At 41.8% G+C, this 57101-nt stretch overlaps 3 protein-coding genes across 12 annotated transcripts; all 3 read left to right on the top strand.

The window, feature by feature from the left end:
* Positions 1-6064: 6064 nt before the first annotated feature.
* On the top strand, positions 6065-18415 carry LOC111845549 (protein kinase C beta type-like). Its single transcript, XM_072712527.1, has 6 exons — positions 6065-6390; positions 6923-6954; positions 10481-10563; positions 14734-14845; positions 15941-16062; positions 17687-18415. The coding sequence occupies exons 1-5, from the start codon at positions 6218-6220 to the stop codon at positions 16033-16035; spliced, it is 495 nt and encodes a 164-aa protein (XP_072568628.1). The 5' UTR covers positions 6065-6217; the 3' UTR covers positions 16036-16062; positions 17687-18415.
* Positions 18416-25676: 7261 nt separating this feature from the next.
* On the top strand, positions 25677-31539 carry socs1b (suppressor of cytokine signaling 1b). Of its 10 annotated transcripts, none has more exons than XM_072712526.1 (3): positions 25713-25730; positions 28910-28980; positions 30615-31539. In XM_072712526.1, the coding sequence occupies exon 3, from the start codon at positions 30688-30690 to the stop codon at positions 31279-31281; it is 594 nt and encodes a 197-aa protein (XP_072568627.1). In that variant the 5' UTR covers positions 25713-25730; positions 28910-28980; positions 30615-30687; the 3' UTR covers positions 31282-31539. The 10 variants fall into 10 exon arrangements, with proteins under 10 accessions (XP_023670746.1, XP_072568627.1, XP_023670742.1 ...); XM_023814973.1 differs by lacking the exon at positions 25713-25730 and adding an exon at positions 26367-26385; XM_023814971.2 differs by lacking the exon at positions 25713-25730 and adding an exon at positions 26627-26890.
* Positions 31540-53875: 22336 nt separating this feature from the next.
* LOC111845556 (Golgi apparatus membrane protein TVP23 homolog A-like) lies at positions 53876-56833 on the top strand. The gene is made up of 8 exons (XM_023815060.1): positions 53876-54019; positions 54107-54189; positions 54386-54530; positions 54683-54772; positions 55601-55720; positions 55876-56001; positions 56515-56547; positions 56655-56833. Exons 1-7 carry the CDS (start codon positions 54011-54013, stop codon positions 56539-56541), a joined length of 600 nt encoding a protein of 199 aa, XP_023670828.1. The 5' UTR covers positions 53876-54010; the 3' UTR covers positions 56542-56547; positions 56655-56833.
* The last annotated feature ends 268 nt before the right edge of the window (positions 56834-57101 follow it).

The raw sequence follows: 57101 nt of genomic DNA, 5'->3' as shown, positions 1-57101 counted from the left end.
CGATCTGCTTGTCCGATCCTCCTGTGTGCCACGCCCCCTTGTTACCTCATGTGGAATCCCAGTGTTTCTCAGCTGTTTCTAGTTGTCGTTAATTGATTCTGTGTATTTAGTGCTTTGGTGTCTGTCTTATCCCTGTCCGGTCATTGACTTTAGTTGACGTTTGTTTCGCGGTCTGTGCTGTGTTTGCTGGTTTCCCCGAATAAACCCTATTTTCCCTGAGTTCACGGTGTTTGTGCTGCTTCCCTGTACAGATCCGTAACACTCAACTAGAAAAGCCCTCATAACATTAAAGGAACAAAGAGTACCTGTGATACATCAGCTGTTTCCTCATAACTAAAACCATGTCACTGTTGGATCCACGACATGACCAGTCTCTCAGTGTCTGTAAGCGTGGCGCCCCAGCCCGTTTGTTCTTTGTCCATAAGCGTGGCGCCCCAGCCCGTTCTCACAGTGTGCGTAAGCGACAAAACCATGATTCATGGTAACATTTCCTGTAAAGGTGATGAAACCTTTGCAACAGGTTTTGCATATTTCTGATTGCAACACAGATACTGTAGAACCATTTGTATGGGTTTTCATGTACATATCACTTTACACAAGACTACATTTCAGCTGCCTTATTATAAAAGCACAACAAAGTCAATGAGCCTATGTACTGTACCTGATGATCTCATTAATTACATTTCCTGTAAGTCAAAAGGCGTATCGTCATGTCTCTGGAGGAAACCACACAACATGGGGAGGACATGTGAACTGCAAACACGCAGAGCGAAGGCAGAATCCAAGCCCTTATCCCTGGAAATGTGTGGGAACAGTGCTGGCCAATGCTGGAGTGGTTAAGCGGGAAACACAATTTTATTTTAATGTCAGGCAGGACAATAAACACTTAGAACCACTGTGCTGACTGCAAAAAAATATTTAGTTTTTTTAAACTAATTTAATGATATCTTGTGATGGGCCTATAAAATAATTACAGTACAGACTCAGCTCCCAAGTCCAAGTTCCTGCCCCTACACTGTGCTTGCACCATGCTTATCACAATTGCCATTGGAATCCTGATACTCAAAGTTTAGCTGATCTGGCCATAACGATACATACTGCACCACTGAGTTAATAGGGATGAGACGTATGAGGAAGCTGCAGTAATGTTTTTAACTTTCATTACCTAGTGAAACACCTAAACTAGAAAAGCCCTCATAACATTAAAGGAACTAAGAGTGCTTGTGATACATCAGCTGTCTCCTCATAACTAAAACCACGTCACTGCTGGATCCATGACATGACCTGTCTCTCAGTGTCCGTAAGCGTGGCGCCCCAGCCCGTTCTCTCAGTGTCCGTAAGCGTGGCGCCCCAGCCCGTTCTCTCAGTGTCCGTAAGCGCGGCGCCCCGGCCCGTTCGTTCTGTGTCCGTAAGCGCGGCGCCCCGGCCCGTTCTCTCAGTGTCCGTAAGCGCGGCGCCCCGGCCCGTTCGTTCTGTGTCCGTAAGCGCGGCGCCCCGGCCCGTTCGTTCTGTGTCCGTAAGCGCGGCGCCCCGGCCCGTTCTCTCAGTGTCCGTAAGCGCGGCGCCCCAGCCCGTTCTCTCAGTGTCCGTAAGCGTGGCGCCCCAGCCCGTTCTCTCAGTGTCCGTAAGCGTGGCGCCCCAGCCCGTTCTCTCAGTCTACGTAAGCGTGGCGCCCCAGCCCGTTCATTCTGTGTGCGTAAGCGTGACGCCCCAGCCCGTTCTCTCGGTGTCCGTAAGCGCGGCGCCCCAGCCCGTTCGCTCTGTGTGCGTAAGCGTGGTGCCCCAGCCCGTTCTCTCGGTGTCCGTAAGCGCGGCGCCCCAGCCCGTTCTCTCGGTGTCCATAAGCGCGGCGCCCCAGCCCGTTCGCTCTGTGTGCGTAAGCGCGGCGCCTCAGCCCGTTCTCTCAGTGTCCGTAAGCCCGTTCTTTCAGTGTCCGTAAGCGTGGCGCCCCAGCCCGTTCTCTCAGTGTCCGTAAGCGTGGCGCCCCAGCCCGTTCGCTCTGTGTGTGTAAGCGTGGCGCCCCAGCCCGTTTGCTCTGTGTCCGTAAGCGTGGCACCCTAACCTGCTTTTTCAATGTTCTGCAGATTTTGGGATTCATTTTAATTAATGCCTAGTTGACACCTGAAATCCTAGCTGAAGTTTAGTAAGTATAATGATCTATACTTATTATTTTTATTTTTCCTTGTAGTGAATGAGAGGACATGAGGAGCAGTGAAGCTCAAAGCTCTAGATCACCCAGGAGACACACCCTGCATTTGTATGGAGTAGACAAAACCATGATTCATGGTAACACTTCCTGTAAAGGTGATGAAACCTTTGCAACAGGTTTTGCCTATTTCTGATTGTGACACAGATACTGTAGAAGCATTTGTATGGGTTTTCATGTAAATATCACTTTACACAGGACTACATTTCAGCTGCCTTATTATGAAAGCACAACAAAGTCAATGAGCTTATGTACTGTACCTGATGATCTCATTAATTACATTTCCTGTAAGTCAAAAGGCATATCGTCATGTCTCTGGAGGAAACCACACAACATGGGGAGGACATGTGAACTGCAAACACGCAGAGCGAAGGCAGAATCCAAGCCCTTATCCCTGGAAATGTGTGGGAACAGTGCTGGCCAATGCTGGAGTGGTTAAACGGGAAACACAATTTTATTTTAATGTCAGGCAGGACAATAAACACTTAGAACCACTGTGCTGACTGCAAAAAAATATTTAGTTTTTTTAAACTAATTTAATGATATCTTGTGATGGGCCTATAAAATAATTACAGTACAGACTCAGCTCCCAAGTCCAAGTTCCTGCCCCTACACTGTGCTTGCACCATGCTTATCACAATTGCCATTGGAATCCTGATACTCAAAGTTTAGCTGATCTGGCCATAACGATACATACTGCACCACTGAGTTAATAGGGATGAGACGTATGAGGAAGCTGCAGTAATGTTTTTAACTTTCATTACCTAGTGAAACACCTAAACTAGAAAAGCCCTCATAACATTAAAGGAACTAAGAGTGCTTGTGATACATCAGCTGTCTCCTCATAACTAAAACCACGTCACTGCTGGATCCATGACATGACCTGTCTCTCAGTGTCCGTAAGCGTGGCGCCCCAGCCCGTTCTCTCAGTGTCCGTAAGCGTGGCGCCCCAGCCCGTTCTCTCAGTGTCCGTAAGCGTGGCGCCCCAGCCCGTTCTCTCAGTGTCTGTAAGCGTGGCGCCCCAGCCCGTTCTCTCAGTGTCCGTAAGCTTGGTGCCCCAGCCCGTTCTCTCAGTGTCCGTAAGCTTGGCGCCCCAGCCCGTTCTCTCAGTGTCTGTAAGCGTGGCGCCCCAGCCGGTTCTCTCAGTGTCCATAAGCCTGGCGCCCCAGCCCGTTCGTTCTGTGTCCGTAAGCGTGGCGCCCCAGCCCGTTCGTTCTGTGTCCGTAAGCGCAGCGCCCCAGCCCGTTCTCTCAGTGTCCGTAAGCGCGGCGCCCCAGCCCGTTCTCTCAGTGTCCGTAAGCCTGGCGCCCCAGCCCGTTCGTTCTGTGTCCGTAAGCGTGGCGCCCCAGCCCGTTCGTTCTGTGTCCGTAAGCGCAGCGCCCCAGCCCGTTCTCTCAGTGTCCGTAAGCGCGGCGCCCCAGCCCGTTCTCTCAGTGTCCGTAAGCCTGGCGCCCCAGCCCGTTCGTTCTGTGTCCGTAAGCGCGGCGCCCCGGCCCGTTCGTTCTGTGTCCGTAAGCGCGGCGCCCCAGCCCGTTCTCTCAGTGTCCGTAAGCCTGGCGCCCCAGCCCGTTCGTTCTGTGTCCGTAAGCGCGGCGCCCCGGCCCGTTCGTTCTGTGTCCGTAAGCGCGGCGCCCCGGCCCGTTCTCTCAGTGTCCGTAAAGCGTGGCGCCCCAGCCCGTTCTCTCAGTGTCCGTAAGCGTGGCGCCCCAGCCCGTTCTCTCAGTCTACGTAAGCGTGGTGCCCCAGCCCGTTCATTCTGTGTGCGTAAGCGTGACGCCCCAGCCCGTTCTCTCGGTGTCCGTAAGCGCGGCGCCCCAGCCCGTTCGCTCTGTGTGCGTAAGCGTGGTGCCCCAGCCCGTTCTCTGTGTCCGTAAGCACGGCGCCCCAGCCCGTTCTCTCGGTGTCCATAAGCGCGGCGCCCCAGCCCGTTCGCTCTGTGTGCGTAAGCGCGGCGCCTCAGCCCGTTCTCTCAGTGTCCGTAAGCCCGTTCTTTCAGTGTCCGTAAGCGCGGCGCCCCAGCCCGTTCTCTCAGTGTCCACATTGTGTGGAAGTGTTTGTAGTAAAAGCTGTTTTGCACAGAAATTCATTGCAGCCGGCTTTGTTTTTGATGTTTATTTGTGAGTAGGTATTGTATGAATAACATAAGTCAACGTAGCTTTACACATACACACACTTTGTACTAAAGGTAAATCCAAAATAGTGATGTCACTGTCTAAGCAAAGGGATGTTGTGCAACCCTATGGAATATAGTCCACACATGACAAATGAGGTAATAATCAATATTTCAGAATAATTCAAACTCAGATATTGGTGTGTGATATCTGAGTTTTAATTATTTGACTACAAATCTCACCTCATCATTCCTCCCAGTGATTATTTCCAGGATAAACTGAGATGCCCCCAAGCTGGCTTCTTAAAACTGACTAAATATTTAAAAAGAGCCAAAAGAGCCGGCTCTTTTGAACGGCTCTTTGAAAGGAACGGATCGCCAAGATCCGGATCCCCTCAAAGAACCATAAATCCCATCACTACTGGCCATAACGATACATACTGCACCACTGAATTAATCCGGTTGAGACGTATGTCTCAAGTAGCAGCCTACCCATGAACGCTCCTTTCATTTATAAACCCAGCACCTCCGGCAGACAATAGTTATAGGGATTGCTTCTGAGCACCGTTAATTCTTTACAAAAAAGTTATGCTATATCCATAAGGCTGAAATTATGTAGGGACGAACGGGGAGTGAGGCGGGTTTGCAGAACACATGAATGGGGGGATGGACCGGAACCGCCCGGAGCGTCGGCGGTAGGGAAGGGCTGAGGCCACGGTGCACCTTCACTGGGGCCCAATCCCAAACTATACCCTCGACACTCCGCCTTCATTTCGAGTCACACTCCCGCCGAGTCACCCTCACAACACGCCCTATGCACTTAAACTGAAGGAACTTGTCACAAGAAAGATTTGAGACAGACTTGCCCTCGCAGCGCCTTTTTACAGTCTTCTTTACCGGAAAGAGGAAATGCATTACGTAGTGATTTGACGAAATGGATCCATCAAGAAGCTGTATTGTATTTTCTTTAATGACATATCAGTTATTTTAAAAAAGCACAAAGTTCATCTAATGCGAGAAGACGACGGCTACGTCGTCTTATTGCACTGAGCAATTTTAAGTATGTACACGTGTCATATTGACGATTGTAAAATTTCTACCATAGCTAACTTAGTTTACACGCATAAAACATTACGCATTACTTCTGTACCAAATACCAGATCAGATCTGTAGAGGAAAAAAACAGGCAAATATGAAACATAAATTGTTTTTGCTGGTGTGATGTTGATCGAGTTTGCGTACGAATGTTTCGTCGCGTGGTTTCTAGTTTGAAAAGTACACAAAATCTCTCGTAATCGGATCACGATAAAATCTATCTCTACTGACCAGCTACAAATAACTGCTTTCCTATTTTTTTTCTGCAGCGATGAATTATAACATGTAACAGACTTTCTATGTGTATTTCACAGTGCTGTTAGAATCCAATTATTAAATTATCGCGCTGTTCTGTTTCCTGTGCGCTAGGAATTGTGGGATATGGAAGTGGTAGTGGAATCGCGCGAGCCACCATCGTTGCTGACTCGCTAAAGGAGGGCATAATCGACCACTCCCCCTTAGCCCTTGCTGCTTTGAGACACACTTCAACATGGCGACGGGTCTCGGGAACGCGCAAACGAAGGCGGAGTGGTGAGGCGGAGTGTGTAGGGACCGGTTTGGGATTGGGCCAGAGTGTCCGTAAGCGTGGCGCCCCAGCCCCTTCTCTCAGTGGTTGAAATTAGGGAGGGAGGCGTGGTTGCAGAACACATGACGGAGGGATGGAACCGTCCCGACCGCACTGATCATTTGTAGGAGCGTCGGCGGTGGGGAAGTGCTGTGGCCACGGTGTACTCCACGGACAGACGCGCAAAACTCAACACATACAAAAAAGCAGAACTTCTGCTTATAACACTTCCGTGTTCAAAATGGCTGATTCTATGCAACCGGGCAACGAAGGCGACGGTGCTGAGAATGTGAGAGGTTTTGCCAGGCAAGACACGCTGAGGCAGAAGAAAGTCCATGAAGTAAACAATCACAAGTTTGTCGCCCGTTTGTTCAAGCAGCCGACCTTCTGCAGCCACTGCACGGACTTTATCTGGTGAGGCGCCGTCCTGACTCTGTGCTCTTGCCTTAGGGGAAGGCGACGCTCCTATTTCCCATACTTTAATGCAGATCACAGGTGACACACTTGCTGCTCTGTAAAACAATTGCCAAGATAAATGTATTATATTTTATTTTAATCAAAATAATTGTCTATATCAGGCACAAGCAACGCTGAGTTTCAAATACGTTACTTTGTGGACTGTAATCTATGGATAGAAACCATGACTGAAAATGTCTTTGCAAAATGAAAAATTGTACAGTAAGTCACTTAACCTGTTGGTATGTAGCAATAAACATCTGTCTGTTGTTAATTTCGCTAATGTATTTAACGACTAGGCTACATAACCAGCTTGTGCAATTAATCTGCGCTTGTGTTGATTTTGGTACATTGAAGCCAAGCAAATTAATGCAGTGGGTTGAACATCTGCTTTTCAGATTTTGTTGAAATGGAAATACATATCACTATTACATGTGATGTCAGTGCAATTATCAGGATAGATTGAATCTGTTTTTGTTTGTTATTTTAGGGGAATCGGAAAACAAGGATACCAGTGTGAAGGTAAGGGAAAGTACGCCCTTTCAATGTAGCATTAGTTAACAATTTATTTTCAAGATGGTCGCCACTTTTTTGACATCAAGCAAAAACAAAGCTTCGAGAAGAAAAAAAACCGAAGCAAAAGAAATGTTATCTCAAAAGTAAAATTTATAACTTGCAATCACATGATTGGTCTTTTGATAATGTTTTCCTTTGTTTACGCTGCCAGCTTTCTCGCTTGCGCTGCCCTTACTTGTTTACAGTTCTGACACAAAACTTCTTGCGTGGGCGGGTATTTTCCGGGACGCGTCCCCATTGGCTAATAAGTTTTTGACTGACAGGTCAGTGCCACGGACATTTTTAATTAACAGCGGGACTGGACATTCACTACGCACTAACTAATTTTTACTGGATCCGACAACAAGATTAACAAAGTGTAAGTGTTGATCGATGTTTGTGCGGCACTATACATTTTATTGTGCAAAATTAGAAGTAAAGTTAAGCTTTGCTATGTAATTTAGCTTTTACCTCATTGACGTTAGCTTACTTGCTAACGTCAACCTTATTCTCCACTTTTATTTCCTGTTAAGTACAGTGCTTTTATAGGAATTGTAGTATATTTCAAAATGTTAACTATAAATATCTGTGGCATTGATCTGTCAGTAAAAAACGTATTAGCCAATGGGGACACGTCCCTGAAAAAAACCGCCCACGCCATCCTGATAGACTTGTTATGGATCATCAGGATGTGCTTTTAGTAGTTGAACCTGTGACAGCAACAGGGCGGACATACACAATTTCAAGCAAAGACACAATAGTTGCATCAAAGGCTCTGATGAACTATAAACTGAGAGTATAGCAATTGTTTATGTTCTTACATTCCCACCTTCCCTTTAAACATTCCTGCTAGTATGTAACTTATGCATTATTACACCAATGTTGAAATGCTTTCCTTGCCCTAGTAGCATAAGCCTATCTAGTTTGCTTATTTTTGTTAGTTTTTCAGGTTTTTGACAAATGAAGGCCCTTTTTGATAGGCCAGTGTCTAGTCAAAAGTGTAAACTAAAAAGGAAAATAAACTATTTTGATTGTACCATTAATTCTCTTTTTCCATTAATTTTTAATAGTAATTTAAATTACATTTCCACAGCTAGTTCTGGCAATAGTTGTAGTTGTCATGAAAAATAACCCTGTACCATGCATTTATCACTAACTGCTATTCTGCTTCTCCTAACAGCATTGTAAGGAACTGTGGTTTTGATACACATTTCACATAAGTAATGATATCTCAGCAACAACTCAAAAACCAAAGACCAAATTTTCTGGAGATGTTCATGTCATTATGAGGTAGCGTTAGTAAAAAAATGATCTATTTTGAAATATAGGTTTTTTTGTTATTGAATTTTTAATATTTTAATCAGTTATTACATAGTAATTATTCGTATGGGATGGCATATTATTTGTTCAATCTATAGAGCTGGACAATAGTTTTAAAACAACATAAGTACAATTTCTGTGCAGCTTATATTAAGGTAAATATAGCCAAAGTCATAGTCGTCCCCCCCCTCAAAAAAAAACAAAGTTAAAAATTTGTTCGCTTAAATTTCCCTCAATATTGATCCAAGACACGCCCAATTTCAGTTTCATGATTTACTCATGTGACCAAATCAGCATGCCAAGTTTTGTTAAAATCCGTGACGATAAGGTCCGAAAGAGTGATGATTTGACATGGAATGACCCGGGTGTGTTGACTGGCCCAAAGTACAAAATCTCTGTAAACTTATCAGTATGTCAGAGGGTGATTTAACAATGTTTAACTATGGTCTTCAATAGAAGTACAAAGTCCCTGTCAGTGACCTTGTAATGAATTATTTGTAGAAAGGTCCAATTATTACAGTTAAAAAAGATCTTTAAAATAGTTTCTTTACATGCCAGTACGTATCGTATTTGGTATTCATATTATTCAAATTTCCTTGTGTTTTTAAGACAAATGGCTAGCTTTAGCATCGTAGGAATAGCGCCAGGGCGTTTCCCCTTCAGATGCTTGTGCCCCTGTAGTATGCCAGTGAACTTTGCACAGTGTAAAACCACCTTTTTGTTTTGTGATAATTTGAACTACTCCCATGATTATGTAGTGATATAAAAGGAAAGCATTTGTTATAATGAACTGAAGCGTTTTAGAAATCATGAAGGTAATTTCATTAAAATAATAAGAGAAACGATGCGTCAATTTAAAATGTCAACACATTTTCAGCGTTGACGTCATCTACTACATCGACTCATCGCGGCAGTGCTAGTCAACGGGTGACTTTAATCATGCATCACTGGACTCCACACTGCCCAGCTTCACCCAGTATCTTATCTTATCTATGTGAAATATCAATAAAAGGCTGTGTCCTGTTATGATCGCGATCGATCCCCCAAGTAATTAACCAATAACTAATAAAACTTGTTCAAATAAATGTTTTGTGCTGTAATGTTTAATGTAGTTTTCTTGTTGTTGAAATTGATTTAAAAACATATTGGTATCGAAAAAGTGTTGTTCAGGACCTGGTATCGAAATCAAGGAATCATTCTATTACTGGTATTGGAAAAAGTTTGAGCAATGCCCAGCCCTACCTTTCACACATGCTTGGATGTCCTGACCACCTCTCTGGCTTTTGTAGTTGGAATGTGTCAATATGTGTCACCTGAATTATGATTTGGACCATCTGCCCATTTTGGGGGAAGGGTGGTGTTTGTGGACTATACATTTATTTAATCATTCCCATTTTTATTTATTGCTCTCTGTGTTTAATGCTTTCTTAAATAGCATTTGGTTTACGTAGTTTACATTAATGTAAAATGACTAATTAACTATCTCATTATTGGCTAAGAATTTATTTTCTCGGGGTTTATCTCTGATCTGGTGGCTCTTTTGTTTATGGTCCTGTCTTCTCAATCATAGGGTTAGTTATTCTTATAAGCCAGTGCGTACAGCACAGAGGAATCACGTCATGCCATCGCCTCAAGATTAGTCATCACGCTCCACACACCTGCTTGCCATCGCGTGCTTGTAGTGGAAGAACGAGGAGAGTGACGGAAGCGCCATGCTGCTCTTTTTTTTTGCATGCACGATGGATTCACGAAAGGCATTTAATCGTGTACATTGTACGAATGCCAAATACGTCCCTGTGACTGATTCCACTACAGCATATCTTGCATCTGTTTTTTGTTTTTGCCTGTTAAATAATCGCAATAGTAGTTATATCTACAGGGATTGTGTGTGTGTGTGGTGCCATTTAGAAATCTCAGCCTCTACTTTTTAGGTTATTTTGGACTCTGCTTTGTCCCTACCAAAATGGCTGTTGAACATAAACTTCTAATCTCTTCTCTGTAAATGGCTCCCCTGATTTGTTTTGTCCCGGTTGGCTTGAAGAATTGCCATTTTGATTCTGACCTGTTCCTCTTGCTGTTTTCGCTGATAGCCCCCCTCCCGACACACACGGCCCATTGTTCCCATCTGCCTTCGTTAACTGACAGTTACTCTTCTCCTCTCCTGTTTTTACAGTCTGCCGCTTTGTGGTGCACAAGCGCTGCCATGAACTTGTCACCTTCTCCTGTCCTGGAGCAGATAAGGATCCTGACTCAGATGTGAGTACAACACTGGCCACCCTAATTCTAATGGAGAATTCCTCTGGGTCGGTTCACGAGGAAAGATCTAGAATAATAGTTTCAGCATTGAGATCTATAGCAAACACAGAATAAGTCCGACATTGTGAAAAGTGGAAGTACCATTATTTAGGACAGTAAAATTCTCTGTGATTAATTATATAATTCATTTGAAAAGGAAATAATGATTCAGGTGAAAGTCCATATTCCTGTTTTTTTTTCCTGGGCGTGGATTAAATAATGAAATAATGAATAAATAAATCAGCTTGCTATCAGGAAGTTGTTTTGGGGGGGGGGGGGTTTCCATTTATACACATTTGACAGGTGTTTGTGCATTCACTCGTGTCATTCCAGTGGTTCATCACAAGCCTCCATAACACACTCTGCTTTATCTTCTCTGTGTTGAACATAGCTGTCAAGTCTCCCGTTTTGGCCGGGAAACTACCGTATTTTACCCCTCTTTCCCGCCGTCCTCCCGTATTAGTATTTTCCCGTAAATCTCCCGTATTATAATATCATTAAAAAAAAATTCCTCTGCCTCTCCAAACTGAACTGCCAGTAGCCTCGCGAGAACTACCACCTGCAGTAGTCTGCAGGTCATTTACAACATTAACCAGGTCATAAATGCGGAGGTTAAAATGGCAATGCTGTGTGCGGAAAAACGTAACTTTCACCTTCTGTGACGACTTCAAGGATACAAAGTCTGCAACAAATCTGTATAATAAGTCATTAGTGAATGCCAGAGAGCCTCATTAGTGAACATGAGAAATTAAAAGAAAATGTGTAATGAAAATAAAATGTAAATAACAAGTGGTTATTTTAGATTTCTTGTACCCCTGTCTTAAAATGTAAGGGATACTGGAGCTTGCTGGTTGGGGTGGTGGGGTGGCTCGCGGTGGGTGCCGGAAAATTTCCCTTATTTTCAAATCCAAAACTTGACAGGTATGGTGTTGAATGCTTGTTAACAGTATTCAGTCCCTTGCAGATAATTTTGGGATCTGTTTTATTCAGAATAAACAAATGCCATGTGCCTTAAACACTATTCATAAATAAAAATTAAATTGTCAATGGATTGGTAAGTAAAACATTCATCACAATAGTCGTTCTAGAACATTCAGTGCTGCATGCTCCACTGTCTGTAGAACACGGCTCCGCCCAGACGTAGCTATAAGGTGTAGCTTTTTTTGTAGCCTCACAGAGTGGGTCAGTCTACCGTTCTGTATCTGCCGCTCATACACAAATGAGCAGGTAGAGATGGCAGCTGTGCTTTAATTAAGGTACCGTCAGTCCCCAGGGTTTGCTCTAAACCCCTTGGTTTGAGACTATCAGGGCAGCTTTAGTACTGTAGCATAAATATTATAGCCTTACTTCATGCCTTAGGTCTGTGAGAGGAAGCCAGTGCAATACAGGGAGAACATGCAACCTCCAAACACACACAATGGAGGTGGGACTTAAACCCCAAATCCTGGAACTGTACTACCCACTGAGCCAGCGTGCCATCCTTCAGCCTCAAAGTCGAACTGGCTTATGTGGTAGAAAAATTATAAATCAGGTTCCGAAGCAGCTTTGGGGTCCTTCACTTTGCCGTCCCAGTGTTTCCAGTGTAACGCATCAAGGGAGACCGATCGGACCATCCTAAGTTCAGCGTCTACCGGGACACCTTTAATTGGCAGTGCAGTGGCATTTTCAGTGAAGTTCCCTCATCGCAGCAGCATGACCAGCAACTACCCACAAACTCTCAAAGCTTCTTAATCTTAATTCACTAAACGATTAACTGTGCGACTGAGGGTCCTTCCCAATTCCGTATCTTAGCACTGAGAATAGCGACGTTCCCGATTTCTTGGATGGGAGATGGCGCCATGAGGTGTGCAGAGTGTGACTCCCACAAGGAATTATCTCCGGATTGTGCTTCTGCCAAGGGAGACCTTGGCAACTTGAAATTCCAGCTAATGTCGAGCGCCTGAAATGTTTGCACTGTGAAACCACTGGTAGTTTCACTGCGTGTTATTTCTACCCATGACCGCCCCCCCCCCCCCCCCCCCAAAAAAAAGAAAATGACAGAGCTTCTGTATACTTCATAGACTGAATTCTTGGATCTGCCATTCATTTTGACTTAATCTCCGGCACTTTTTTGCAGCTTACATAACGATGTTTTCCTGTTTAATTGAATTGGCTATTCAATCTGTTCCTTTGGATGACCCTTCTTGAATAGACTGGGTGTGTGAGCAGCATGGCTAATGTAATAGCCAGTGTTAAAATTCTCGGCAAATAGTGTGATACTAGCAGGGGACAGAATCTCAGGTCCTCTTTTCCTGTCCCCTAGAATTCACTTCCTTCCTGAGACCGTGTCTTTGTCTCTGATTAATGCTGTACAATATCATTTAATGCATTCCCATTGTGTTTAATGCACTGTGAGCTTAATTTTATGTAAACACATACTGAGGGAGCCTTGTATTGTCATCTCTTAAAATTATATATAGCTGAAATTCTGCCAACTAAGCGTAAGATCTCTGCACTGAACAGCATATACACCGATGAGCCAAAACATAACGACCACCCCCACATGATGTGAATAATGTAGACAGTCTTATCAAAAATAGCACATGTCAAGGTCTGGGGTATGTTAGATGGGAAGCCAACATTCAGTAGCCGTAGTTGTCGTGTTGAATGCAAAAGCAATGGGCAGGAGTAAAGACCTGAGTGACTTCTGGAAATCTGGAAGACCAAGATTTGCATTTGTTGGAAGATATTGCAGCCGGAAAACTGAATGTACGGTTAACTTTTCCGACGGTGTCATAGTTAAGGTTTAAACCTGAAACCACTTTCTGGTCCTCCCTGGTTTTCTTGCTTGATGATGTACATGGGGATATGCAGATCTATACTGAAATATTACCGAAAGCAGGTTCGAGTTCAAACCTTAACTCCAAAATCACAGTAAAATTAGCTTTAAATGCGGTTTTCTGGCTGTAATATCCATCGGTGTTTTATTACATTTCAACGTTTGTGTGCGCACTTCACGTTCAATAGCCCAGCTGTCTTGCTTAAAGTCAGTGGCAGTGAATGGACACAGTGCAATTATTAATAGATATGTATAAAAACATATAATTTTAAAGTTACATGGTGTACATTGTCCTCCACAGTTTAATACGTAAAGCACACTTTACAGGGCATGTCTGTATTATTTAGGTTTATCCTAAATAATCTAGATTGCAGCAAATAGCAAGTGGGCAAGTGTAGTGGGATCACAATAGTATTGCGAGGGAACACAAAACTATTTCAAAAAATAATTTCCCTCCCTGACCTCTTAGGGGCTTCCATAGACTGCAAACAACAACAATTGCTATAAATGGTCTAATGTGCTTATAGGCTACGGTGACACTTTAAAATTTGCATGGGTTAATTATAGTTTGAATGTGAAATTTTCACGTCGCGTTCAAACAGATGTTTGAATATTAGATGAAAAGTGACAGCCATAGCGGTTAACCAGGGCAGAAATGTGACAAACTGACTTGTAGGAACGATGGCGTCCTATGATGGTGCCAAGTGGAATGTTGCTAACCTCTTCCATACAGCCACCCATTCTGCTACTGTGTGTTGCATAAGATTGTGTAACTGTATGTCTTTGATGAGTGTGGTTTAATAAAACAAGTTCTTTGATAGAGGTGTTCACATACTTTTGGCCATGTAACGTTTATAGTGGGTGGAAGATAAATAACATGGTATTCATGACAATGGATTGCCACATACTCTTGTCAAGTGCCTTGGGGCAATTGTTGCGAAAGGTGCTATATAGAAATAAATGGAAGATGCCCTTACCGAAGAGTATAATTGTCTGATGTACAAATGATCTCAATGCTCTGATTTATTTTTTTATTTTTTACAAAAACAGTGGAGCTATTTTATTACAAAATATGTGCTGCAAGTGAAACACTTTTAACTGCCATCATAAAATTAGGGAACAGTATTCTGACTGAAAACCACTTAAGGCTCTTTTTAGGTGCAAGAATCTGTCTCGTTCCTGTATGCTTACGACGTGCTTGGCTGGAGTTGGCTCACTGTGTAAAATTACCTGTCTAGCAATATAAGAATAGCTTCTACTGTTCTTGCTAAGACTTGAGGTCACACATGGGCCATTGTTTCGATCTCTTTTAGGACCCCGAGAGCAAGCACAAGTTTGAGGTGCACACATACCACTGGCCCTCCTTCTGCAGTCACTGTGGATCGCTGCTCTACGGCCTCATCCGCCAGGGAATGAAATGTGAAAGTACGTATGACCTTTTGTGCAAATACAACACAGTACAAGCCCATCTCAGGCTCAGACGTGCCTCACAGTCAAATACAGTCAAAACCCTAAATGAATAGTGTGTTTAGCTAATAGACTGTACAGCTACTGCACTAATGGAAGGTGGTTCCGATTCATAGCTTCGTATAACATCTTCGGCACGCTTATGATGACCCCTGAGAACTCGTATTTAGTGCTTGGGACTTCCCTGGGTTCCTGGTACCCTGACTTTGTCTGCAGAGTTCATTTCCTATAACGTGAGTCCTCAAATGACATCCTGCGTTTCTACTAGCATGTCACTGACTGGCATGTTATGGAAATGATGAGTTTGTGTAATATTTTGATTTAATAACATGAGTAGGGTTTTTACAGTGAGGCAGCAAGACTGAGTATATAGGAGGGGGCAGGAATACAGCCGTCAGCCCATGGTTAAGAGATGAAAATAATTGCCATGTTGCTATTTTGCGCTGCAGTACGGCTTAGCCGCTATATTTTACACACTTCGCTGGAAATGGTTGCCGTGTGAGAAGCGTTCTTGTAGTTAGGATGAGTAATTAACACCAGTGTCCTGGACATGATGTCCAGCACTGCAGGGGGTTGTAATTATCTGGATTGAATTTCACGTTGATGGTTTTGCTGTATAGCTTGTTTTGAGTATCCGAGGTATGCAAGGGGCAAGTAGGCTGCCTCTCGCTTGGCCCAGGGGCGCTGGTCCCGTTCGGGGGCTGTGCGTAGGGCTCCCTCCTCACTTTGCTGCTTGTGTGGGGGTTACTCACGTGATGGGTGATGGTCTAGGTTTGCTTTGAGAGTGTCTCTCACGTGTCATGGCACCTTGAGCAAGCAAGTGCCAAGGCTGTGCTTTGGGTTTGCCGGGGAAGTAGCTTAGCATGAGCTACTTAGGTCTGAGGTGTTTTTCAATGTGAGTGTTTTTGTATCATTGATGAAGGTTTGCCCTGTTAGCCTATAAAGGCTTTGCTCGGGTCTGCAGCATGTGCTGTGGTTTCCAGGCAAATTAATGCAGTCCATAAAAAATATGTGCGGCCCTGGCTAACGCCGTGCTGTTTCCCCCCCCCGCAGATTGCATGATGAACATTCACAAACGCTGCGTGGGCAATGTACCCAGCCTCTGTGGCATAGACCACCTGGAACGGAGCGAGCGATCGGTGTCTTGATCAAGAACAGCATGCTGCACGTCTCCGGTGAGTGGCCCCCCCAGCGCCCTGTGCTAAGTGGGCACACATGTGATCACCTGTCGGACGCCGAAGGCACGCGCACTTCCTGAATTGATGTTGCCTTGGAATAGTGCAGCGCAAAGCTATACTGTAGGGAACTACTGTAAGTGAGTGATCGATTGATCGATCTATATATTACGTTGTGGAGACCAAGTGTCCCCTCAATCAGATAAAAACCTGTTATTCTGATGTGTTTTTGGTCCCCACAAGGAGAAACTCAATTTTATAAAAATCTGTGATTGCAATCAAAAACCAAAAAATGCCAAAAGACATATTATGTTTGGTTACTTATGGTTCAGGTTAGGGCTGGGTAGGGTTAGGGTCGTCATTGCTGGGATTGGGGATATGCATGTGTGACTGTCCTGTGATAGACGGGCATCCTGATCACGCTGTATCCAGCCTTGTGGCCTGTGCTGCATGAGACAGGCTGCAGGTCCTGTCTAGAATAACCAGCTGGATAGTGGCTGAATACATAGATAATATTACTACTAGCCCTGATAGATACATAGGTAATATTCACTTTATTGCACACCCCCCACTCTGTAGCTCAGTCAGGATCAGCCTTGGGGCTGGTTTAGTTGTAGCCCCCGCTTCCACCTGTTTCTGCAGGAAAGCGACGTAGCATTGAAGGGTGCGTTTTTGCATTTGCTGTTTCATTTCTGGGTCCAAATGAATGGAACTTAATTAAATGTGGGGTGCTGAGACTTCCGGAAACAGCTTAAAGCTAAATATGAATTTGTGGGGGTGTTCTATCAGCTTATCGGGAAGCACCCGCCACAGATGAGCAGGCTGTGACGACACGGGTGACAGAATAAGCGTTTCGGCAGCGTTCAGCATGGCGAGTGACCTGTGGGCCTCCATGCCGGTGTTTCCATGGCGCCACCTGCTGGCGGCTCTGGCCGTTCCACCCTAAATGAGACCGTTCACTTTGGCCTTTAAAATGAAAAGCAGGTGGCAGACGGCGCATGCGTCGTGGGAGGTGTGAGCAAGCCCCCCCCCCTTGTGGGCGGAGCATATGACAAGATGGGCTGGCTGGAGAAACATGAAGGGGTAGGAAGTTTGGTTATATAAATAGGGGAATTTTACACTGTTTTTTGTCAAGTAACACAATGTAAAGACCAGCTTGTAAGCTTTTTATCAAAATGCATGAAAACATACATACATATACGTTTTCACTTTAGCTAAAGCGTTTTAAACACACGTTCTGTTAGATTTCGCCTTCTAATAATAGATGACAGTGGATTTACATAAATGAAAAAGGTTGAGATTGGAGTGGAAGGAATTGGTGTTTTTCTGTGGTGAAGCTCACATTTTTGTACGTAGTGGCTTTTATTACTTGTCAAACTCACGCGTGAGTTGTGGCTATTTTACTATCTCTTGACAAAGTAGCATATGAACCGTGAATATACCGGAATGTAACCTGAATGAATATTGTACATAACACCTTTTTAAATTCACTGCTGGGCATCGAAAAGCTGGCTTTTGTGGTTTTTCATGGTGCTGTAGAGAGGTGTGAAATTGACGTAGCACCTTCCACTGTCGTTCTGTAAAAATGCTTTTTATTTGTAATCCACACTGTTTACCTCCCTAGGTCTCGCATAGTAACAGGACAGAATTCTAAGCTTCTGCTACTGCCTAGTGGGGGAATAAATGCAAAACACAGCTGAAGATGGAAGTGAAGCCCCCCAGATACTGTTGCACATCCACTAACAGACCGGAAGACCACTGCAGCGCCAGTTTTATATGACAGATTTTTTTGCTATCTGCTACATTCTAATCGATTAATGTGCAAAAAAAAAAAACAGTAATTTTTACAGTTTAATTTTTACACTTGTTTAAGTAGCATGTATGGGAATACTACACCCTCTGCCAATTAATGAGTTTTAAATAACATTGTACCGTTAAGGAATGATTGCTTAAAGGAAGGTATGTCTTTCTACGTAGGTTATGCTACTGCTATATAATGTCTGTTTAACTCAAATTTCTCTGAGACGATGCTAAATATTAATGGAAAGGGTTAAGAAACACTATTTCGATGTCTACCTTGTTTGTTGGTATTTCCTCTGTGTTCTTGACACAGTACTTTAACAGTCATTGCAAATACTGACTTACTGTCTATCAGTTATGATTATGGTGTTCATGTGCATTTTTTAATTCATACCTCTTACAATGTAATGTATAATCAGTCACGCACTTGTATCTTGTAAGTTGACATATAGCCTGAAATATAGCCTTAATTTCATTACAACCATATGACCAAAATGTTTTTTTCCCCTTCATTTTCACATGGTTTTGGACAATAAAAAGTCTTCCTTTTCAATAGATGTAATTTATGTATATAATTTTAATTGTTACTTCAATGCTTTCACTATGTCACAAGTGTTACACCCAACAATTCAAGGTGGTCTATCTTAACATCAACATGAACACACCACAGTCTACAGGCCCCTGCTGTTGCGGAACATCCTGTAATGCAGTGTGGTACTAATGAAGAATAAGCTGTTACAAACCCAATATAAATGTAACAACAGAAAATACTGAAATCCACTCTACCATGTTTTTCAGTATTTTCCAGCTTATTCGGTTTGCTAGCTTGCTGCGAATCTGCTGCATCTGTGTAGGATGCCTCCTGGGGAGGTGTTTCAGGCATGTCCAACCGGGAGGAGACCCCGGGGCAGACCCAGGACATGCAGGAGAGATTATATGTCTCAGCTCGCCTGGGAACGCTTTGATATTCCCCTGGAGGAGCTAGAGGAGGTGGCTGGTGAGAGGAAGGTCTGGGCATCCCTGCTTAGACTGCTGCCCCCGTGACCCAACCCTGGAACCCAACCACAGAAAAATGTTCAACAGTGACTTGACACCTGTAGTGCACTAAGTTTCTGGTACAGTGTCTATCCAATCATTCACTTTTTATGTATGGCATGAACCAATGTGGAACATTTAGTATCGATATGGTAAACAGTACTATTCCCGTAAGCAAACACTGATGTGCAACCGTGCAGGCATTTTGTAATTAGAATAAGCACAATGTCCTTTGATGCCACAACCACCTGTTAGTGAGTATGCTTTGTTATGTAATTACTATTTAAGACGAGGTACACACTTATTGCTATACAAATGTGTCATGCACACAGTATTAAAAAGTGTTCACTTACTAGGCAGAGTACATTAGATAAAATACTTTGTGTACTTGGAAACTGGAGAACTAGGAAGCATTCCAATGTATTTATAGGGGCTAATATTATGAAATAGATAAATGCTTTTTATTTGCCCAAGGACAGTGCTTGGGGTGGGTCACAGCATAGAGTCAACCAAGATGTGGTGCCCCCGGAGCTGGGGGTTAAGAGCCTTGCTCAAGGGCCCAGAGACATGTGACTATTCTGCAGAGGCCTGGACTCAAGCCAGCAACCTTCTGATCACAGGCACAGATACTTACCCCACTGAGCCATTCACCACCAATCTTCAATGTAAAATTTAAATACTTGACATCTCATAATGTATATTGGAATGCTTCTCTTCGCCTAACCCCATCTTGCTCTCCATATCTTTCGGTTTCCAGAATAAAAAGCGATATAAAGTCATACCTCTAATAAACGCTGGCAAATTGCATCGCTGGAGTTACAGTCAGTTCGCCCACGTTCCCCCTGTCGCGTGCCGATTTGAAATCATGATGTCACCCGCTACTTCATAGTTAGACTTTCTCAGTCGTTTTAATGTCTTTCTACAAAAGTGTTGAGGTAAACAAGACATATATGAGAAAACATCGCATGCCTTTTTGAGGTTTCTAAAGATAATTAAAATTATTTAAGTTATTTAAGGTAATACATGATTGCTGGGTAAATACAGAAAAGGGTCATATTGCTTATACAACATAATCTGTATTATACGTGATGATTCACAGGTCTCCGCATATTAGAATTTCAGGGGGCAGCCCTAATGAGCTTACTTCGGTATTTTCCTCGGAAAAGAAAAACAGATGAGGCAAGTAAACAGCAGGAGCTTAGTTAGTTTGATGCGACCACACGTCTTTCTCCTCGCTCTCTTACACCCAGTTCACACACACACACACACACACACACACACACACACAATGAAGTCCACTTATATATCACCATTTTAACATTATGTGGATTATTCCTGAGGCAAACAGACACCTCAGTCATCATCCTGCCAGTCATGTGGATTATGCCACATGATTTCAACATCACAGTGAGTATCTTTCTGGATAAACAACTCGGGATGTAATGTCAACAATGATGGACTTGACAAGACTCTGGGGTGATATCATCATAGGCTGCAGGCATTTCCTCAAGAGGACTCACTTGCTCCCATGGGTTCTGATCATACACCCTACCATTGCCAGCTGGAAAAAAATTCTCAGATTAAACGATCATAAAGCTCATCTTTTCATCATTTTTAGGATTAAGTCGCCTCTCTCTCTCTGCATTTCAATCCCATTTTTGCTGCCACTGGCTCTGCCCTAAATATATTATTAATGTGTTAATTTGTCTGAAGTTATGAAGGACACTGGTGGTTTAAGTTGAATGCATTAATTAAAATTTGAAAAGATTTTTACAAGGAAGATTTATGTTTAAGTTTGGCAGGTCACAGCTGTTCTGGAATCATGTCACACATTCTTACATTTGAGGAAATAAGTTTGTTAGACTGTCTTTGTCTTAATTTCCTTCCAGTGTGTTTTCATCGCCTACAAGATAAACTTTCATTCACGTTAGTCCACCATGATTTAACAAAGTTGTCCCATGAGCTGGAGCCAGGTCAATTAGACTTGTCAGTGGCTGTGGCGACAAGCTTAAATACCCACCTGCCCCCACACTCAGTGGGAGGTATTGTTGCCCTGTATGAATGTATTTACTTTGTCCTGTCTTCCTTCCCATATGCCCGAGCCTTATCAGTCCCAGTTCCTTTCCGTTCCCGTTTCCCTCGGACTTGCCCGTTGTCTCCAGCCCCAGTCTCGAATGCACTCGTAGGACTGACTTCCCCGGCTTTCGACCCACCTGGACCTGTGACACCGGCCAGCCTGCTTGCTCAATGATTCAAGTTCTTTATGCCTGGATTCCGAAATAAACTCCCTTCCCTGCATATTGGGTCTCCTTGCTTCTGTGCTTCCTGAGTCTGACAAAAGTAATTATATTCTATTTTCATCTTTACTATGTGCTATTGACATGGTGAGCTTGTGGCGTTTTCCAGATGGGCACTGATCTCTGTGGTTTTACACATCAGGGTCCTGATCATCCTAGCATGTATACTCCTGTAATTGATACAGCTGATCAGAGACGTAACTGGAAATTCTAGACCCCCTTACAAAATATCATGCTGCCCCCCCCCCTGCCTTGGATTGATACTTTGAAGAGATACAGGTTGCATGGTAGACAGAACCTACAAGGTGGGGTGGGGGGGGGGGCTGTTAAATTTTGTCCCTTACGGTAGATTCTGCTGTGCCTGTAAAGTGCTGGGCACCTTGAATCTGCCAGGGTATCCGTGCCCCTTTGACGTCCCTACAGTTGATGTCCCTCAGGTGCTGAAGCTGGTGTCTAATGATGCTACATTGCATATGTATTGTACCGCCGGTGGGAATTGCGTATCCCAGCATGCCTTGCGGACCACTGTAAATAACTATTTGTATGTATTTGGTATTGTAAATACTCGTGTTTAAGCCCACGTCAGAGCCACCAGCAGATGGGCAGAGAAATGATGGAGAGAAGAAGGTGCCACCCCATCTTGTGGAGGACCCTCGGGCCCACGCAGTGCACCCTGGGGCCACCTCTGCCAGCCCACCGGACCCACGCAGTGCACTGCCTGGGTCCAGTGGGCTGGCAGCATGACTGGCACCCCTGCCAGCCCACCGGACCCCTGTCCTGCCGCAGTGCGCTCTGAAGCCACTTCTACCATCCCGCTGGCTTCCGGTCTGAGATGGCCTCTATGACCAGGGAAGGTGGAAGCTCCCGGAGGCTCTTCCAGCTCGCCAGTTAGCAAGGGCTCCCTGTCTGAAAGCCGCAAGGAGCAACGCGACCCCAGCTGCGAGAGCGCCCCACGGAGACAGCAGGCTGAGGCTGCTCTCCTCAATCGCAAGGAAGTGTACTGCACACTGGAAGCCCAGCTGGCCCAGGAGCGGTGGGAGCTAGAAGAGCAGCAGTGGCAGAGCCAGTTGGACCAGGAGCAGCTGCTGGAAAAGCAGGCCAGCTGGGAGCTCAAGCGTGACCGGCAGAAGCAGGAGGTGAAGGCGGCATAATCGATGATAAGAGCGTCCTTGTCATTGGCTGCTACAGCGATGCCTTAGTCTGCCAGTTATTACAGTAAGAATCAGACAGTTACTGCATCTAAGTTGTATACAAATGATGGTGAATTACATATAATATAGAAAGGAAAATTTACAGTACAACCACATTAAAGTATTATATATCGATACCCATTCTTTTCGCTGATTAGCTGGAATACTCAACATGCTAATGCCAGTCAGTAATTACAAACAAACATATTTCCACATTTCTTACACTACCACCCAGGGGCGTTGCTAGGATTGTAAGACATCAGGGGCTTATCCCAGAAAACTAATCTGTCGAAGGGTCCACATATTGAATTCTCTCTCTCTTAAGTTATGTTTACTGTAGCACTGCAAAGGTTTTGGGAATCACAGCCCTGGACTCGGACTTCGTGATGTATAGAATTCTCAGAGTGAGTATAATACTTGTTAAAACATCTGAGCTAAACAAATCATTCAGGCCCGGATTAATTCGTCGCAGAGCCCAGGATCGTGACGCGCCCCAAGCGGTATAATCACACGCTGGTCAGTTGTGTTGACAAATGCATTGAAATTGTATGCAGTGTGAGGACTGTCTGTCTATATTGTGTCTATTGATCGACTTTGTAGTCATGTCATTGGACTTGCGGCCGCATGTCTTGGACACTCGGGTGAAGAGAGGGGCGGAGCTGTCAACTGATCACTACCTGGTGGTTGGTTGGCTCCATTGGTGGGGGAGGAAGCCCGTCAGGCCTGGCAGGCCCAAGCATATAGTGAGGGTCTGCTGGCAACGCTGGTGGAATCTCCTGTCAGGAGGAGCTTCAACTCCTACCTCCAGCAGAGCTTCTCCCATGTCCCGGGGGAGGCAGGGGATATTGAGTCCGAATGGGACACGTTCCACGCCTCCATTGTGGAGGCGGCTGACCGGAGCTGTGGCCGTAAGGTGGTCGGTGCCTGTCGCGGCGGCAATCCCCGAACCCACTGGTGGACACCGGTGGTGAGGGATGCCGCCAAGCTGAAGAAGGAGTCCTATTGGACCTTTTTAGCCTGTGAGACTCCAGAGGCAGCTGACAGGTACCGGCGGGCCAAGCAGAATGCGGCTTCGGCGGTCGCCGAGAAAAAACTCCAGCGTGGGAGGAGTTTGGCGAGGCCATGGAAAACGACTTCCGGACGGCTTCGAGGAGATTCTAGTCCACCATCCGGCGGCTCAGGGCGGGAAAGCGGTGCAGCATCAACACTGTTTATGGTGGGGATGGGGTGCTGCTGACCTCAACTCGGGACGTTTTGGGTCGGGGGGAATACTTCGAAGACCTCCTCAATCCCACCGACACGCCTTCTAGTGAGGAGGCAGAATTTGGGGACTTGGGGGTGGACTCACCTGTCTCTGGGGTGGAGGTTGCTGAGGTACTGTAGTTAAAAAGCTCCTCAGTGGCCGGGCCCCGGGGGTGGATGAGATCCGCCCGGAGTTCCTTAAGGCTCTGGATGCTGTGGGGCTGTCCTGGTTGACACGCATCTGCAGCATCGCGTGGACATCAGGGGCAGTGCCTCTGGACTGGCAGACCGGGGTGGTGGTCCCCCTCTTTAAGAAGGGGGACCGGAGGGTGTGCTCCAACTATAGGGTGATCACACTCCTCAGCCTCCCTGGTAAGGTCTATTCGGGGGTTCTGGAGAGGAGGGTCTGTCGGATTGTCGAACCTTGGATTCAGGAGGAGCAGTGTGGTTTTCGCCCTGGCCGTGGAACAGTGGACCAGCTCTATACTTTCAACAGGGTCTTGGAGGGTTCATGGAAGTTTGCCCAACCAGTCTACATGTGCTTTGTGCACTTGGAGAAGGCATTCGACTGTGTCCCTCAGGGATTCCGGTGGTTAGTACTCCGGGAGTATGGGGTACCGGGCTTCCTTATGAGGGCTGGTCGGTCCCTGTATGACCGGTGTCAGAGCTTGGTCCACATTCGTGGCAATAAGTCGAACTTGTTTCCAGTGAGAGTTGGACTCCGTCAGGGCTGCCCTTTGTCACTGATTCTGTTCATAGCTTTTATGGACAGAATTTCTAGGCGTAGCCAGGGTGTTCAGGGTGTCCAGTTTGGTGACCTCAGGATTAGGTCTCTGCTTTTTGCAGATGATGTGGTTCTGTTGGCTTCATCGGACTGTGATCTTCGGCTCTCACTGGGACAGTTCGCAGCTGAGTGTGAAGCGGCTGGGATGAGATTCAGCACCTCCAAATCTGAGACTATGATCCTCAGCCGGAAAAGGGTAGAATGCTCTCTCCGGGTCGGGGAGGGGGTCCTCCCCCAAGTGGAGGAGTTTAAGTATCTCGTGGTCTTGTTCACGAGTGAGGGGACGATGGAGCAGGAGATCGACAGGCGGATTGGTGCGGCATCAGCAGTGATGCGGGCGCTGCATCGGTCTGTCATGGTGAAGAAGGAGCTGAGCCAAAAGGCAAAGCTCTCGATTTACCAGTCGATCTACGTTCCTACCCTCACCTATGGTCATGAGCTGTGGGTAGTGACCGAAAGAACGAGATCGCGAGTGCAAGCGGCCGAAATGAGTTTCCTCTGCAGGGAGGCTGGGCTCTACCTTAGAGATAGGGTGAGGAGCTCTGTCATTCGGGAGGGACTCAGAGTAGAGCCGCTGCTCCTCCGCATCGAGATGAGCCAGATGAGGTGGCTTGGGCACCTGCTTAGGATGCCTCCTGGACGCCTCCCTGGTGAAGTGTTTCGGGCATGTCCCATTGGGAGGAAGCCCCGGGGAAGACCCAGGACATGCTGGAGGGACTATGTCTCTCGGCTGGCCTGGGAACGCCTCGGGATTCCCCCAGAGGAGCTGGATGAAGTGGCCGGGGAGAGCGAAGTCTGGGTTTCCCTGCTGAGACTGCTGCCCCCGTGACCCGACCTCGGATAATCATGGATGGATGGATGAATGGATATTGTGTAATACAGAATCTGACAGGAATAAATAATAATAATAATAATAATAATAATAATAGTTATTATTGTTATAATACAACAAAATGGGAGAGACCCAGTAGATGGCCCTGACATACAGGAGAAACCCAGAAATAAATGGGTGTGTTGGCAGGTATACATACATCTAATAATTACGAGATAGCAAGCCATAATTATGAAATAATGTGTCTAATTTCTTTTTTCTGTGAATACACTGCGTTTCCGTACGTTTGCAACATGTGATGTGCTTTTCCTTGGAACATTTTAACACATTAATTCGGTGTTGATGCGGGCAACGCATATAGAATCCACAAGGTGGCGCCCCACCAACACGAATGATATTGCAATCACTTGGAAACGTTGCGAACGTAATTCTCGGGAAGAACAGGCGTTTACTGCAAGAAAGTCATACACAGGCTTGGATTAGATGAGGTAAAATTTATATTATACAGATTATCTGAGATCAGTGCTTGATGTGGGCCGGTACCGGTACATAGTATCGGTACCTTTTTGTTTTTCTCTTCAAAGTACCGGGAACGTTTCTAGTAGGCTATACTGCTACCTCTCACAATCTAGGTGTAGTGAATAATAAGATGAATTCCGGTGCCTGTTTTTTCACACTTAAAAAACAGTTACCGGGGTGTCCCTCTCGTGACAGTGGCTGGACGTCTTATTGACCGAAAACGGAGTCAAAATTAAGGTGTAATGTAGGCGATATAATCAGCCAGGTGAATAGAAGCCGGTCTTAGCTGTGCTTTGCTTGTGGAAATTTTGAACTAAACGTACATGTTGAATTAACTTTTTTTTTTTTTTACTCATTTTGGGAAATGGCTGGCTTTTTGCATTATTATGAAGGCCCAGTCACAATATTTAAGGTATTCCTTATTTAAGACAGTTTGCAATACTTGAATCGGAATTTCTGATTAGCTGCATTTGTTTTATGTGTAATTATATCGTACAATATGCTGACGTATGAACACCAGGCAGCAGCCCTCTCATACATCATCATGGTCATCATTCGTCCATCAGAACCCATTTTTTCAGGAAATTAACATATAATTATTTTTGTCCTTTGGAAAAATGATGGGTAAGTTCTGATGTTTTGAATCTATATCATGGACAGACAGTTTAAAAATTTATATAGCATGTGAAGTAACTGCCTAAAGATAAAACAAGGAAATTAAATTTATTGTGCATTGCTGACATGCAGTTGCATATACTTTTTGTTGAAACAGGACATTGCTGAGGCACTGCAGTTGTAAGAATCATTACGTGGCGTATTCCTGCAAATAGCTGGTTTATAGTAAACTGTGTGCCATATGCACGTTATTGATAAACAAAAAAGGGAAAGTGGTGGAGATAAGGGTAAATGCCTCGATTCTCATCACTGCTGCCTTTGAGCAGAAATTTAGAAGCGCTTGCGCTGTAACGCTGTACCCGATTGCACGCGCTGTGAAGGCACATCACGTGACTTCATGGAATCAGCTCGAAGTTGAAAGTGAAAGTAATGGCAGTCCAGCCGCGAGGCGTGCGCGCTTGTCGCAAGATCGAAAATTCATCAGCGACGCAGATAAAGAAAACGAAAGCAGCAGGTGTATTGATATTCATAGGACACTGTCCTTCGCCATATTGTTTAGATACTATTAAATCACGGAATGTTACTGATCGTGCACATGTTTGCACGTTTGTTTATGTTTATTATTATATATCTAGATTGGGCGATATGAAAAATGTGACTGTCTTGCAGACTGCGATTGTACAGACTAACTTCACAATGTTATAAGATTTATTTCTGCATGTATATTTCTGCATGAATTTTGTACAGAGACTCCTGCCCCTTAGGCATGTAGTACAAACCATATCTTGTTTCTGGAGAGCAGCAATTTAATTGGGCATGTTCACGGTTTCAGTTTCATTTTTCTGTAAACTGCAGCAACATTTTTCTAGAGCAAGGTCATCGTTAAAGATTACTAAGTATGTGTTTGGTTCCCATGAAGCTAGTACAATGTAATGTTGTATTATGAGAGTGTCGTTCTATATTTTAGTTTTCAAAAAAGTACTCTTTATGAATTTTTACTGAGGCGTACGGTATAGGTAAGTTCGGCCTAAGTGTAGGCCTATATGTATACCTGATTTTATGCGTTTATTTGTCCGTTTGCTTGCTAATTGTACATATGCAACAAATGTAGAACATTAGTCAGTTTAATGTTCCGGTAAGATCCAATAACGAGCTTCTCATTGTCGTCATTGACATAACGAAAATGCAATGAATTTTCGCATTGAGGAAGTGAATCATTCCAACAGTTAATCTTTTTTTTTTTTTTTTTTAAACTTTCCTATATCGCAATAACGTTTTGCTCAGATACTACTTGTTATCTAATGCCTATCTAGTGCCTTAATATGTCATTTTATCAGCGCCCACACATCCCCTGGTGAATAGATGCCATATAATACGAAGTAATTCTTGTCTGTTGTTGTAGGGTGAGATCTAGAATGTAATTCACTACACCAGGTGCTCTTTGCTGTGGCACAGGGTGTGAAATTAGTTCATCACTCTGTGGCTTCACCTTGCCTTTTGCAAGTTTTTTTTTCGGGTTTGTACTGAAGTACATGGTCTTCAACCCAAACAAAAATCAATTCACTCATGGAATCCTGCAGTTTATTTTATTTTTGAGATATTAAAATGATCAAATATTTGCTAAAATAATTTAGCAACTTAGTTTTGCACAAAAAGTAGTAACAGGGATTTCATGACATTATAACATTTACAGAACTTTGCAGTAATTGCATTGGTAGCTCTATTATTTAAAACTGGAAACAAGTAAATATGAACATATTTAATTATAACGTATAAACCACACTATAGAGTTCTTTCATTTCTTCTGCTTAGTGATAAATACTGAGTGCAATGCTGACTATAATTTGTGCATTGTTGTGGTCTGTCTGTGCACAGAAGATGCATAGGTTTTCTTCCTCACCTGTTTAAGCTGAAACATTTTAGTTTAATATGCTTTCTTGAACATTATTGTTATTGAAAACGTTTAGAAAATTGTTGGAAAACAACAGGGTCTGTTGACACTTAGGATCCAGGACAAGAATAAACATTGATTTGAGTGTGGTAAGTTGTGACATACATGGTCGAGATTATGGCATAAGATGATCTTCAGTGATCTAATTTAAAGTCAGTTTAAAAGCACGAGTTCACAGAGGTTATTTTAATAATTTAGTGAGGCCCAATTCAGTGAAACTGTTTTTGGATAAATTATCACGATTTTTGACAATAGGTAACAGTATTCTCAGAATAGGGAAGAGGTTAACATACTGTAGGAATTTTGGTAAGGTTAAATGTAATCTGTCACCTGTCCATGTTATGAAAATGTTCCATGGTCTAGAACAGGTTGCAGAATGTATAAATATTGAATCTGAGAAGCAAGTTGTTGATATCTTACATAAATTATGATATTTTAAACAAGATTAGCTGAGGAAACAAAATTCAAGGAACTGGACTTGCTCCGTCGTCCCTTGAATAGACATTTACTGTCTGAAGATCTGTAGAGGCTGATATTTTACAGTTTCATGTATGTGTTTTTGTTTCCCCGAAATCTGCACAGGGGACAACCGCAGTTTCACATGCTTGAGCTGGAAGAGAGACCAGTGTCAGGAAGCTGAGTTCACTTTGATGGTAAACTGAACCTGCGAGAGTGAAAAACTACTTAACTTTTATCCCTTTGGCTGTTTTGGTTAAGAATATTAGTCAGAATATCAGGTCTTAAATAACAAAGCATGAAGCAGTGTGAGTATAAAGTTCTGAAAGGACAGACTAAGAATCAACATATCACCATCGACAGATAAAAGGCTAAAATCAACAATGACACTCAGCTTAGCAAAAGTTCTGCAGCCATGTCCCCCTCTGTTTGTGCAGGAAGCCTTTTTATTAACCAAACACAACCAGCTTGCATTAGGCTATTTGTTGTTGAAATGTGCAAAAACCCTCAATTAAATAACACTTAATAAAGACTTGCAGTGGAGCTTTTGGCAGTTGATCAGGTCATTTTATTGCTATTATTATTGTTGTTGCTGCTGCAAATAATAATTATTATAATGGATGATTAATGTTAATCAACTTTTATTAAAGGATATGCTACACACTACCATGTTTGAAGTTAAGTGACTTTAAGTAACAAATGATATTTGTCCATACGTTTTTTCGATAAAAATGTTATTTTGACGTTATTTAGTTGAATTAAGATGCGATGATGCATTTAAATAATGAAATGATGAAGACGCCCGTCGATATCCTTTTCAACAGAAATTCCTTTGTATAGCTGTGACAGTCATTGAATTGGTACAGAAAGTTTGATTTCTAGGAAGAGAAGGTAAAGAGGCGGGGTTACACTGATAGTTTTAAGCGCTGATTCTGAACAATCTCTCAGATTTGCGTGGCGTCACTGAGAAACGCGAGTGTCCCTTTATTTCAAAGCTTCTTGACTAATAATCTGCAGGTAACTGATCTGCAGTTAACGTATATAAAGGCAACGGGCTGTGGAAATACAATGCAAACCCCAGTGGATTTTTTTGGTCCGTGTGACTCCTGGATTTCAAACGCGATTATCACACGAAGAAGTATGTTTTAAAACGTAATCGCAAGCGGTAAGGTTTCACTTCGAGGCGTTTAGTTTTTCTCTGGTTTTCAGCTTTATTTTTTAAATGTTATTTACGTAGGTAACTATCGCATAAATGAGTGTATGATGCGTATATTGTAATTTGCGATTGATCCTAGTTAAATTATGTTTAGTTTATGCCTGTATGTATTGTTATAACCGATATGCATAACATCGGAATACGGCAAGTAATGAAAACATTCTTGCCGGAGGTTTATAACTCTTGCCCTGTTTTTTTTCCTAACAATTTATTAACTTTATGATTTAGCGAAGCCTATTAGTACCCAAGTAGCTTTAAGCAGTCCTGTGAACTTTCGTTTACTGATTTAGTATAGGCTACCTTAGTACCCAAGTAGCTTTAAGCAGTCCTGTATCTGCCATACAATGTCTGTGAATTTATAACCATAATATATTTAGAGGTTCAGACTTTGTAGTAATAATAGTCTGAAAAAAATCCTGTTGGCTAAATTACAGCAATAACGGGTAAAACAGGTTGGAATATCATTCTGACAATCGTGAAACACATACTGTGACAGTAATTTATTATTGCATATGACTATGATCCTCCCTATTGTGCTTTCCTAATCGACTTAACTGCCTGCCCGTCACTCCTATAAAGCCATTAATCGTGCTTGTTGATCCTTTTTTTTTGCAGATTTTACAACTCTGTCTGCATCACTCGGTGACAGACACTATGGAAAGTCACAAAGGCTGGTGTACGTTATAGGATGGTTGCACGCAATAACCTAGAAGGCAACTCGGTGACAACAGAAAGCAGAGCAAGTACCGAACATCCCCATCAGAACAGACAGAACCAGCGTACACCCCCCAGCCAGGAGAACGGGACCTGGTTCCGATGCTTCAGAAACGACGAATACAAAATCATCACTATGACAATCACCATGCTAGAGAGAAGTGGTTTCTACTGGGCTAAGATGGAAATGGAAGAGGCCCATAGGAGACTGAAGCAGGAGCCGCTGGGAACATTCCTGATCCGGGACAGTAAGCAAAAGGATACCTTGTTCACACTCAGCTATCTGCATCCGACGGGACCAACGAGTGTTCGGATTAAATTCCATGAATCGCGTTTCAGCCTGACTGGGAGTCACAAGTCCTTTGTTTCTCTATTCAAACTGTTGGAACATTACATTGCATCACCGAAGAAGTATCTTATCAGGCCGTATCGGAAAACCAGAGTGCAACCACTCCAAGAACTTTGCCGGAAGAGGATCATCGAAACTTGTGGTGACGAGAAGATAGATCTCATCCCTGTAAATGCAGTCCTAAAGGAATACTTGAACTCTTTTCCTTATCGGATTTAAAGACATATCTAAACGCATTAAAGCTGTTGATTTGAGATATGGAAAACACTGAAAATTAATTTGTTGTTGTAGTATAATATTCTAACTAATTATTTTTGTAGCCAAGTAAAATAAAACATTATTTGTATACTTGAACACTGCCAATAGCTTAGAATGTTTACACTATGTACTGTACGGGCATGCGCTCTGGTTGAAATTTATCTGCTATGCAGAGTCTGTGAAACATTACACACAATAAATTGTGTTGAAGCATCAAAATATGTTATACTTGATAATTCATTCGAACGTGGAAAGTTCTGTGGGTATGACTTGGTCTTCAGGACCCGTGATGATGTATGGTGTGATCTGATCAGGTTCAGTAAAGCCCCGTCATGGCATCAGTAGCCTTTTAAGAACTTTCATCATGCAAATATCTTCCTGAATATTAGTGTTCTCATTCATTCAGCTTGGTTCTCATGGTTTTAAAATGCACAGGAAGAATCTCCACATCATATTTTGAACACCACTTCAACCAGGACTACAATATAATATACACCGTAAAATAAAACTCTTTTAATATCATTAGAAATGTGCAAAACCAGAAAAATAACATGTTAATGGATAGATGACATTAGAGACACTGGAATGAGCAGTGTTTTATGCCACCAGAGGGGGAGCTCTACACTTACACTAATGACTTTACTGTCTTGACATTCATTTACAAGAAACTGAGCAGCTCAGACGTCAGCGTTTGCTAAGTATGTATGACTTGTCAAAGAACTACTTGATCATAATCATTCATGTCCTCTTGTTCTCTGTGGCATTTGCTGATGTCATGTAACCTGTCTCCCACCCCAAGAAATTCCTTGAACTAGATTTGCTTGATTACACCTACACTTTTTAAGTAATAGATTCATTAAAATTCTCAGTGATTAAGAAAGGGAGCATACACTTAATTGTGCATCAGAAGGGGAATATCCATTCTCATTGAAACTGCCATAGCAAAACTTCAGTAGCATTATCAAAAATTAAATGACCCAGAAATAATTTAATCACATTTGGGAAACAAATTAGCAGCCGTTTGCTACCTGCTGAAACATTTCAGTAATCTCTGATCACAACAGCAATAAGGAATGACTCAAGATATTAGCATTAGTGTCTCAAAGGTTGCTTCCTGATTTCCACATCTTGAGAATACTATGGTGTTCTAACAGCAGGAAGTGCATACAGATTCACCATCCTTAAATTAAGATCCCAACTGGCTTCTCTTACTGTCTTTGAATAACCACATTCTGGGGTCTGCTGCTCACAACTACGCCATAGGTTTTATTCAGTCATCCAGTCCCAGCCCAGAGAGTACAAATGGGTGTAACCTGGTTTGTATGTTATAGATCAACAAATGATTATAGCATTTAATTAACATGAATTTCCAGAATACCAGATAATTCCAGATAAGTATAAAAATAAATTGGGGATCTATCTCTTAATTTCTGAGAATATAACAAGAATTGAGTCACTTTTCCCCTACAACCTCATAAACTGTAGTGCTACAAAAGGGATAACATGACATCCATTGATGATCTTATTTCCAAACTCCAAAGTCACTTCCTCAATTAAATATCAAGAATTCTGTCTTCCTGTGTGGATGGATACAAGTGTCTGATGAGCAGATGTTGAGTTGATTCGGTTACAACAAATCATGTTACCACACCTGTGAACATGAAACCAGAGACTACGGGCCTCTGAAATGCTTAAAAAAGATCAGTAGCATGGAAATTTCATGAGAAGTTGTCAGCTCTTGTGAGCTCTGTAGTGAGGTGAATTACATTGATTATCTTCTTACAAAGGCTCCTGCCAAGGGTGCCAATATACAAAAAAAAAGTCATCATTTGAATTTATATCAGCGAATACTGAAGAGCCAATGACTGGATCATTATTACAGTTCAGCAACATTATGCACCAATAAAGTAAAGTCAGCTGAGTACCTGCATCTACTGAATGGCCAGGTTACACCTCCATTCATCATCAATGGATTGTTTTCTTCCCTGTTGGCATGGGCATATTCCAGAATGCCAAGATCCATTGGGTTCAAATTGTCAAAGAGTGTTTCAGGGAGCATGAGGAATCATTTTCACGTATGACTTGGTCACCACAGAGTTGTGACCTTAACCTCATTGAAGGTCTCTGGGATGTGCTGAAGGAGGCTTTATGGAGTGCTTCAACTCACTTCAACTCACGTCAATACAGGATCTTGGTGAGAAATTAATGCAAATCTGGATGAAAATAAAGGATGAGACATTGCATAAGCCTGTGGAAACAATGCCATGACAAATGTGTGTCATAATCAAAGCTAAAGGCGGTCCAATGAAAAATTCAAATGGAGATTTTTTTTTTGGCTGGGTAATGTATATTAGGCAAGTAAACAGTCATGCCCTGGAATCAGCAGGAAAAATGGGCAAGTGAGAGACTTTGACAGACCATCTCCAAACAGCAGGTCTTGTGGAACCCAGCCCATCTGGTCCGATTCCACAGGAGAGCCTACAGTGGGCAAGTGAGGTGCAATGAATCATGGGACTGCTCTTGTTTGGTGAGGATGCAACCAATGTATCCTTCATATTTGGGGCGGAGCAAGACCAGTACTTGTGTTCTTAGTATTGAAACTGGTCTTCGGCAATGGAAGATGACGTAAAATGGGTACATGGGAACACAAATACGGTCAAGTACTCATATTGAGATTCATCTAATGTAATGCTCTGGGCAATGTTCTTCTGGGAAACCTTGGGTCCTGGCATTCATGTAGATATTAGTTTGCCACTGCAAAAGTTGTTTGGGAATGGTTTGAGGAACATGAAAACGAGTTCAAGGTGTTTTACTTGGTCTCCAAATTCCCTAGATCTCAATCTGATTGAGCATCAGTGAGATATGTTGGACAAACAAGTCAGATCCATCTAAGCTCCACCTTGCAACTTACAGGACTTAAAGGATCTGCTGCTAATGTCTTGGTGCCAGATACCACAGGACACCTTCAGAGGTCTTGTGGAGTCCATGCATCAATGGGTCAGAGTTGTTTTCGTGGCAAAAGAGAGACCTACACAATATCAGGCAGGTGGTTTTAATGTTATGGCCGATCTGTGTAGGATCCACAATTATAGATGTAATGATGGCAACACTGGTGTCCTTTTCCTAAAGTATTTCAAATTAATCAGGGTGATTATTTTAGTTTGGGAAAATTTAAACATGCAGCTGCCAGATAGAATGAGCTATATGGCATTTTTAACCTATATTTCAACTTCTCTGTTCTCTTCATGGAAATAAACTTCCCAAATTGCAAAAAAATTAAATTAGTTGGATAAAGGAAGTGAATGAGGTTTCTGTTTTTCTCATTTCTTCAAAATGAGGACAGACTCCAGGAAGATTTAATTCTATTAGGCCCCAATAATGGTTAGGGTTTGTCTATCTACCTTGCATTATCGTGTACACACTACAGAGTGTGGAGAATGGCGAGTGAGTGCCAAGGGAAGGGCACCCCGTCACAAGGCAACAGTCACACAATGTGGACTGTGCAGAGAGGCACCAGGTCAGAACTGTAGATGGAAAGCGGTGTATCTGCAAGAAACCCTACAAGCTTGGGCAGAAAACACTAATCATATCAATCATATCAATTCCCAACATAAACAAAGAAATAAACAAGCAAACAGAGGTATAAAAACAGAGGTACATATATGAAAACACCTGTAGCTGTAGAAACATAATTATTATAAGTCTGATTGCCTGTTGCTCATTCATGTAATACAAAGTTTGAAAAGAAATATAACATCTCTTTAGTCTAAAACCAAATCAATCAATGAATTATCGGATGTATGCAAGTTTAATAGAGGCACTCCCCAGGTTAAGAACAAGATCTGTTCCCTGTCTTTAAGTAGAATTTGTAGGTGAGTTGGAAAAATAATAATATAGAACATAATAATAAACATAATAATACAGAAATAACAAAAGTAACTACAAATTGTACCGTACTGTACCTCAAGCCAATGACCATCTGAAGTCACACAATGTTTTCTCTAGCATCATTACTGTGAAGCCACACAATGTTTTCTCTAGCATCATTACTGTGAAGCCACACAATGTTTTCTCTAGCATCATTACTGTGAAGCCACACAATGTTTTCTCTAGCATCATTATTATGAAGCCACACAATGTTTTCTCTAGTCATGCGTGCTTTCGATATTACGAACCATTGTATTTAACTTAAATTTTTTATATAATATGCTTTATGGCAGTCCGTTTGTAAGCATGAGCTGTCCAAAAGTCAGATGTTCTTAATCCGGGGACTTCCTGTATTATTATAGACAGAGAACACAAGGCCATAAATGGAAGCAAGCTGGGGCTAGCATTGATGAAAGCATTTAAAAAGTATGTGTTTTCAGGAAGAAGCAGAGACAAATGAGAACATCTTGCCAATGAATCCACGAGTGGTGATGAATCCACCACTTGTGGATTCATCACAGATAGATCTCAGTGATGAGCTTATGACTGATATTTGTTTAGATGATTTCAGCACTACACATCATTGCTGTTACATCATATATGAGAACACAATAAAACAAAATGCTGTTAATGCCATAGCAACCACAAGGAGATCTTTAAAGCTCTTAGCCAGCTGCTGGCATTCAAATAGAAGTGACAGGAAGCTCATTTAAGTCAAATGAATAATCCCGCTCCCCTCCAGGCCATCAAGTATTTCCAGCAAAAGCATTTCTGCCACTTTCTTTAAATGGCTGTCCTAAATTTCCAAAAAGCTTTTTGCATATAAGGATACAGTAATCACTTGTGTTTTAGGAATGTTGATCGATCTGTGAGAGTTTGAGAAATGCTGCAAAATAGTTTTGGCTTTTTTTGTACTTGGATGTAATAACTGTGGTTTTTCCTTCTCAAATTCTGCTTTTCAAATTAAAATGCTGTTTTCATCTTAATATCAATTTTCATGGGAAAAACACAAACTTAAGTTGAGTAACTTGAGGATGAGGATAAATTCCAGTGCTCACCCGGCACCCTGTATCAATAAAAAGTGTGTTGAATCTTAAGGAAATTATAGAGGGAAAATCAGTGGACCTGTAGGCTTGTAAATAAATATAGGGCAAACTTGTCTTTATCGCTCAAGTGTATTGTTTGAAGGTTGTTTTTCTTTGGAATATGCATGCATGTTTGCGAGCTGGTGGATGCAGAGAGTGATAAACTGTATGAGAAGCCCAGCTATCCCTGAAGATAATGCCCAGCTTGCAGACAATGATTTTAAATCAAATCATTTTGTCATGTTACTTGACACTTGGCATGTTGCAGAAAGGGGAAATACTTGTGCAAGTTTCACAATTGCTGCAATACATAACAGTAAATATTTAACAATAAACAATATGTAACAATAAATAATGTGCAACTTTAGAAACAAATACATATCAGAAATACAATGGGTCGTAATACTGTGGGGGTCAGTGCCCATCTGGCCCTGTCCCTTGCGTCTTTTCCCTGTTTGGCTAGCCGTATGGTTATGTTTATGGTTACCCTGCCCATGTCTTGTTAAGTATGTTCTGTTTTACTTGATTCCTCCTAGTGTTATTTGCCTTCTGTGTTGTAAATTTTAGATAGTTTTCCTTGTTATGTATTGTAGTTTTCCTGTGTTCTTTCCCGCCCTCATTTTTGTATTCCTAGTGTTGCTCCCCGACTTAATTTCTGTTTCATCAATTTGCTTTTGTCCCCTTTCGGTTGGTATCACCCTTTGTGTTTGATCTTGTAAATAAACCCCTTTTCTTTGAGCCACTATGTGGATCGTTCCTCCTTTCTAGATGCCCCACAATAACAGATACAGTAATAGGCAGTGAATAGGTTAATTGACCAGAGTTCAGCCTTCTAATAATCTGGTGGAAGAAACTATATCCCAGGGCCTGCTGGTTGGGGCCCTCATACTGCAGTACTGTCTGCTTGATGGCAGCAGTGTGTTTGCAGGCACTATACTGTACTTCCTAAAATAAAAACCGGGATTGAACTAAAAGCCGGGCCTCAGAAAATGGCCGAGAGCGTGATTGACATGAACACATAAAGACCGGGCCCCACATTCAGGCTGGGGAAAAGAAAACAAGGATGATAAACTCCTGGGAGTTCATTTACAGTATAAAGGCTTCATACAAACAAAACAGATGTGTAATAAATGTGAATGTTTTGCTTAAGTCATGAATAGTTTGCCATCCCCTCCCCACTAAAGACTCAGCCCCCTACCCATTCATCTGTAACATGCCCCTGTATTTAGATAATAACTTAGTTTTTCAGTTTAGATTTTGCCTGCAGCTACATCTGATAGTTAGTTATTAGATATTTTACTGTGTTATAAAAATAGAATGTCTAGGTATGTTCATATTTGGAGTAACTCATTAATTGATTTTTTTTTATGTCCTGACACCTGGGCATATTCACGGTAAACACTGATATACGACTGATCATACTACACATAAGTTAAATTGATTGTATTTATTATTTACTTGGCATTAATGAAAAGTTAACTTTTAAGAATACACTTTAAGAAGGTAATTACTGGTAATGTTAGCCAGTTCCTAAAATTTCGATGGCCATACAATACTGTAATCACTTGCTTTAAGAGAACATTTCCAATAAATGCATCCAGTATGTTTTACAGGGTTCAAACTGACACAATCGTAGAATTTGATTCATTCATGTGTAGAATTTGTACTAACAGTGTAATGCAGTAATAAAGGGAGCTAGAAATAAAGGCCTGCTTCTAATACAAGCCTGCCTCAAATAAAGGCCTGCTTCTAATACAATCCTGCCTCAAATAAAGGCCTGCTTCTAATACAAGCCTGCCTCAAATAAAGACCTGCTTCTAATACAAGCCTGCCTCAAATAAAGGCCTGCTTCTAATACAATCCTGCCTCAAATTAATGGCCTGCTTCTAATACAAGCCTGCCTCAAATAAAGGCCTGTTAGAGGAAATACGGTATAATGACCAATAACAGTGAAGAAAGGAAGTATCAGTGCTGAAGGTTGAGGTTCCTCTGTGTAAAACATTTGGGGAACTGTTGTAAGGCCATTTGGGGTATTTTAAGTTTACAGTTTGCCAAGTAAGCACATTTCATGTCCTGTTTGTTTAATTTACTGGCCATTCACATGGTCCCTCTCTTGTCTTTCTGCTTCCCGTTTCTCCAGGGTGCCAAAACAAAGAAACCAATAAAGGAATATATTTAAGAATGAAAGCACAGATGCTGTACCCTCTCACAATACTGTACATTAGTCAGGAATAAATGATGTCTTATGTTCGGAAGTACAAAGTGACACACACATGCAGTCATACACTGTGTGCAATTTAGTGATACATGCAGATACCAGAGTGCTCAGAATATATCTATGTGAATAAAACGAGGGTTTGCAAACAACACACACACGCACACACACACACACGCATACACACACACACACACACACACACGCACGCACACACACACACACACACACACACAGCTTGAAACCAAACCCACAATCCTGGATTCACATATCCACAATGCTACTAGCTGAGCTACCATTCCATACCCTACTGGAAATAGAAAGTCATCATTTTAATATCCATCTTGTGTCTGGCTATATTTCGGAGCAGCACGCTGGTCCTTGTTGTAAGCTTTAATTTCTGACTGAAAAATGTGAAACATTTGTCTAGACCAGGGGTCTCAAACTCCAGTCCTGGGGGGCCGGAGCCCTACACAGTTTTTGATTCACCCTCATTTAACACCTGATTCAACTCCTTGTGCTAATTACCACACAGCTCTTGAGCTGAATCATTTGTGGTGGAAGGGGGAAAGAACTAAGCTACACAGGGCTCCGGCCCCCCAGGACTGGAGTCTGAGATCCCTGGTCTAGACTGTAAGCTGTTGTAGATTCTGGTCACTGTCATGTGTTGCTTTCCCCCCACACAGCAGACAGTGTGACTTTAATGCTCAATAGGCTTGGGAGTCACAAAAATCTTGTAGGTTGAATGTCACACATGATCTCATATGAAACTACACCGCCAGCCCAAAACTGTAGTGGAAGAACAAGTCATTTTGTTAGCTGTTGGGAGTATTGGTCTCGAGGTCCTAAAATACAGGAAAATCACATCGTGTTTTTGTTTAAAACCGGACACAAGATTTAATTTAAATTTTATGTATATGGCTTACAACATGTTTGTAATTAAATGTGGCTAACAGATTGATCTTTTGTTTTCCACAGGATAAAAAACGATGCAAGATTAATTTGCTAATAAGCACTGGCAAGTTTCACTGCCAGCACTGGAGATATTAGACAAAAATGTATTGTTATTAATAAATATTCCTGCGTAAGTATGGAGATGCAAGCAAAAAAGATATTTATTAATGCATTTAATGTAATTGAGATGGTCGAGCGAAAAGTGCCTACTCTGGAGTAGGGACTAAAAAAAGGGAGGACTGAGTTCCTGCAGTGGGAGTGCGACAGAAGTTCCTGGTTCCTGAAAATCGTCCTAGTTCCTGAATAAAGCTCCTTCAGTTGGATAGGGCCTATTGATGTTTTTCATATAATTTACTATCTGATAAAAGTATAACATGCTGGTAACTGGCCCTTCAGATAGTTTCTTGCATGCATAGAGGAGATAATCTGTTTGCAGCTGATATTTTTCTTGGCATTTCCCAGCTGTTTCCTGGAATACTGTGGATATAATGATTTTTTTCTCGGAAGATCCTACTATGATTTGAAACAATGAGTCATAGATGATGTTGCCTAATTCTCTATGGTTGTAATCTGTGTGCATTTCGATCTGTTTTTTCCTTTCCTTGTGTACTATGGTTTCCATTTAACATGCAAAGTAAGTGAGTGCACCATTTTTGCCATAGCTGTGTTTCCTTATACAGCTACTGGATCATTGAGAGACAAGCTCCACAAAAATGGTTGAAAACAGATATATGGCCAGTTTCCCAGTCAAGGATTAAGCCTAAGCCTAGACTAGCTTTGAGTTTCAATGGTGAATCTCCATTGATACTGCAATTTAGTCCAAGACTAGGCTTAATCCTTGTTTGGGAAACTGGCCCTTAAGGTTTAATGTTAAGTCATGAGGTAGAAGAGTTCCCAAAGTTGTTACAGCATATTTCAGTCGCAATGTCAATAATAATATGAGTAAAACTAAGCCTTACCAGAAAATGCACAGCATACATTCCTGGAATTACAAGGTTCACCTGAATGAAGTAATCTCAAGCTGCGAAGGGCATGGTTAGAGTCTGCAAATCACATGACATTTCACAGAAAATTGCTTGTCAGGTCAAGACAAGACAGAGGCTCCACCAAAACGCACCAATGGTTTTGGTGTTAATTAATGTCTTTGTATTACCCAATCTCTTTTTGATTCATGCAAATTACCATAGAGTTACTAAACCAAACGGCCATCATCAAAGTTAAGACCTGTTTCATATATCTTGCACAAATGTGGAGCGCTCCTTATCTTACGGAAAGCAATGAGCGGGATTTCCCCTGGCAAACAAGCGAAGCCGGCTCTTCGTGAGAATGGCTGCAGTATGTGGTGAATTCAGAGGTAGCTCCTTCCTCTTGGTTACACTTCATTCATGCAAGGAGCGGGTATTACTGTAGCTTAACGATTTGGCCTAACATCAACAAAGATATTCATGCCTGAAATATCATTTCCCTACGGTTGATGACATGGCAGGTAGGCATCAAACGCATGCATGCAATAGGTTTTTTTTTCTGCTGGAGAACAACTGTTGTTTTCACTCCACTGCAAATGTTAAAACGGCACAACACATTAAATGCCAAACCAGCTGCTGTGGCATGAAAGATTTATTGTGTGCTAGATGTCAGTTTCAGGGGAAAGGAAAGAGATGTGAAATGCTAATCAAAGGTACCAGGCTCTGCTACGTTATCATTCGGCCAATCTGCATCTGAGATAGCTAAACATAAACCTCAGCAGCCATGTGACCTTCACAGAAACCAGCCTTTTCTTGGGTAGCAGCTTTAAATACATTTTGGGTTTTTCCTTAACCTCAGCTTAGCATTACTTGAGTTTAAAGAATGTGGGTGTAGCTTTGTAACTGTGATATGTCCCTAAAAGCACTTTGTTTACCCTCAGGGACTGATACTTATTATGGTCCAAAGAAGGGCTGAGTGACAAGGCTGATATTTCTGCTAGTATTTAGCATTCAAATGAACGGTACTGCAGTAATTGTAAGAAAGATAAGAATTGTGACATAAATCAAGAGCCTGTGGGGAGTTTTTCTTATTAAAAATAGTAGAAATGTTCTAGATAAATGTAATGATTTTCAAACATTTTAATTGTGATATATCTTTTATTTTGTAATCCTTCACTAGTGTTCCCACCAATGTGGAATATTTCACAATATTTTGAATACTTTTTAATGTTTATGTCTGAGCCAAATTAACCATTAGATACTGATTTACAAAGTAAAGATCGTCCTAAGCTTTTCCATATCAATGCATCACAAAGGTGAAATATTCTTATGTTAAAATATTATCTCATCTAACCACCCTGAAACACCTATACTTGGGCAGGTTTATGAAGGAACTGAAACCGGTCCCAGACAGCACAAAGCACCAAACTGGGGTAAATATTTAATGGGATGCCAGTCCACAAAAGCACTCATATTGTCCTCTTTACTGTGTTACAGTCTTTTGAGATGATGTGGAGTTGGTCATGGTGACTGTCACAGGATCATGAAAATGAGCCTCTCTGCTTTGCTTTCATTTGAGAATGGGGGAGGGGTGATGCCATGACGGACTCTGTATGCGTTCATGTGGAGGTTGCTATTATTATGACAGAGGAAGTGTGGCACCCATTGTGATTGGTTATCATTACTATGGCAGCAACAGGGAATTTCATCATGATTGGTTGTCATTATTATGACTGCGGAACAGGAGATATCATTGTGATTGGATGTCATTATTATGACTGAGGAACAGGGACCTCCATCGTGATTTCTTCTAAATCCACCATTCTAAAACCTTCCACAGAAATAATGGGGCATGACCTCATATTTAAACTGATAATTATAGAACTTCCAGTGAATTGTAATACATGTTATTAAATCTGGTAGGAAAATGTGGATCTCAGATGCCTTCCCACCAGATCATTTAAATGCCACGTAGTAGAGCTGATAACACCTTACAGTTGGTTACAGTCTTTTTGGGACTGTGTAGGACATTTACCCTAAGCTTCAGCTAATGGCAAGTATCCAATACACATTTCTCAGAACCAAGGAGTCTTACCTGAATATTTGTCAAAAGAGGAAATCCCAAAAAGGCCTACGGAAAGTTACAGATTAGTCAATGAATTCCCCTGTCATAGTGTAACTCAAGCAGACACTCGGCCCACGTCATGGTCAATATGAAAGTCTTTGGTGACTCTGAACCACCCACAGGACCTTCTCCCACCTCCCCTTCATTGCTATCTTTGGAGAAGGGCAAGCGCTGGCCTTTCTCTGCGGTTGAAGTTCTGGCTTCAGCTGAGTGACAGCAGACTGAAGGCCTTTGTCCTGTCGTTCATTTCACATCACCACATGGTGTCATGCCCCAGGCATTGTTCAGAAAGTAAAAGTCGAAAATGGAATTAAATGTTTGCCAGAGATAACATGAAAGCTAAACTAGTAAGAAGAGGGAATGTGATCAAAGCGGGGTACACGGTACGTTAAAGAGTGCTGACATTAAAAATATCATGGGAAGCCAGCCTGCCCTGTGGTTTTTCATCCATCCATGCATCCATCCATCCATCCATGCATCCATCCATCCATCCATGCATCCATCCATCCATCCCCGAACTGCTTATCCTGGTTAACACCTGTGTTTTCACAACATGTGAAAAATATTCAAAATATGACAAAGCTTTTCATCCAAACTATATACCGTAATTCTGGCATATATAGGGATATTATTAACACCACATTATTATCATTCTGATAATTAAACCAGCACTCTGTTGTCTCGCTTCCGGGAGAAATATTAGGTAATTATATTAAAATACTGTCTTTATATATGTCCTCCAGTAAAAAAATCCCTAATGCTTCCCCAGGTCTTTCTAATAAGGCTGGCTTTGGACGTAGCAGTGCTTTTAGAAACAGGTACAATCAGTCTGCCGATTAGTGCTGAAGCATCTTCTCAGTTTACCCTTTTGAATCTACTCACTCGATGCTATGTTGACTTTTTCTGCAGAAGCAATGAAAAAAATCTGTGCAGCACTAGTCAAACTGCACATTCAGCGCTGCCCTACATATCCAGACCTCCATTTGTCTGTCTTCCATTGCAGTTGTCTCATTCCATTGCAGTTGTCTCATTGACTCCTACAGTTCTTCAGGTTTTTCTCAAGGGCATCGCAATCAGAATCCCAGGAGTCTCTTTCATTAATCACATCTATAGTATTGGTCTTCTTTTCTGTCATAGTCAATCCTCTAGAATTCATGCTGGTTTTTGTTGAGTAACTCAACAGAGCACAGTCAGGTTTTACCTATACATGAAGAGCACTGCTTGAACATGACATAGGAACTTTGGGGCCTTCCATGGTGAATAGTGAAGGATTGCCATTAGGTCTTTGTTCTGTTCTACTACAAGATCATTTATAAGCTGCTGATTTATGAGAGTGGCGGTGCCATAATCAAGCTATCATTTTTTCCCAGACCAAGTTATGATTTGTTGTTTTAGCCAGTGTGTAATGCTTACTGGAAAGGAAGCACAACCAGTCAAACCGAATGCAAACAGGGCAACCAATCATGATGAATAACAGCTGTGCTCTTGGCAGCTAAACTGCAGTTTGGGGAATTTACAAAACAGGAAATCTTTAATTCCTATAAAGAAACATATTTCCTTATGTTGAGCAGCACATTTTTTAGCTCTCATATCCAGTCCATTATCAGATTGCTTATCCTAGTTCGGGTCATGGGGGTGGGTCTGGAGCCTAACACAGGCAGCATAGTGATCAAAGCCAGGGTACATCCTGAATGAGATTCCAGATTCACTTGTCAGCCCCTTTCCCAGGGAAGTTACTCTACTCAACCAAGCATTTAATGAATCCAGTTTGCAGTTTTTGGGCAACATATAGCCAAGAGCTACTCAATTATATTGTGCCAGCTGTCAGAAAGGCATTGCAGTAATGTTTTCCATAGCATGCACCAGGGGTGGACTAGTAATCCGGGCAGCTGCCTCTGGACCCTGGACTGCTAGCAATGTTGAAAGTTTCCCAATTTTCACAATCTCCTGCAAATCTCACACATACACAAAAGTAAGCTTTTGTGAGGATTAAGGCACTGATGTCATACCTATTACAAAGAATTGTGACATGCTGCTTTTATATCTCTCACTTTTTATGTATACAATCTTATTATGGTGGGAGTTGCAACACAAAAAATATTTGGCATAATTTTGAAACGTAATAGTTTGTAATGTTTTGTAGCCAAACTATGTTGTTTATGTGTGTATTTGATGGAAAAGGCACGTTTGTGGAATTTGCTAACTGCCGCAGTGCATGATGGGTAACAATATTTGGAGGCTACTTAAATTTCACCATCTGCAACTGCTGCAACTGGCATTGGTGGGCTCTAGGTGTGAATTTGGAAGGGGATGGGAGGTCTGTTTTTGCCCCAGAGCCCAGTGTACAGTTGTTCTACCACTATTGGCATGCACACCTTGTACTTGGCTGTTACTGGTTCTAATAATGTGGTACAAAGTGGGAGACAAGGAGAAAAGGTCTTAAGGTCACCCAGGAGGGTGAACTGAAGGGGAGACTGGCTGTCTTTCTGAAGGAGTGTTTGGAAGGAAAACAAATCACCTGGAGGTCATCAGCACAAATTCCACATGCAATGGTAGTGGCAGCATTATTCCCCAGCCTGGGAGTTGTGAGGCTACAATGCTAACCACTAAGCCAGTGTACAGAGGCGGCGGGGGGGGGGGGGAGGGGGGGGACCCCTGCAACCATATACAGGCAGTCCCTGGGTCAAGAAGGTAAAACTTATGGACATCTAGTGCTTATGAAGGGACTGCCATGAAGACAGTTATATTAAAATTTTGGCTTAAATACAATTGTTTGTGATAATGAATACATGCATTAATAATACTAACACTAATACTAATAATAATTATTATTATTATTATTATTATGTATTGTTATTTTTCCAGGTTAGCAAATTCGAATTAACGACAGACTTAGGGAACGGATGTTATTTGTAACTTGGGGTTTGCCCGTACTGGATCAGCAGTTGGAAGATGGATGCATGGATGGAAAATAATAGTGTTTTATGAGCCATACTGAGCATTATAGGCATGTTGGTGATGGGATTACCAAGCTGAGGTTTGTGTCTACGTGGGGGCAGCGTGTGGCCCAGTGGGCTAAGCTTCTGTGCCTGTGATTAGAGGGTTGCTGGGTCAATCCTGACCTTGTCACATGTGTAGGCCCTTGAGAAAGGCCCTTATCCCCCAGTTCCCTGGGCACTGCTATTGGGGGGGGCTGCCCTTTGTAGCTAGCTCACTCTCACCATCTCTTATGTAATACATTTAACCCATTTGGACACATTGCAATATATGGATTCTTAATGAAACTGGCATGAACACTGGATAAAATGAGTAATAATAAATTGTTTTCAAAATGCTGATTAACTGAAAACCGCAAAATACTTTATCTATGCATCTGGAAACCTCTGGCCCCAGTATTAGGCAGGGTTGTGCAAAATTCAGAACTCATGAATTGTGCCACATTCCATTCATTAATTGGTATTTGAATTGAATTGGCCATGCCTCACAGGATGGTGCACGGGAATTTTAGTTGGAACGAGAGAAAGAAAAATGTAATTCATTTCAATTCAAAGAAATTCAATTTAATCAATCACACAACACAGGAATGCAATTTAATCTAGCAAAACATAAATTATATAATAGATTTATTTTCTAGGTAGAAGATGTATGTAATGACCTTATGTATGTAGGAGTCAAGTGTACTTTACATTTGTGTGATTTTTTTTTACAGTTTTTTTACCCTATTCTGATATACATTTGGTGTATGTTTTTGCATATTTAATGGTCTATGTGTGTTAACATTTGTGAGGAGTCTGCAGTAGCATTTCCCGTGAGTGTCGGTGGGCTGTCAGATGGATCGGGCTGTGATAGGGTTACTTTTAAGATAGTATGAAGTGCTCTTCCTCCATGTAACAAAATGGCAGTTAATTTTTTTTTCCAGTGGGTGACACTTCAAGTGTTGTGTTCTTTCATTTCATTCTGAATAATATGACATTTTTATAACTATGACAGTATATGCTGTGTTTGATAACATTTATGTGTAATTCAAATTGAAATGTTAAGCTCTGAGGCGTAGTTAGAGATGAATGGATAGGGGGCCGAGTCTGTAATGAGGGGGCGATGGCAAACTTATATATAATATAAAAAGCTATGACTTAAGCCAATAAATACACATTTATTTGGAGGGGGGCTGAAAAGCATATTAGGGAGGCCAAAGCCCCCTTAAAATAGGCCTAATGATGACCCTGGTTAAGCTGTATTGTTACAGGTGCACTTACACAATGCATATAAAATATGTAAATTAAATTCCATTTTAATTCTACTTCCTTAAATTCTAATTACAGATATGCTACCTATTTACTTTCATCTGCAAATTCATTAACTGAATTAGAATTTTAGGGCCATTCTCAAGTCAATTCTGAATGGTGCACAACCCTGCTATACGGAACCCTTTTAAAGGTTAACCCTCTTATTTGGCCGAAAATCTACATTGTTACTTTTATTTTGGTGTGACTTGATCTGTGCTTAATCCTCCTCTTGTTATGTTTTGAGGAAATAATTCTCACTTTTGATCATGGTAATTTGTACCCAGGTGACACCAATTTTCCAGTGATTTTTTTTTGACCACATGCAAGGCTCCATCCTGTAAGTACCCATGACACATGGAGCAGATTATCGCGTGTGAAAACTCATTGTTATATGCAGCTGTGTTTGAAGGTAATGTGCATCAACATATTATGCTTCACTCAATATCTTTGCAGAATGCAAATTTAGAAATCATTTGTTAAAAAGTGCCAGAAATAAATTCCCCTTGGGATTAATAAGTCTATCTACATATTCATCTGTCTAAAGGTCAATAAAACTGGAAGACAAGTTCCTTGTACATTTACCCCTAGGCTCAAAATTTCATTGCATTCTTAACTATAAAAATTTTCCTGACCAATGCTACTTAGTGAACATCCTACTAGAACAGATCATAAATGCTGGCCTGTAAGTTAACTAGGAGCTCTCTGCACACAAAATGACTCCATTAGTAACACATGTGGTTTTACTGTGACAACCTTCAAATGGAACATTCAGTCTATGCAACTATTCCATCAAGAGAACAGAATGATCTGCCCCTAGTAACCCCATACAAAAACCACAGCGGATAGTTTCTATGAATTAGAGTTTTACTCTACATCATAATTTAGCGTAAAATGTGAGGGGCAGCAATGGCTGGGGGCAGATCAGGAATCATTTTATTCATGCAATGATGCATAGAAGAGGCGATCAGGTGCTGTTACATTTCTATAAAGGGTTAAGGTTCCTCAGTGCCAGAAAACACATGACAGTTCAAGCATTTTACTGGAAAATGAAAGTAGGTTATAAGTTGCAACAGGTATCTACCAAATCTATACTTGCCAGGGAGAGCAGAGCCTCTCTGAAACTGCATGTTGATGATATGTAAAAATCTCCCCTGTAGAGAAGCAGAAAGCTACTCTATCATGTTAAAACCGTGATTTGGTAGAAGTACTTTGTGTAGAATGAGACCTGTTTAAGTCGCTTTCTCTTTTTCCTTTTTGAGATATAGAAAAATGAGGGGGGTGTATGGGGATTGGGGATGATTCCAAGGGGCCCTAAAAATTTGGAACATAACTGTTTTGGTCTGGGGGTCCAAAATGCTTTGCTTTGATAGGACCCAAAATCTCCAGCAGCGTCCCTGTCACTACCTACTGACTAATATCAGTAATCAGGTTAATAGCCATGCTTTCAGCATTGAGGGACTGCCAGGAATTCATTACCAGAAGGAAGTGTGTCTGTGTCCTGAGTTTGACCTTGTTGCACCCAGGAGAAAAAAGAAACCCTAAAAAGAAGACTAATTTCATTCATTGAGGGCCTAATTTAAAAATAAATAGTCAGAATTTTATCTAATTCAAATTCAGCATTTCCTGTAACGCAGCAATGGGCAAGTGCATTACATGATACTAAAAATATTTTTGAAATTGGACTTCAAAATAATTGATCTGTAGCACATCATTAACAAAACATGAGGAAATCCATTTTCCTTGAGGAAAACCATTACTGCAAAAGAGCCCCACAAGAGATTTTTTTCATAGGTGATGGACAAACACTTAATATTAACACATATTACCAGAGTTGGGTAATTCAGGCCCAGAGAGTAATAGTTTGGACCAGGATTTTGTTTCAACCAGCCACTTGAGTACTCTGTGACTGTGACTGTTTGTGCTCAACTGGTTGGTTGAAACAAAATCCTGGTCTGAACTTCTACTCTCTGGACCTGAATTACCCAACTCTGCATATTACTGACGACCCCCCCACCCCCTTGTCTTTAAAGTGCATAGAACAGATGTGAATCATTAACCTTCAGTTTCAGAGAATATGCTGCAGACAGGGAAGCTGCTGCTTTATTTGTATATATGAAAGAAGTGACACATGCCTCCTCCATGCTTACATCTGAGCTCAATACCCAGCAAAACACGGTCTGCTACACGGCAATACCACACGACTCTCACAACCACCTACATACTGTACTGACAGCTCTTTGTGTCTGATTTGAATGTCACTTCAAAGGAAAGGAAGACATTGTTGGCCGCTGTGCCACCCATTGCTCCAATTATGGTAAAGTAACGAAATGGCATTAACAAAAAAAAATAGATACAAGTTATGAAAAGAAATAGCTATACTGTTTTCTATTTGCTTCTTTCATGTTTCTCAGAAACTGCTGCATTTTAACCCTTTCCAGAATGTTACTATTTAGTCCTGGTTGTAATGCACTAGCATGTTTAGATGTAGACCCAGTTTACATGGCTGGACTCTACTGATGTAGTCGGTAACGATTTTGTCTGTCAAGGTAGAGGTCACTCACAAAGCTCTTTTCAGGATTACATTTAAAAAAAGATTTTCCAACATGTTTAATGAGCAACTAATAAAAAATAATAAAACATCTGGGCTCAGACTTTATTTTAAAAATGCCCTTTGTTCTGGAGCACTGCTGCTTTCGTTTATGTTTCTAATTAACCTACGCAGTAACTTGAATTCAGTCTTGTAAGTCTTATGGAAAGACTGATGAAAGTGCGACACCTTGTGGCAATTATGATTTAATTTTCTATTGAAAATGCTCATAACAGAGGATGCGCAGAAAAACGTGTTAATCATTTTGCTTATAATTCAATACTAATCCCTTGCAGAAAGCCTCATCATAACCACACATCTTTCTATTAAACGCATAAACATCCATCTATCCATCCATCCATATTCTGTTCATCCCATAAGTGTCTGATGGGGTTGAGGTTGGTTGGAAGCACAGAATTGTCCAAAATTCTATGCTTCCAACTTTGTTTGGGGAAAGCCCTTTTCTGTTCCAGCATGACTGTGCACAAAGCCAGGTCCATAAAGACATGGTTGCGACAATTTGGTGTGAAAGAACTTGACTGGCTCACACAGAGTCCTGACCTCAACCCCACTGAACACCTTTGGGATGAAATAGAATGGAGATTGTGAGCCAGGCCTTCACATCCAACATCCTCACAAATGTCCCTCTGTATGAACTGGCAAAAATTCCCACAGACACACCCCAAAATCTTGTGGAAAGCCATCCCAGAAGTGGTAGATGTTATAGCTGCAAAGGAGGGACCGATTTTTATATATATATATATAAACACACACTTCAAGCAATGGCGTGCTTCTTTTCTGATTTTATGGAGATTGTTTGCTGCTATTTTACGGGCTAAGTTAACAGATACAACATCTTCTGAAACGAAAGCATGCTTAAATACGTGCTTTTCTCGCGACAAAAGAGAGAAAAAATCAGCCCTTAAGGTAGCTTCAGCATGTTGTGATACTGCCATCTCATGGACAAATTTCAAAAATGCAAAACTTCGCACGGAACATTACATTAGCCCGTAAAATATCCGCAAACAAATTCAATAAAATCAGGAAAGAAGCACGTCATTGCTTGGAGTCCATATTTTATTATAAGTAAATTAGATAACATTGCAGAAGATCTGCCCAATCATTTATGCTGAAATTAATCAATTTCCCCAAAGATTACTTTGTAACGCTACTGAGAGTGTGAAAGTTTTTCTAAGGTAATGGTCAGCTCATAAGAACGTATGTCCCCAGTCTTATACAGGACTGGATTGGTCATCTGGCAAACCCAGTGAGTAGCAGGAGGGACCTCCATTTGGCAAAATATAATATGTGGTCCATTCATCATTCCACAGAAATGGAATAAAGTAAACATGATGCTTAAAAATATCCAGAGCTCTGCATGTCCCTGGGTTAAAGAGTGGATGGTTACATGGTTATACCCTGCAGAAGCGTATTGTCCATTTCATCAGGCACATTTCCTCTTTTTCAGTATTTTTCCCCCATTTCCCAGAAGGTCAATTCCAGTTGCTAAATAGTGAACCTACATTTATGAATACTTCTCTCTAAAAATGTACCATAAACACTTTTCATAAAAATATAGCTATAGCAATATATATAACATTGATTACCTCATTGCATAGGAAGTGTAATGTTATATATTAGGCAAGTAAAATTGAAGTTGGAAGAAGGAAAAATAGAGAAGTGTGAGGACCTGAGTCACTTGGTCCTGTGGACTATTCCTGGTATGCAGAGGTTGGTTCCTACCAAAAGCAATCCAAATAAGGCCAACTAGTGGACTGGCAATGGGTCATGGGTGCCCAAGGCTCATTGATGTCCATGGGGAGCTTGGGCTAGCCTGTCTGGTCCGATCTCACAAGAGAGCTACTGTAGCACAAATTGCCGAAATAAAGTTAATGCTATGACAGAATGAGCTGAGCTGGGAGACCTTGGGTCCTGGCAATCATGTGGATGTTACCACCTACCTAAACACTGTTGCAGACCAAGTACACCCCTTCATGGCAATGGTATTCCCCGATGGCAGTGGCCTCTTCCACCAGGATAACATGCCATCCTACACTGCAAAAATTGTTTGGGAGTGGTTTAAGGTACATGAGAGAGTGCAAGGTGTTTACTTGGTCTCCAAATTTCCCAGATCTCAATCTTATTGAGCATTTGTCAGATGTGTTGGACAAACAAGTCTGATCCATGGAAACTCCACTTTGCAACTTTCAGGACTTAAAGGATCTGCTGCTAACGTCTTGCTGCCAGATACCAGGACACCTTCAGAGTCCACACCTCATCTGGTCAGAGCTGTTCTGGTGGCAGGAAGGGGAACAACATGATTGGCAGACGGTATTACTGTTATGACTGATAGGTGTGTACATAAGAAAATCTCATATGTTGTGGTTTCATTCCATCTATTGTTTAGCAGAATACCAAGACAGAGAGAACATTTTATCTGATGGTATTTTTCAAAGTTACTGAACCCAAGAAAGGAATGGTTAGATATGTGATAACATTATCTTTCTATGCTATTACCCGTACACCTAACATTTTTATATCTATGGTGAGGTATTGTGAAGAATCAGTTTAAGTCTATGAATTCTAGATTTCAGTACTTTGGGGGGTTTCTATCTTGACCAGTGGTTACTGACAGGTTGAAATCACACCTCAAGACTCATTGCAAGGCATTTCCTACTTGAATTGGATGACGTCAAAGTCTTTGAGTCGTGTTTTCAGGAACATTTGCTGTGGCTGTCTGGGGTTCTGGGAAGGCCAGTCTAAAGATAATAGCTAGTAAATCTGATTTTTTATTCTACCGAGGTGCAGCACCTAGGTCATGTGATATCAGCAGATGGCATAAATAAAGAGAGTAGAAGCAGGGTATGTCAGGCCTACACCAACAAACTGGTTGGAAGTCTGGAGAGGGTTACAGCATATGCTAGTTTTGTTTTAAGCAAAGCAGAATGCCAGTGTGCAACTACATAAAAGGACATGTTAAGTTTGTTTACCTTCATTAACTACTTCAATCATTACTTTTTATGAAAAGAGTTTGTGTTCTGACCTGATCATAAATTCTTGCTTTGGCATCACAACTTTCAAGGGCTGGATGGGCAGTTGGTCAGGTGGATGGGGCAGTTGGCTAGTTTCCAGTACCAGATTGTAGACTGATCATGCAGGCCAACGACATGCAAATGCAGATGTTCTCTCCAGGTTTCCCTCTTTCATTAGCGGGTCAAAAGCTGGTATATCCGCTGGAGAGGATGGAGATCCAGCCTCTGTGGTTGCTGAGGTTTTCATCCATGACCTTCTTCCCACATTAGAATTGGGGCTAGTTCCCTCGCGGGCTCCCTCTCGGGTTGGGCGGGTGGTGGGCCCTTATGCCGTGGGGGTGGTGGGGTGGCCTCGGTTGCCTGGTTCCCCCTGCCTTCGCCTTGGGCCTGGGGGTGGGGATGGGGAGGGGCACTGTCACGCCCCCCGACAGCATCAACTACCAGCACATCCAATGACAGATCAGTTCACACCTACATGTACACTTGCACATTCAAGAATGGGCGCATACGAGGCTGAGCGATCCGTATCATTATTATTATTACTTTTTAGAGTATCATATAGATAAAGGAATTGAAATATACGTGTATATGTGTATGAGCACATGTGTGTATGCTACATATATATAATGTCTATTTGTATCATCATCATTATTATTATTATTATTATTGTTGTTATAATTTTTTTTATTGTAGTCATCATTAGCATACTATTACCGTTTTGTTGTTTGATGTCCTTTTAATGAGTGTTATGTGTGTTATGGTTGTTTGCCCAATCTGTACACAGCAGGAAAAGATGCTGATGTCACGATCACATGCAAACTTCTTGGTTACCAGACCCTGGATACAGAGCCAGTTAGGCTTTAAAGTGGTACTGGATGGTGGCCCCTATTTCAGCCCTCAAGACTGCCCCTGACAGGAGGCCACCCTTGTGGATGTGTTAGCGTTAATTTACTGACTGCTTGTTAAGATTGTTCGCTACAGTACGTGTCTTCAGTGGGTTTGTTATTATGGTTGTTTCCGAATTTCAATTCGTTTACAAAGATCATATACATCTGCTAGGGGAAGTTTATGAGTTAACTAGCAGAGTAAAGCAGTCTTTCAGGAACGGCACCTTTTATGACGACGGAACCTGACATGAGATTAAAAATGAGAGTCGATCCTGAAGAATATTTTAAAACGTACATTTTGTGAATCGCTGAATACTTAAGTTTAATATTACTATGAATACACATGATATATTTTTAAATTCTACCAGCTTTTCAGCATTACATGACTACATGTTACGAACAGTAACCTCCAATTCCTTAACCAGCATATTACAAACACTGCCACACTCCTGACCGGCAAAGTCTCGATTGGTCGCTGGTTCCGGCCACTTTCAACACGGAGCCATTTCAGTGTGACACACGTCGCTTTATTATACCCCGCACAATAAACTCAAAAATATTTCAATGCTAAGACTATACTATTAATAAAGCAGTTTAAACTCAGCTGGGACCCAGGGTTACCTTAAAATGAAGCAGGTGAGCTCAAGCACCAGGGGCTTGGTGAAATGTTATCGTAAATTTTATTTTCATTCATTGCTGTTTATATACTGTCATTGTTTGAAGGCGCAAGTTGATGATACAGAAGATGTATCACTGGATTTCGGGGCAGAGGACGAAGAACGGACTTTGAGGAGAGTTAAAATAAGGTGATTCGTTGCTATTTTATATAGAAAATAACCTTACTTTTTGTATAGCAGTCATTTAATGAATAATGAAGCATCGTGTTTCTAATAGTTAATTTAAGAATGGGAGATTTCCCCTCAAGATCTGGTAGCATGTAGGCCTGTCTTATATTTTATAATCACATAATATTAACAAAACTGTTTCGGTTTTTGTTTTCAGGCATCCTTTAGCAACCTTTTTCCACCTCATTTTTCGAATAAGTGCCATTGTGACTTACCTGTTCTGTGACTGGTTCAGCAAGAGTTTCGTCACCTGCTTTGTACTGATCATTACCCTCCTGTCCTTTGACTTCTGGTCTGTTAAGGTAATCAAGCTCTTTCACAGAACGGACGAGAATCAGCTATTAGATCAATAAATTCATTTTGCCTAATTAAGCACTTTCAGACATTGTCGGATGCTGTACTCTATATCTTTTTGGGGTTATAAGCTTTCCCCCTGTTTGTCTCTTTGCAACAGAATGTAACTGGGAGGCTTCTGGTGGGGCTGCGCTGGTGGAATCAGATTGATGAAGATGGCAAAAGTCACTGGGTGTTTGAAGCCAAGAAGGTGACAGAACTGACTTTTAAAGCCATTTTAACAGCAGACTAATTGGGGAAAAAATGTAATTTATTGGTTGGTTAGCTACGGCTGTTAATCATTAACGCGTTCAAAAAGGAACATAAATTAATATTGAATGTTGTCTCATGAAGGTTCTTCATGGAGAGTTACCAAATTAAGGTGTAATTGTGTGAAATCATATTAAATTTAATTAGATGAGTATTTATATATGCAATATAAATAGAGCAGCGTGATTTTGTGTCAGCTGTAGGAGGAGAATAATTTTATTTTTAGGGCTATTACTAGCATCGAGTATTTTCTGGCCAGTGGAGATATTGTTGAATTGGTGGTACACACTGAAGCATCTGCCGATAATTTCAGATATTTATCATCAAGCAACACCCAATTTACTAAAGCAACAAATACAATGTAGCTGGAATAAAAAATACATATATATCTAGTATTAATAACAATAATAATAATAGTAATAATATCTATAAACGTAAATGTTGATAAATATCTAAATGATATGTCATAATATTACGTTAAGTTCCTTTTTTCTCTCTCTTAAAAATAATGCATTGCTCTTGTTTTAAAGAGTGTCAACCATAGAAAATGTGTCTGTAACATTCTGCCAACTTTCCACACTTGACGTTTTGTGCAGTTGCTAATTGGTCTATGCAGTGTGAACGAACGGATTGTTTGTTACGGAGTAATGCATAACAAGGGTGGCCCATAGCCACTTCTGGAGCCATTGCCTGAATGCGGATTGCGGGCAGATCCATCTGCGGCCCCAATTAGGCAGAGCTTGTTCTGCTTCTGTTGGTTTCTCCTCAGAACAAGAACACAGCGACAGAAGCAGAAGCTCGGGTTTTCTGGTTGGGTCTCATCATCTGCCCCATCATTTGGACTGCATTCTTCTTCAGCACCCTCTTCTCTCTCAAGCTGAAGTGGCTTGTATGGATAAATTAGAAAATCTTCTACATAATAAGTCCCATTTCTTAAACATGGCTATTAAAATAGTTCATATAGAGGTTTGGTACCAGTAGCTTCCATATGTAAAGCTGAACATAGCGATAAATGGTATGACCAGTATCTTCTGTCATCCGCAGGCTCTGGTAATTGCAGGCATCTCCCTTCAGGCAGCCAACCTCTACGGTTATATCCGCTGCAAGGTTGGAGGAGAGACTGGGATTCCAAGCTCAGCTTCATTCCTTGGACAGCAGTTTCTCCAGAGGGTAAATATGACACTTACTAACAGCTGCAAACAATACTGCACGAGACGGGCAACATGACCTGCATTTCACCTCTTTGTATTCTTAACGATTATTTTGAACATATTGGTCACTGGTGACATTTTGTGCCTCTGAAATAATTCCCTTGACAGAGCAATATCCCCTTGTAATCATTAAACAAAGATAAGGACATAAATGTTGACTAGTTACAGTGTCCATTTCCACAATATAAAAAACTTTGTCATTTTCAGTACATGATGCATGTGTATTAGCTATAACATTTTGTGGTGGTTGCGCGCGTGTGTGTGTGTTTCATTGTAATTTGTTTTCATTTATTAATCTGAATGAATAGATCTGCACTGTAGATTGGAGTGCGTACATTCAGGTCAGGATATTTCAGGGCATGACTCACTGTTTGAGCTGCGAGCCGGCGGTATTTAAAACGCGATAAATAGCAGAAATAGGGTCTGAACAGTGTGGCATAAAGACACTGATATGTCATTTCTTGTTTTACAGCCAGACATCATATTTGGTGCTCTCTAAAGGAAGGTAATGCTTTTGCCATGGCTATGCTTGTAAGTGGCAAGTGTTTGGCCAACCAACAAGCATGTATTTTTCAACAATGGAACCGTCCCCAGTATCCTCTCTTCTTCCAGTATCCTGCCTCACACTGTCTCTGCACCAGAAGCTCTTACGGCAGATCTTTGATTTATTCTTCTCTCTCATCTACCCGTGATGGTCACTGGAGAAAACCGCTGCAATGATAAATAACGTTACGTCTTTTATTTTTGATAATTTAACTCGGCTTATCTAAATAATAAAATCTTCATTGTCAGATGTCTCCATTATGATTATTCTGGGATGCCAGGAAATGCCTGCCCTCCTCATCACCTAGAATGTTTCTGTACATGTACACCAGATGGCGATATTCCCCAAGAAAGTGTACCGATGAGACAGTGCTTGTTTCTCAGAGGAAACCGTAGGTAGGTCACCCACTCCATGACATCCTGCAGAGCTGGATTAGCCTTGAAAACATTTGTGGTACTAACAGTGACAGCCTGTGGGTGTTATAATGCAAAGAGATCAGAAATACTTTGCTGCCT

This window comes from Paramormyrops kingsleyae, chromosome 5, assembly GCF_048594095.1.
Source record: "Paramormyrops kingsleyae isolate MSU_618 chromosome 5, PKINGS_0.4, whole genome shotgun sequence".
Classification (NCBI taxonomy): domain Eukaryota; kingdom Metazoa; phylum Chordata; class Actinopteri; order Osteoglossiformes; family Mormyridae; genus Paramormyrops; species Paramormyrops kingsleyae.
This window is presented reverse-complemented; position numbering and strand designations above follow the sequence as displayed.

What these genes read in the sequence shown, in the direction of transcription:
- LOC111845549 (XM_072712527.1), top strand. Translation starts at nt 6,218, where the DNA reads ATGGCTGATTCTATGCAACCGGGCAACGAAGGCGACGGTGCTGAGAAT. An exon ending in CACTGCACGGACTTTATCTG is followed by an intron (nt 6,391 to 6,922) that starts GTGAGGCGCCGT and finishes TTGTTATTTTAG; the next exon opens with GGGAATCGGAAAACAAGGAT. An exon ending in ATAAGGATCCTGACTCAGAT is followed by an intron (nt 10,564 to 14,733) that starts GTGAGTACAACA and finishes GATCTCTTTTAG; the next exon opens with GACCCCGAGAGCAAGCACAA.
- socs1b (XM_023814978.2), top strand. Translation starts at nt 30,688, where the DNA reads ATGGTTGCACGCAATAACCTAGAAGGCAACTCGGTGACAACAGAAAGC.
- LOC111845556 (XM_023815060.1), top strand. An exon ending in GGGTGTTTGAAGCCAAGAAG is followed by an intron (nt 54,773 to 55,600) that starts GTGACAGAACTG and finishes GTTTCTCCTCAG; the next exon opens with AACAAGAACACAGCGACAGA. An exon ending in CTCTCAAGCTGAAGTGGCTT is followed by an intron (nt 55,721 to 55,875) that starts GTATGGATAAAT and finishes TGTCATCCGCAG; the next exon opens with GCTCTGGTAATTGCAGGCAT.